The sequence below is a fragment of the Gymnoscopelus microlampas genome, assembly GCF_963454915.1.
Source record: "Gymnoscopelus microlampas genome assembly, chromosome: 22".
In the NCBI taxonomy this organism is placed as follows: Eukaryota; Metazoa; Chordata; class Actinopteri; order Myctophiformes; family Myctophidae; genus Gymnoscopelus; species Gymnoscopelus microlampas.
In genome coordinates this window covers 40415878-40478152 of record NC_139959.1, presented here as the reverse complement: position 1 = coordinate 40478152, position 62275 = coordinate 40415878, and the positions used below count along the sequence as shown (strand labels likewise).

The 62275-nt window shown below is 41.6% G+C and overlaps 2 protein-coding genes across 4 annotated transcripts; both read right to left on the bottom strand.

Moving 5' to 3' along the window:
* Window positions 1–15376: 15376 nt before the first annotated feature.
* lztfl1 (leucine zipper transcription factor-like 1) lies at window positions 15377–33997 on the bottom strand. 2 transcript variants are annotated; one of them, XM_084048614.1, is made up of 10 exons: window positions 33761–33997; window positions 31390–31514; window positions 29971–30165; window positions 22406–22463; window positions 21823–21897; window positions 21237–21302; window positions 20535–20612; window positions 18620–18796; window positions 17817–17920; window positions 15377–15717 (listed from the first exon to the last, which is right to left on the bottom strand). In XM_084048614.1, the coding sequence occupies exons 1-10, from the start codon at window positions 33761–33763 to the stop codon at window positions 15699–15701; spliced, it is 900 nt and encodes a 299-aa protein (XP_083904740.1). In that variant the 5' UTR covers window positions 33764–33997; the 3' UTR covers window positions 15377–15698. The 2 variants fall into 2 exon arrangements, with proteins under 2 accessions (XP_083904740.1, XP_083904741.1); XM_084048615.1 differs by lacking the exon at window positions 18620–18796.
* A 9138-nt stretch (window positions 33998–43135) lies between these two features.
* Window positions 43136–51068, bottom strand: LOC311039017 (C-C chemokine receptor type 9-like). Of its 2 annotated transcripts, XR_014600124.1 has the most exons (6): window positions 50967–51068; window positions 49841–49906; window positions 46540–46929; window positions 45721–45924; window positions 44044–45039; window positions 43136–44000 (listed from the first exon to the last, which is right to left on the bottom strand). XR_014600124.1 is itself a non-coding variant. In XM_084048660.1 (5 exons), exons 2-5 carry the CDS (start codon window positions 49898–49900, stop codon window positions 44575–44577), a joined length of 1119 nt encoding a protein of 372 aa, XP_083904786.1. In that variant the 5' UTR covers window positions 49901–49906; window positions 50967–51068; the 3' UTR covers window positions 44031–44574. The 2 variants fall into 2 exon arrangements, 1 of the variants encoding a protein (XP_083904786.1); XM_084048660.1 differs by lacking the exon at window positions 43136–44000 and having other exon boundaries at window positions 44031–45039.
* Window positions 51069–62275: the final 11207 nt, after the last annotated feature.

The window sequence follows — 62275 nt, the reverse complement described above, 5'->3', positions numbered from 1 at the left end:
AGAGGGAACACAGGCTTGGCCAGCCTGAAGTTCTGCGGGGGCGGCCAGCGACACCGTGCCCGGGCGGCCGCGCGCGCCGTCCTCGTCCAGCAGCTTGTCGGCCGGGCCATTCCTTTTATTTAAAGGAGACACACCATGAATTTAAAAAAATATTTGATATTTAATATCATATGGTGTATGTCCCTCAAACCATTTTCAAGAGGTTTGAGCCTAAATCAAGCCTCAGATATACTCATTCCAACTAACTTCTCTCTGGCTTATAAAGCACTTTCAGCTGCAATACCAAAACGTCCTGTTGGGCAGAGGGGTGCTACTGAGCAATTCTGTCTGTCATGGGCAGAATGGTTCGTGATGTAAGCAAACATTGCCATTCTGAGATGGCCTGTTCAGACACGCCCATTCTGAAAATCTCTGAAATGAGAATGAATGACTGAATGTTAAAAAAAAAAAAAAATTGGGGTACAAGAGACACTGGGGAGTCCAAAAAATACCCCCCCCCCCAAAAAAAAAGAAATTCATGGTGTGTCTCCTTTAAAGGAATAGTTCACCCCAAACATTGAGACTTGAATTCATGGATATTTTTTTGTTTTGGTCACATTCCTAAGCCAATAATTTGATGACCAGCGGACTGGTAGGTAGCGATTCCGGTAGGAGACACAAAGGAGTCTCCTACCGGAACCGCTGCAGGTCATCAAATGATTGGCTTAGGAATGCGACCAAAACAAAAAAATAATTCAAGTCTCCATGGGGTGACTAATCGAAAAAGTCATGTTGGGGGTGAACTATCCCTTTAAGCCCCATTAAAAAATATATCAAAAATCGCAGACCCACAAGCTTAGATAATTGGCACTGGGTGAAAAAAAATGGCTTACAAAAATCATGGGATAAAGATGTACGAGAAAAAAAAAGAAAGTAGTAAAGAAATATTGGATGACTTCGGCCGCAAAATACCACAAAAAAAGTCAACGGCCAGGCTCTAGTGAGATAAACAAGCGTAAAAGAATGCACATCCTGCACACTGGATCACGCTCCGGAGCCTGATCCAGTGGGGCGGACTCGGTTCGTTGTCAGGCTCTAGTTCCTGGCGGCCCCCACCTTCACTTAATGCGACCCGCAGGTTAAAATCGGAATACCGATATATCATTGATTTCAGCTGTTACAATTCCAAACATGCAAACATGACCCGCTTTAATTACTAGTAGCTCAATGACTAGAATAAAAATTCTATTGTCTTTTTTATGTCCAATGTATTTGTGTTTAAGTTCATAAAGTTAACATAAGTATAACTAAATGCATTTGAAATTAAATTAAAAAAAAAACTTTTCAGGATTCCAATTCAAAAATAGCCAAAAATAGCGGATCTACAAACTCAAAACGTGTCACGCTGCGACGCGTTTTGAGCTTGTAGATTGGCTATTTTGTGTGACATAGAAGAAGTTAAAGGGTCTACACCATGAATTTTAACTTTTTCTTCATTTTTGTGTGTTTTTGGTCTCCCCCACCTCTCTTCTGTTCCAACAAATACCCGACTTCGAGCATGCAGGCTTTCATAGGCTATCTGTGGTTTTTATGTAAATTGGTCTGAAAACAGTCCGTCAGATTTGTTCCCCCACCCTACGTCACGTCTGGGAACAATTCATCCCGTTTTTCAGTTCTAACCACAAAAAAAAATCAATTTTTTTTTAACTTTTTCCACACAGAACCAGGACATAACATGCATACAAACTGGCTCAATAGCGCCCCGTGCCAAACAGGACAATGTGGTATTGCAGGTGAAAGTGCTTTAAAAGCCAGAGAGAAGTTAGTTGGAATGAGTATATCTGAGGCTTGATTTAGGCTCAAACCTTTTGAAAAACGTTTGAGGGACATACACAATATGATATCAAATATTATTATTATTTTTTAAATTCATGGTGTAGCTCCTTTAAAATATGGAGATAGGAGGTTCCTGTACAGTATATGCTATGTGGCCCTCTGGAGGGAGTGTGGAAATATAGTGGCCCTCTCCATCATTGAAGTTGCCCACCCCTGCTCTAGTTAGAAGCTCCACCCACCTCGTCCACCAATCGCTGTGGCCGGGGCACTGGCCGTGGCCGCAGAAAGTAGTGGTGCGAAGCTCCACCCACCTCGTCCACGAATTGCTGTGGCCGCGGCACTGGCCGTGGCCGCAGAAAGTAGTGGTGCGAAGCTCCACCCACCTCGTCCACGCATCGCTGTGGCCGCGGCACTGGCCGTGGCCGCAGAAAGTAGTGCTTACTGTGGAGGCAGAGGAAAATGAGTCGTTGATGAACACCAACCAACAACACCAATACAAACTAGAACAGAAAATTAACAAATGGTTTGGAAAAAAATATATAGAAACTAGGCTTCACAAAAAAAAACATAGTCGCTGTCAGGTGGAAACCTTGTATGTCCAAAACCGTTCCATTTCTATAAATAAAATAAAACCCACTTTAATTCAATCAAAACTAAAAAAAAAAAAATATGAAAAATCCAACTATAATAACCTCGTGGTGGCATTGGCCGGATTGGCCGACTGATCGGACGATCTGCGGGGCGCTTCCTGATCGGGGTTGGACTACTGTAGGTCAGAACAGAAAGATGAAGTAGACGAAGAGGTGGAATCTGTGTTCCGCTTCTCCTCCGTTGTCCAATGTATTTGTGTTTAAGTTCATGAAGTTAACATAAGTATAACTAAATGCATTTGAAATTAAATCAAAATTTAGCTTTTCAGGATTCCAATTCAAAAATAGCCCAAAATAGCGGATCTACAAACTCGAAACGTGTCGCGCTGCGACGCGTTTTGAGCTTGTAGATCGGCTATTTTTGCTACTTTTGTGTGACATAGAAAAAGTTAAAATACGGAGATAGGAGGTTTCTGTACAGTATATGCTATGTGGCCCTCTGGAGGGAGTGTGGAAATATAGTAGACCGGGAGCCAGGCCCAGCCCTCAGGATGTTCCCTGCTAACTTTTTTTCACTATTATTTCCTGTTAGCATATACCTTGGGCCATCACAAGTTCATACTGAACACCCCCAACTCGGGGCCGTTTGGTCTCAGGGGCCCCAAAACCCCTTTTTTGTGGTGAAATTAATGTTAATGGCAATATTAATTTACTAAAATTACATAAATTGTTTTACACATATGAAAATTTATTTTTCTTGTTTGGATTTTTGGCATCCATAGGACGCCAAAAATCTCAGTCTCGCCGGAGTTCCAGCCAGCAATCCCTCAGGTCTCCCAGGGGTAATAAAACATTGGGGGAAAAAACACACTTTGGACCACTTTTTTCTTGGGATCAAAGAAAAAATATCAAAATCCCTATATTAGGTCCTATGGATGCCAAAAATTAGAAAAATGAATAAGCAATCGCGCGTGGACCCCTCCTAGGGCCTCTACTATTCTATTTTCTCCGATTTGAGGTACAGTGCAGAATTTGGCTACAGAAAGAGTAATTTTCAAGATACAAAGGTCATCTTGGGCTCAAATTGAAGCTTATGGACATGGGAAGTTATATATATACAAGTGAGGCAGTGATATTCGCCAAAAAGTGCTGGAAAATAATCATTGTTGTTATTTGTCAAGCGGACAGTATTTTTTTGTGTGTGTTTCTGGGGATGTTGTCGGTATTTAAAAATACAATGGTAGCAAAGCACCAGAATCCTATTTTGCTACTTACCCCTATGTGTCAGGATACTCCATGCCGAATTTCATATGTGTAAGACAATTTATGTAATTTTAGTAAATTAATATTGCCATTAACATAATTTCACCACAAAAAAGGGGTTTTGGGGCCCCTGAGACCAAACGGCCCCGAGTTGGGGGTGTTCAGTATGAACTTGTGATGGCCCAAGGTATATGCTAAAAGGAAATAATAGTTCAAAAAAAGTTAGCAGAGAACATCCTGAGGGCTGGGCCTGGCTCCCGGTCTAGAGTGGCCCTCTCCATCATTGAAGTTGCCCACCCCTGCTCTAGTTAGAAGCTCCACCCACCTCGTCCATGAATGTCCGTGGGATGAAGCTGTCGATTGGCAGGGTCTCCATTTCTAATCGATAGAAAAAGTCATGTTGGGGGTGAACTATCCCTTTAAGCCCCATTCAAAAATATATCAAGAAATGCACGATATTGAAATTATGACCGATATCCGATTATTTGCTTGGTCATATCGGCCGATACCGATCCCGATATATTATATATCATATTTATATTGAGCTAATTGCTGAATTTTTTTATTTTAATTTGTTTTACTGGTGAAAGTTGATGGTAAACCCCCCTCTCCACTAGCCCTACTGTGATACCAAATATTTATGGAATAAATACATTATATATATTCTTCTAAGTAACACACTTAACTATGACATCATTTTTGTAGGCTATAAGCAATCACAGAATGATTTGAATCTTTGTATAACACAAAACCATCTGTTATGTGGCCTATGGAACTAAGATCATTGAATCTAGTTTGTTATTAGTGTTATTCATAGGCCTATTGTCTAAATTAATTAGCCTCTGCTCTAAACAATAAAGCCCCCCTTAGCTCTCCCAACCACAACTCCCTGGAGTCACCACTGTGTGTGTGAGAGAGATATACAAACTAATCTTACCATAAATACAATCATTGTTTAGTTTATCACTATCTAACATTCTATAACATCAGCTTGCTTCGTACACTACACTACAGATTGTAAGACAACAGGACGTCAAAGACAGAAACATTACCAGCTGAGAGTTAATTTGTGCTCATTATCTGTGATTAAATAAACAAGCAGCTTACTTGTTCAAAAGCGGCCGCTGGCTGCACTCGAGTCGAGTAACGAGTGTTTGTTACGTTGATGTTAAATAACGAGGCAATGTACACATTCGTGTTGAAAATATATCCTCCGCAGTTTCACTACTCTAAACTAATTTAAGGTGTACAAGAAAACCCTCTGACTGTTCTGGGTATGAACTATGGACGTGAAGAGTTTGTTTGCTGTTAGTTTGACTACTTCTCTCTGTAGTGTTCACGCAGCCAGCAGCCTAGCCCGTTGGTTCTCAAAGTGGGGTCCGGGGACCCCCAGGGGTACTTGAGGGGGTTCCAGGGGGTACCCAGCTAAATAATGGACAGGAACCAAATGGACCCTTATGGGTCTGTAACTCTGAGAGTGTACAAATGGAACCGACGGGTCCATTTGGTTCCATTTGTACACTCACAGTTAAATTAACATTGATTTTACAATATGAATTGGGTCCCAGAGATAGAAATGCCACTAAACGGGGGTCCGTAGCCCTAATGCATGTCAAACTGGGGGTCCTTAAAATGTATCTTTTCAAATGGGGGTCCGCGGGCTAATAAGTGTCCATTTGGGGGTCCTTGACATGAAAAAGTTTGAGAACCACTGGCCTAGCCTAGCCTCTAGCCTGCTGCGTGCTCCTCACACAGTGCTCAGTGCTGTCTGACTGGTGGAGGGGGGAGGGGCGACAGAGACGGCCACACAGACTTCTCTCGGTCATTTTATTAATGCTTCTCAATATCGGGGAATTTAATCGGGTTTATTTTGAGATCGGTTCGATACCGATATGGCATTTTAGGGCCGATATCGGCCGATTCCGATATGTTACCGATTATATCGTGCATCTCCTCGCCACACCAAACAAACACCCATACATACTTGCCTCTGATGGTCTGGGAACTGGGAAGAGATGACCACAGTGCTCCTTATATGGAGGGTAGGGGAAATGGGACATACCATTTGACAGAGGAGTGTGGGATGTTTCTGTATAAGGTATATTATGATAGAAAAGAGGTGTGTTGTTAAACATGATTAATAGGCTACTTTTGATTGATTTGAATGATTTCTGTACAGTTTGGAACATGTTTTCTTTGTTTGAGTTCACTAGTATTTTAGGTGAATGTGTTGAGGTTAGCTGTCTTTTAAGACATGGTTGAGGCCACTAGGTACTAGAGCAGGGGTGCACATAACTTTTTAGGTCTGGTACGCAGAAGAGCACCTGGACATGTGACTTGGTGCGCATGGCGCCCGTCCCGTTTTGTCAACGGGGGGGGGGGGAGGCTTCAGCCCGGACAGTTTTGTCAACGGGGGGGGGGGGGGGTTCAGCATGGTGCCCACCGGACAGTTTTGTCAACGGGGGGGGGGGGAAAAAAGGAAAAAAAGGACGCTCTGCTTCTAAATTCCGCCGATTTTCGCCGTTTTTTTTTCTCACGCTGTTAGATAAAGCCCCCAAGGTTGGTGCCCTGTGCTGCTGCGCTGATTTTATCCGCCAGATTGGGACGTTCACGGCATATTTTGCACCATTACGGTGCGTTCATCATCGGTGACGAGTGCCTCTAACAGCCGCTGCTGGCTGCGTGCACGTAGCGAGGCAATGCGAGGCGATGCGAGGCGACGCGAGTCATATCTCCACCCCTGTATCTAATGGCTGTACATGGGGCCGACGGGTGCTTTAGAGTGATTGTGTGAGTGTGGCTTCAGGAAGTAAATTCCTAGCCTCGATCTCCAGGCTTTTATTTTTTAGTTTTGCTAAAAAATAAAAGCTTGGAAATTCCTGTCCCAGCTGTTGGTGCGCAAAAGCGCCTCGCGTCGCCTGATGTGGTGCGCATTTTTTATTTTGGGTGCGCATGCGCACCTGCGCACCAGTTATGTGCACCCCTGTACTAGAGGCCATACAGATACAGGTAGATGATATGAGTCAGTAAAGTCAGGGTCCCCCATATGTGTGTGCGCAAATGAGGGTGGGATGTCTCTTGTTACTTCCTCAAAGCAACCTAAATAAATATCCACAGCTACATCCTGCGGTCACGGACATTCATGGACGAGGTGGGTGGAGCTTCTAACTAGAGCAGGGGTGGGCAACTTCAATGATGGAGAGGGCCACTCTAGACCGGGAGCCAGGCCCAGCCCTCAGGATGTTCTCTGCTAACTTTTTTTTAACTATTATTTCCTTTTAGCATATACCTTGGGCCATCACAAGTTCATACTGAACACCCCCAACTCGGGGCCGTTTGGTCTCAGGGGCCCCAAAACCCCTTTTTTGTGGTGAAATTATGTTAATGGAAATATTAATTTACTAAAATTACATAAATTGTCTTACACATATGAAATTCGGCATGGAGTATCCTGACACATAGGGGTAAGTAGCAAAATAGGATTCTGGTGCTTTGCTACCATTGTATTTTTAAATATGACCTACAACATCCCCAGAAACACAAAAAAAAAAAATACTGTCCGCTTGACAAATAACAATGATTATTTTCCAGCACTTTATGGTGAATATCACTGCCTCACTTGTATATATATAACTTCCCATGTCCATAAGCTTCAATTTGAGCCCAAGATGACCTTTGTATCTTGAAAATTACTCTTTCTGTAGCCAAATTCTGCACTGTACCTCAAATCGGAGAACATAGAATAGTAGAGGCCCTAGGAGGGGTCCACGCGCGATTGCTTATTAATTTTTGGCATCCATAGGACCTCTAATATAGGGATTTTGATCATCCCAAGAAAAAAGTGGTCCAAAGTGTGTTTTTTCCCCCAATGTTTTATTATCCTAGTCGCCGAGATGAGAAGTCGCATGAAGACGCGCTCTCCGCGCTCCCGCTTGGAGACGCGCTCTCATGGCAACATGTTTGCCAGTTTTTCACTGGATATACTCTTCATTTTCATCTTTTTGTGGACGACGGATTCATTCCTTGAATACCCACAAAATCTACACCTGATGGAGACAGAAAAGGGTAATCCACGGGAAATGAAAAACGAAAAACACTCGGACTTCTACCTACTCGACGACACTACAGAATCAAAACATCTGGGGTTTGCGGCTGGAGCTCTCCATATGCTCCTAACCATGGACTCGACTAGAAAGTACGCGCCCCCGACAGGACGCATGGACCGAAGATTTTTAATCATCCTTTTTCTTCTCCTGTCGGGTGATATCCACGTTAATCCAGGCCCAGTTACCACCAGGCAAACTTCTGCCCGTCTGGCGAGAGAGGCAAACTTGGCCAACGAAGCTAGCGCTGCTAACGTTGCTATCGTTGCCAGCGACAACGTCGCACAACAACAACAACAACTCCACGCCGCTAGCTCTCGGTCCCAACAAGCCAACGCACCCTCGGACCACTACGACACCGCAGCTGTACTCGACGCACCACGACGCGCGACGGAGAGACGCTGCGCAACGGAAGAAACCTATCCACGGACACATCTGGCGTTTCCAGGCGGCACACGGACCAGGATGGACCCCCGTGGACACAGACGAAGGCCCCCCTCAACCCCCCATCCCCCCATCCCCCAAGCCCCACAGCTGGTTGCTTACCAACAAGAACCAGACGATGCCCAACCCCCCACCCCCCCCCAACCCCCACAGATGGCCGCGTACAGCGAAACAGAGGCTTTGATGGACGCTAACACCTCAACACCCCCCTCCCCCCCCGACACTGCTCCTCTCTGTGGACTCTCAGTGGACAGACATCTTTTCATTGAACAAATGAAAAAATCGTTTGGCGTTGGCTTGCACATGATACACCTCAATGTGAATTCCCTTGTAGGAGACAAGCTAACACAAATCAAGCAGATGTTTTATGATGGTAAGGTTGACATTTTAACTTTCTCTGAAACGAAACTTGATCATACGATAGATGATACTGATATTGAGATTGAAAACTACAAACTTTTCAGAAAAGATAGGAACAGAAACGGGGGCGGCGTATGCATGTATGTACATAAAGACAATGTCTGCATCCTTCGCGAAGACCTGAATGATGCAGACATTGAAGCTGTGTGGGTCGAGATCATTTTTGAAAATGCTAAACCTGTGCTAGTCGGTACCATATACAGACCTCCTAACCAGACTGATTTCTAAGATAGACTTGATGAATGTTTAGCTAAAGTGGACAATGAGGAGACAGTACTTCTTGGTGACTTTAACACTGACATGCTCCGTAAGGAAGCGTCAGTGTTTAAGTCATTCAGGGGGTTTTGTAATCGGCACTCACTCCACCAGCTGATCACTCAGCCCACAAGGCTGTGTGTTTCCACTCAAACTATCATAGATCTCATTCTAACAACGGACAAGGACAAAATCCTCAATAGTGGTGTTTCTACCTGTGGCATATCTGATCATAACATGATCTTCTGCACCAGAAAGAAACGTAAACCTAAGACCGGTTACCACCAAACAGTCACGATCAGAGACCTCAAAAACTACAAGAGTGAGGACTTAGATCACAGACTGGAGGAACAGGATTGGTCCGACGTACTAAACAGCACACAGGTAGACGAATGTTGGCTTGGTTTCAAAACCAAATTCATTCAAATTTTGGACAGTGTGGCTCCCATGAAAACCATCAGGGTCAAAACCCGCTCGGTTCCATGGATGAATTCGGATATCCTTACTACCATGAAAGTCAGAGACAAAAAGTGTTCTGACTATCATAAAAGTAGGATCAAACTTGCCAAAAGCTTCAACAAAGGTCTCGAATCCCACGTAGCGAAACTCAAAAAAGAGAAAAACATGCTAAGAAACAAGGTTAATGGCATGCTGCTGTTAGCAGAAAAAAGCTACCTCGATGGCAAAATTGAGGAAAATCAAAACAAACCACGTGAGCTCTGGAAGCTATTCAACAACCTACTAGGCTGCAGCAAGAAATTGAAAAACAGGTTTACAAACATAAACCTCAAGGTGAATGACACTCTCATTTCATCCAAACGGGAAGTGAGTAAAATCCTCAACATATTCTTCACGACCGTGGCCTCAGAGTTAGTTGAAAAACTACCCCCTCACTCTGGGAGTCATGGTGGAGAGTATGTTGATTCATTTTACGATAAACAGGGTGTACGCAAAGATGATTTTAAACTCTCCCCTGTGTCAACAGATGAGGTGTTTAAAAAATTGAGTGCACTCCAACAACACAGAGCCACAGGTCCCGACAACATCCCCGCTAAATTTCTAAAAGACTCAGCCGCCTCCATTGCCCCAATCATTACCCACATAATAAACCTCTCCATCATACAGGGACGGGTCCCTAACGACTTCAAAAAAGCAAGAGTGACCCCTCTGTACAAAAAAGGAAACCAATTAGACCCTGGCAACTACCGCCCTATCTCTATTCTTAGCTCCATCTCGAAAGTCATGGAAAAAATAGTCTATGAACAGGTTGATAAGTACCTTGCCGAAAAAAATCTAATTTACGAATTCCAATCTGGTTTCAGAACAAACCACTCCACTGACACATGCCTTCTCTATTTGAACGACTCTATCAAACAAGATGTCGACAAGGGCAAATATTGCGGCATGGTCATGCTGGACCTCCAGAAGGCTTTTGACACCGTTAATCACCCAATTATGATCAATAAGCTCAAAGCAATAGGCTTTGATGACACGTCGGTGAACTGGATGAGATCCTACCTGGAGGGGAGGGAGCAAGTGGTGGAAGTAAACGGCACCCAGTCCCCTCCCCTCCCAGTGACTTGTGGTGTTCCTCAAGGAAGCATACTAGGACCACTACTGTTCCTGATATATGTGAATGATATGTCCTCAGCTTGCGACTGCAAACTGTTCCTGTTCGCAGATGACTCGGCTCTGCTGGTCTCGGACAGGGACAGGCTGCAGGTTGAGAAAACTCTCAGCACTGAACTCAACAAGATCTGCATCTGGCTCTCCGACAACAAACTCTCATTACACCTGGGTAAAACTGAATCCATCCTCTTTGGGTCCAACCCTAACCTTAGAAAGGCTGAGAGTTTCACGATCAAAGTGGGTGAAAATGTTATCACAAGAAAGGAGGAAATTACCTACCTGGGTTCCATCTTGGAGGCAAACCTCTCAGGTGACAAAAACGCTGAAAAGACGATCAAAAAGGTCCACAAAATAACACGGAGGATGTGGAGGCTTGTTCGTAAAGTCAGTAAGAATACTCTGAAGATTCTTATAGGGGCCCTCATACAAGGTCATTATGATTATGCATGCACTTCATGGTATCACAACACCTCCAAGGCCCTAAAAACAAGGCTCCAAACATCCCAAAACAAACTTGTAAGGCTACTTCTTGGCCTCAATTACAAAGCCCATCTAACCCATGCCCATTTTGCTAGGCTTGGATGGCTTAGGGTTGAGGACAGAGTACAGCAACTTGCTATGGGCCTGGTCTTCAAGATACACCACAACATTGGGATCCCCCTGTATTTGTCAAAATACTTCCAAAATGTTAATCAAGTCCATGATCATAACACCAGAGGCAGCTCCACAAACCATGTTCAACCCAGATTTGGCACAACAAAGGGAATGAACTCTTTCTCATGCTATTCATCTAAAATGTGGAATGCCCTACCAAAAGGAGTAAAGGAGTGTAAAACCCTACTCACTTTCAAAAATGCCCTAAAGATACACCTTCAGGAGGCTGCAATTCAAAAATGGCCCCTGTCCAAGTCCTAACCTACCCCATGTCCTAACCTAACCTACCCCCCCCCCCCCCCTCTCTTTCTTTTTTGTACATATTTTTCACCCTTCATACTTCATACCAGTAACCTGTAAACTGATTGTATGACATTCTGTATAGTAGTGTGTATATCTGTCTGTCTCTTATATGTCAACATGATTTGTGTGCATGGGGATCTCATCTTAAACAAGCTACGTGCTTAATGAGCTATCCAGTTTAGTAGACCTTGTATTGCGAATTTGTACTTCCATGTACTGTTATGTACTGCCATGTACTGTTCTCATGTCTTACTAAATAAAGTACATCAATCAATCAATCAATCAATCAACCCCTAGGAGACCTGTGGGATTGCTGGCGGAACGCCGGCGAGACTGAGATTTTTGGCGTCCTATGGATGCCAAAAATCCAAACAAGAAAAATAAATAATAAGCAATCGCTCGTGGACCCCTCCTAGGGCCTCTACTATGACTGAATATTACATTTTCTCTGATTTGAGGTATAGTGCAGAATTTTGGCTACAGAAAGAGTAATTTTCAAGATACACAGTTTTGGCAAAGAGGTACTAGGTGTAGAGGGAAAAAAGAGCAGACCACGTAAACAAAAAAAAAGATGAATCTGAAACACAATATGGGGGTCCCTGCTTCATCTCTCTCTCAGCTAGGGGGTCCCTGCTTCATCCCTCTCTCAGCTAGGGGGTCCTTGGGCAGAGAACGTTGAAGACCCCTGCGGTAGACCTCTCAGCGGCGCAGGGTGGCCTTGGACTGCAGTGGTTGTTATGCTAAGAGTTTGACTCCACGCAGGTAGAGTACTTTAGATGCGTATAATATTCTTATATAGATATATATATGTATATAGATATAGATATAGATATAGATATATAGATATATAGATATATAGATAGATATATTATACTTTAGAGGTGCGACGAGATGTCGTGGCTCCTCTCAGCTTAGTCGCCGTGAGATTACGAATTGTTTGTTGGCAGCGTGGTCGCTGATCCAAAGTTTGTTTACAGTTGTTGCGTCGTTGACAACATGGCTCCTAAAAAAGGAAGATGTGGGTCTCAGAAAGAGAAAGAAAACAGAGTACGTGGAAACAACTCCTTACTAGTCTGAATTTCTTCCAAAAGACAGTTGTTGTTTGGGTATCCTGAAGCCTCATTCCCTTCTTTGTTTGTCATGCAGTCAATGCGTTTCACTGTCACTCCCTTCACAGATGAGTCGGTTGGGTTTGTTCACTGGTAGTTTATTTAAGCACTTCTTGCGGCTCCATATAAACCAACGTCAAAACTGTTGATCTAAAGTAAATAATGATCAGGAAGTGTAGCATAACGAAAGAAAATACACTTGAAATAGACATGAAATTACCTCTCTGGCTGCTTAGTGCTTGTAAAGGGAATGAGGTGCAGTCCAAGGTACTCAAAAGTTATCGGTGTTCACTCTCCATTCCGACATCTCACCACTCCGACTAGTGGCTTCCGCGTGCGGTTAGGGTTAGGTATAGGGTTCGTCAACGTCGGAAAGGCGACATGTCGGAAAGGAGAAATGCACCCAAAGTTATCAGCGCCACGCTGCTTACAAACACACCCGTTCACACAGGCGTGTGACACACACTGCTGCTAGAGAGCCATTTGACTGGGACGCCATATATGGCCAAATGTCCGGAATACATAGAAACGCCACTTCCGGTACAACAATAGGCTCTATTCACAGTGGCCATAGTATGAAGACATTCACAGGTGTTACCAATGATACTAATGAAGGCTCTGTTCCATTCTGGTTAAAACAGAGTCACCAGTTGGGGTCCAGGGACCCTCATGGGCTTCCAAATGGCCCCTTACAGGTGTGTAACTCTGAGAGTGTACAAATGGAACCAAATGGACCCGTAAGGGTCCATTTGGTTCCATTTGTACACTCTCAGAGTTGTGGCCGGTCGTGGAAACCACTGCGCTAGACTAAATGGAACAGAGCCTTCATTAGTATCATTGGTAACACCTGTGAATGTCTTCCTAATATGGCTGCTGTGAATAGAGCCTATTTCAGCATAATAACTAAACATTAGCAAATAAAGAAAACGATAAACAATTACAACAATAAATGATAATACCAGCAGCTACAACTTTTGTAATTTTACTGAAGTACATTTTGAATTATTTTTTTACAAAGTATTTCTACAATACTTTGTAAAAAAAAAAAAGTCAAAGTATATGCTATAAATATTCAAGTATGACAAGACAATTCATCTCATATTTTTGGTGACAGCTTTTATTACCTCCAGCCTTTCCATAACAGAGACAAATGCACAAACTAGCATTTAATACAGATGTATCATACTCTACAAGAGTATTACATCATCACCAGGTATAGTGTTCCCCTCAGGTCACCGTCAACAATAAGAAAGTTACACAGATAAGCGTTTCATTTAAAAATATCATATGGACACTGTGTGAGGAAATAGAGGGGGGAAAAACATATATATTCCTGGACCATTTGCACATTATGCAAGAGCAGAACATATTCTGTACATGTCTGAACATTTAAGTAAACATAGGTCATTTCTTTTTTTTATTTTTATATTAGATCATGTTATTGTCAAATATATCAACTACCTGACACCCAGATATTGACTCTTAAAATAAGCCATGGAATGTGGATGTTAGCCAGTGGTGGAAAGTAAGTAAGTACATTTATTTAAGTACAATTTTGAGGTATTTGTACTTTACTTGAGTATATCCAATTGCCAAAACTTTGACCTCTACTCCACTACTGTACATCTCGGATCCAAATATTGTACTTTTAGCCCACTACTCTTATTTGAAAACTTTAGTTACTAGTTACTTTGTAGATTTTGATTATTATTACAAAACAAACGTTAACCACTTCAGTCCTATATACATTTCGTCCATTTGAAAATAGCCGATCTACAAGCTCACAATGCGACGCATTGTGAGCTTGTAGATCGGCTATTTTCAAAAGTATTTTTGTACATTTGAAAACTTGAAATGGGACATTCTGCATAATGAGTACTTGTACTTTTGGTACGTTGAGTACATTTTGATGCCAATACTTTTTGTAACTTTACTCAAGTAAATTTTTAATTCGGACTTTTACTTGTAACAGAGAATTTCTATATTGCAGTATTGATACTTTTACTTAAGCAAAAGAAATATGAGTACTTTTTCTACCACTGCTGTCCAGTTTGCCAAACGGACAAGGCCTCTTCAAACAGGAACATGATACAACTTGCATAGAGTACTTGGGTAGAAGAAAACAAACACTACCAGCTACTATGTGTCAGATCCAAATTGAGATATACTGTAAGACAAAAAAAAATGCTTAAGAAGGCGAGCATGACCCTTACAGGTCTATTTTTCATAATCAGAGATAACCCATTAAGACCGGGAAAGTATCTGTGTCATTTTAAGATTTCTTTGGCTATTCAAAAAATAGAAAAAAAAGTAGATCTGCTATTTTTGAAAAATCGTGAAGATTCGTGCAAATCTTTGAATATATATATATATATATATAAATATATATATATATATATTTTTTTTTAAGTTAACATTTTTAACTAAAATCTTTGCTTCTGGGGGGGGGGTCCCTGGAACGACATGTTTTGAGATGGGGGTCCGCGGCCAAATACATATAATTTTGGGTGGTCCTTGACATGAAGAAGATTGAGAACCGCTGATTATAGCATTAGATTATAGTTAGGATTTAGAAGACATTTGTAAAATCCCCCAGAAGCAAAGATTTGAGTTACAAATGTGCGCTTAAAAAATAAATATATATATTCAAAGATTTGCAAAAATGATCATGATTTTTTTTTTAAAACAGCAGATCTACAAGCTATTAAAAAATAGCAGATATACAAGCACATAGCGCGGCACCGAGTGCCACGCTATGTGCTTGTATATCTGCTATTTTTGAATAGCCAAAAGTATATGATGATGGTTAAAGTGGCTCAAATCTAAAACGACAGATGCTTTCCTAGTCTAAGGGGGTTTGGTCTGGGGTCCATCTAACAGGCAAACCTTGCCTCTGTGTCTTGCCTCTACTGTACCGTCTGTCCTTTGCACTAAAAGGCAGAGAGAGACAGAAAGCCCTTCCTGTCTCTCTCTCTCTCTAGTGTTAGAGCAAGAGCAGTTAGGATGGTTGGGCTTCTTCTTGAAAACCTCTTCCAGGATTCTTCTAAACAGGTCGTTCTTCACTTCTTACATCCTTCTCTCTCCAGTCATCTGGTTTTTACACCTTGAGAGCTTCATTCATCTGACTCGTACCTTCAGGAAAACAAAGACAAACACGGCACACAGAACAGATGCTTCTAAGAAAGAGAAAGACTGTCTATTCCTGATGAGGAGTACCGTACACACAGTACATGAACAAAACCGGCCTCTAATTCCACATCCGGGGACCCGCTCCCCGGAGTTTTTTTTGTGTCTCCCACTTCCAGTGGTGGAAAGTAACTAAGTACATTTACTTACGTACTGTACTTAAGTACAATTTTGAGGTATTTGTACTTTACTTGAGTATTTCCAATTTTCAGTACTTTTACTTCTACTCCACTACATCTCAGAGGCAAATATTGTACTTTTACTCCACAACAATTATTTGGAAACTTTAGTTACTAGTTACTTTTCAGATACAGTATAAATGATGATATTATGAAACATACATTAACCACTGTAGCCCTATTTTATACATAGGCTATTTGAAAATAGCAGATCTACAAGCTCACAACGCGTCGCGATGCGACGCGTTGTGAGCTTGTAGATCAGCCATTTTCAAACATTTTAGTACTTTTACTTTTGGTACTTTAAGCACATTTTGATGCCAATACTTTACTACTTTTACTCAAGTACATTTTTAATTCCAGACTTTTATTTGTAACAGAGTACTTCTACATTGCAGTATTGATACTTTTACTTAAGTAGAACATTTGAGTACTTTTTCCACTACTGCCCAGTTCACAGTTCCATGGACTGTCACTACGGACCCCCAGCTGCAGATCAAGAGTGTGACTGCGGACGGGGGCCTCTCCATGGAGCACGACCGTGGATTTCTACTACATTACACTATACCACTATACTATACTGTATATCAGGGATGGGCAACCGTCACTCAATGCGGCCCCAGGCCAAATTTAATCACAAAGAAAAACAAAGTAATCTAAACATATCCGAAATGGTGAACTATTGCCTTCAGCTGTTCCAAAGATGCAACTTTCCATGAACCATTTTAATTACAACAGTCCACCAGTAGAGCGCGCTCTTGTTTATTTTAAAAGAAGCCTTGTGAACTATAATTCTAGTGCTTCATTTTTGTATATTTTTCAGTGGTGGAAAAAGTACTCAAATGTTTTATTTAAGTAAAAGTATCAATACTGCAATTCAGAAGTACTCCGTTACAAGTAAAAGTCCGGAATTCAAAATTTACTTGAGTAAAAGTACAAAAGTATTGGTATCAAAATGTACTTAAAGTACCAAAAGTAAAAGCACTAAAATATTTGAAAATAGCCGATCTACAAGCTCACAACGCGTCGTGAGCTTGTAGATCGGCTATTTTCAAATAGCCTAGGTATAAAATAGGGGGGGGGGGGGGCCTGCCGATAAACAATGCGGCCCCCCAGAGTGATTGAGGAAATTTTGTGGCCCTCACCATCTACAAAGTTGCCCACCCCTGCTGTATATTATCTCAACATTCTTATATTATACCATATTTACTATATAACGTTATGGTTGTACTATATTATATTAGCTATTACTGTTAATGCTACTACTTGTATCTCTCTCTGTCTCTCCCTCTCTCTCTCTTCTTTCCCCCCCGACACGGTCGAGGCAGAAGGCCCCCACCCACCCTAGAGCCTAGGGTCTGCCTGACGTTTCTTCCAGTTAAGGGGGAGTTTTTCCGTTGCCACTGTCGCAAAATGTCATGCTCAGGGTGGGACTGTGGGGTCTCTGCTCTACATGTAAAGTGTCTTGAGACAACGTGTTGTGATTTGACCCATTAAGACCTGGAACGGTGTCATTTTTAGATTTGAGCTAAAAAGCATTAGTTTACACTTTGGGCTATTCAAAAATAGCAGATATACAAGCTCGTAGCGCGGCACCGAGTGCCGCGCTACGAGCTTGTAGATCTGCTATTTTTGAAAATTCGTGAAAATGTGTGCAAATCTTTGAATATATATATTTTTAAAGCAAACATTTTTAACTCAAATCTTTGCTTCTGGGGGGTCCCTGGAACAAAATATTTTGATGGGGGTCCGCGGACAAATACATATAATTCTGGCGGTCCTTGACATGAAAAAGATTGAGCACCACCGATATAGAAACATACGTTTTTCAGTGCTTTTACTGATGACCCTGATGTCTTCACTCACCTCTGCAGTCTCTTCCGTATCTCTTTGATCTGCTCGTTCTTCTTGGTCAGGATCTCCTTCATGTTGCGGTAGGCAGCGGTCTGCTGGAACTTCTTCTCCAGCTCCTGGAGAACGGACGAGTACGCACACACACACACACACACACACACACGCACACGCACACAGCTTATAAGTGACATTCTTTTCTGAAAAGTCGCTTGTAAAAATATTTTCCACATTTTGTACTTTTTTTCCCCAAGATTCTTTTTGAAGATATCAGATCTACAAGCTTGTTGTGAGCTTGTAGATAAGCTATGACGTGTATAGGTTTAAAGTGTGACCCAGGCGCTCGTTTTCATAGACTTGGTTACTTATTTTTCCTCGCAAAATCTAGCAACACTGGTGATGGCCTCTTGCAGGCAAACAGCACAGGACCCAGGCGTATTAGTACAGTGGTTTTCAACCATTTTCATTGCCAAGGCCCCCCTAAATTGATATACATTTGGCCACGGACCCCGCATCTGAAAATGTTTTGTGCCAGGGTCGCCCCTAGAGGCAAAGATTTGAGTTAAAATGTTCCCTTTAAAAATATATATATATTCAAAGATCTGCACACATTTTTCACGATTTCTCAAAAATAGCAGATCTACAAGCTCCTAGCGCGGCACTCGGTGCCGCGCTAGGAGCTTGTAGATCTGCTATTTTTGAACAGCCAAAAGCTAAGTGGTTAAAATGATTGTGACGATATGTTAACTCATTTCACTGGGGACCCCCTGGTACCCCCCCCCCCCCCCCCCAGGACCACTGGTGGTCCTACAGTATACCTTCTCAGCCAGGGTCAGCTGCTCCTGCACCCTCAGCAGGTCGTGTTTGGCAGACACCAGGTTCTCCTGCAGGTCCTTCTGGGAGGCTGCGGAGGTGGTGAGGGTCTTCTCGTAGTCCTCCCTCAGAGCGGCCACCGTGCCCTCCAGACTGGTGATCTCCTGGGAATGGTCCGTCACCTTTTAATGGGAGAGAAAACCCCCCGAAACCAAACACAATGGTTGAGGGGTGGGAGGTGTCATTTTCCATTTTTAGCTGTAACTATTATTTCATACTTTGGGCTATTCAAAAATAGCAGATCTACAAGCTCGTAGCGCGGCACCAGGGGCCACGCTGCAAGCTTGTACATCTGCTATTTATTTTGAAAAATCTTGAAAATGTGTGCAAATCCCTATATATATAATATATTTTTAAAGTGAACTTTTTTTCAAGATATTTTGTTCCAGGGACCCCCAGAAGCAAATCATTTAGTTAGCAATGTATATATATATATATATTCAAAGATTTGCACATAGTTTCACGATTTCCCCCCCAAAAAATAGCAGATCTACAAGCTTATATGGGCTTGTATATCTGCTATGTTATGAATAGCCCAAATAAATCAAAAAATGACACAGTATGTGTTCCCGGTCTTAACACATTGGGTGCCAAAACCGTATATATACGTTTTTTGCAATACTTACACGGAGTGCCAAAACCGTATATATACGGTTTTTGAATTTTTTTTTTTTTTTTTTAAAAACTTTTTTTTCAAAAAAAATCTTAAATTTTTTTTTTTTTTTTACCTTCTAAGCACCAGGAGATATCATTTTCCGAAGATTTTGACTCCAATCCACTTTCTGGTTAACTTATGACTTCAAAAGCCTGTATCTCGGCTCCTAAAAAATGGTTAAAAATCCTGGCACTCAGTGTACTCTGTTTTTAAAAAAACCTGGCACCCAATGTGTGGGTTAATGTGAGATAGATCTTTCATGATTGAAAAAGGGAAAAGGAAAGAACACTTGAATACTGTACGTACCAGTAATGAGTCCAACATGGCAGAATGAAATGGCGAAAGTAAGCAAAGGAATAAATCAAATGACAGCAGAAAAAGAAAGCTGCATGAGATAGACGGTTGGTCTGGTTCTCAAACTTTTTCATGTCAAGGACCCCCAAATTGACACTTATTAGCCCGCGGACCCCCATTTGAAAAGATATGCCATGGACCCCCCCATAAGAGATGATTTTTACAGCTCTAGCAGTCAATTCTCAACCATTTTAATTGAAGCACCCCCAGTTTGGCATGCATAAGGCTACGGACCCCTATTTTATGGCATTTATATCTCTGGGGCCCCAATTCATATTGTAAAATTGATATTCATTTAACTCTGAGAGTGTACAAATGGAACCAAATGGACCCGTTAGGGTCCATTTGGTTCCATTTGTACACTCTCAGAGTTACAGACACATAAGGATCAATTTGGTTCCTAACTATTAATTTGGCTGGGGACCCCCTGGAACCCCCTCAAGTACCCCTGGGGGTCCCCGGACCCCTATTTGAGAACCAACAAAATAGACCTTCCAGAAAAACGCAATTATGCGCATAATTATGCAGGGTATTATTTTTTTTAAAGGGCGCATCGCATGATATTTTTGCATAATTCCGCATATTTCCCAACTTTTCGTATTTTTCGCATATTTTGAAACTGTTTGCATATTTCTGCTTATTTTGCAACTTTCCTCATATTTCGCAACTTTGCGCAATTTCATTGTATAGAAACAATTAAAACCACCGCATGTTTCATCACAAAATCATTTTTTTTTTCCTGCATAATCAAGGTTTCTTGCCTGCGTTTTTCTGGAGTGTCTAATGAGTGGCAAAAGGCAGAGAAGCAGATGATGGTGATGAAGGACAACTAGAGTACATAAACAGTATACCTGCTGGTCAACTTGGACCTTCTGGAGGTCCTTCAGGGCCCTCTCTGCCCGGGTTCTCTCATCAAGTGCACCCATAGCCTGAGAAAAACGTAAATAAGGACATAAAGTCAAGTGATAATAAAAGACTAGCATAGACCAGTGGTTCTCAAACTTTTTCATGTCCAGGACCCCCAAATTGACACTTACTAGCACGCGGACCCCCATTCGAAAATATTTGCGAGGGACCCCCCATAAGAGAAGATTATTTTGTACGGCTCTAGCAGTGATTTTCAACCATTTTAATTGCAAGGACCCCCAGTTTGACATGCATTAGGCTACGGACACCCATTTAATGGCATTTGTATCTCTGGGACCCTAATTTATATTGTAAAATAAATGTTAATTTAACTCTGAGAGTGTACACATGGAACCAAATGGACCCGTTAGGGTCCATTTGGTTCCATTTGTACACTCTCAGAGTTACAGACCCATAAGCGTCCATTTGGTTCCTATCCATCATTTAGCTGGGGACCCCCTGGAACCCCCTCAAGTACCCCCTGGGGGTCCCCGGACCCCACTTTGAGAACCACTTTGTATAGACCATCTGAAGGCATTTGAATTAGGCATTGCAATTATAATGTTGACTTCACCACTCTCTAAACATTCTATGAATGGCTACTGTAGGTCTTTATTGAGTATTGACAGTGAAACTATTTTTTTTACTTGGGATTCCAAAGTGCGGAGCCTGGATTTGAGTTTATCATTTTCTTCATTTAGTCTTCTGATCTCCTGAGGAAAAGATGACAAAGGAAAACGTCTATAAGGATGATGTGCATTAACGTGAGGGAGTCACACATTTCAACCTAAACCTACAGCTGTCAGGATAAAAAAAAACAGTTGAGAATGAATTAATTGTCATACAAATAATTGCGATTAAAGATTTAATTGTGTTTTTAGGCATTGAACACTGGAACATATGAATCAAAATGTTATTTCTGTTTGCCTTTTAAGCTTCGAAATCAAAAATATGCACAGGGCAGATATGAGAAATAACTTAAATATACAAATAAATTACTGACATATGTAATAATTTTACACTGTACAAATAGTGGGAAATAGCTGATCTACAAGCTTACAACGTGTCACAAAGTGACACGTTGTAAGCTTGTGGATCTGCTATTTCTGGAGAAAAAAAATTCAACACGAAAACTGACTATGACGAAATTGCGATTATCTCAAATAATTGTGATAGGGCGATTAATAATTATGACAGGCCTACCTATAACCTTTAGATAGATGTGTTTCTCACCTTGTTTAACAGCTCAGACACACCTCCGCCTTCGTTCAGAGGAGCCAACTTAGGTTTACTGGACTCCTGGTTGACCTGGGAACAACAAGGTCAAAGTGCAATGCTGCGATCAGAGAATTAGTATGACATTACCATCAATTATGTTAACTTCTGAACCACCATTCATGATATAGATTCATTCTCTTAGAATTAATTGGAATATATAACGAATATAAAAGAAAATTCCACATTCTTAACCCATTAAGACCGGGAACGCATCTGTGTCATTTTAAAATGTCTTTGGCTATTCAAAAATAGCAGATCTACAAGCACCGAGTGCAAAGTAAAATGTGTTGTTCCAGGAACCCACAGAAGCAAAGATTTGAGTTGTAATGTTGTAATGTGAAATGTTCGCTTGAAAAAATATACTCAAAGATTTGAAAAAGAAATCCACAATTTTTTAAAACAGTGCCGCGCTATGAGCTTGTAGATCTGATTTTTTTTAGCCAAAGAAATCTAAAAATGACCCAGATGCCTTCCCGGTCTTAATGGGTCAATGGAGCTCAAACAGGCTGTGACCATCTTGTTGTGTGCTGTTACGTACCTTACTGGCCGACTTAAAGTCAGTCTTCTCAAACTCAGCCACTTGCTCCAACAGTTCCCTTTAAACACACACAAGGGTAGGTTTGGGGGGTCGACACATGACACAGCAGAGAAAGGAAGAGAGTTATATAAGCTTTTAACATCTCATACATTATTGTAAAGTTTACCTGTTCCATAACAGTCTATAATTACTGTTAGCGCCGTAGGGCTGTCTCATGGTTCAAAATGTTCACACTTCACACACTTCACGTTTCCCACGGTCGTTTTTGAGCGTGACATGCGTGAGGTAGACGTGCTCGCCACGTGTTAAAAGCAGACTTCACACCATTATGTCTCGCTGAGAAACGCTGAGGAAGGAAGGACTATAGGGGCTAAAGTTTCCTTCTGCTGCTACACATAAGTAAAAGTGTTAGATACTAATTACAAGTACTGCTAGTGTCATACAGTATGTGCACTAGAAATGGGACGTTTTAAACCTGTTTAGGACTAATTCAAAGAAAATTAAATTAACTCAAACCCTAAATGTGTTTCTAACCTTATGCTCAGTAAAACAAATACAAGAATACAAGAACCGCCCCAGCATGCGGTCGGCGGAAAGAAATGGGGGCGAGCGTGTTTTGAGGTGAGCCTTCCAGTTAGCGACCAGATAGTGCATGGAGTTGAACACACGTACTGTCATTTGAAATGCAGCCAGTTTGATTCTGGCCGGTGACCTGCTGTGCTGCACGCCCTCAGCTTCCTGTCACTCCACAATCTATACACTCAAAAACTGCAAATCATATTTGAGCTGGGGAGTGGGGACCCCCCAAACTAGTTATATTTGAACTGGGGACCCCCCAAACTAGTTATATTTGAACCGGGACCCCCCAAACTAGTTATATTTGAACTGGGGACCCCCCAAACTAGTTATTTTTGAACCGGGACCACCCAAACTATAGTTATATTTGAACTGGGGACCACAAAATAATCATATTTGAACTGGGGACCCCCCCAAAATAGTCATATACTTACATTTAGTTGGACTGGGTTCCACAGATAAATATTGTGAAAATAGCAGATCTACAAGCTCACAACGCGTATTTTCACAATATTTGAATATAATTATTATAAAAAAGATTATTTTTTCTTATGTTATTTGACAATTTGGCCAAAGATTGACCAGTTTTTATAATATAGTTTGTTGATTGCTTTTGATGCAGTAATGGTCTTTAAAAAGAGAGGTATTAAAAAGGTCTTAAAAGGTCCTTAAATTGTCACTGTCGTCCCCGACCCACAGGTTGAGAACCAGTGACTCGTAGAGATGGAGAAACATGCACTCTGGCATCACACATGATGACCTCTGTGTGAAGAGGTCAATAATCCACACCTTGACAGTTGAAAGGTGAAATATAGCAGAGAGAGAGCGAGAGAGAGAGTGTTTTGTGGCTGAATGAAGCCGCTCTCTGCAAAAACTCTTAAATGTGGTTTCTTAAAAAGCTGCAAAACGCACGTAGATCTGTGGCGATGAGGGAGGGGCGTTTACCCTGCTTCTCTCTGTCACACCCATAACAATCCACTATAGGGACGGAGGGGTTTGTGAGGGCTTGTCGCTCGCCTACAACAAACGCAACAGATCTTTTACAAAACAACCCTGTTGTTGTTGTTTGCGAGATCCTTATCCTCATTCAATCTGGGAACATAGCTATAATAGCTATAACCATAATTTTATACTATTGAAAAATAGCAGATATACAAGCTCATAGCGCGGCACCGCTTGTAGATCTGCTATTTTTTATTTTTTTTAATCGTGAAATGTTTTGCAAATCTTTGAATTTTCTAAAGCGAAAATGTTTAACTCAAATCTTTGCTTCTGGGGGATTCTACAAAATGTCTGCTAAATCCTAACATTTGTTTTTTTCTGTAATACTTATGTTGCTATAATATCAGTGGTTCTCTTTTTTTCATGTCAAGGACCGCCCAAAATTATATGTATTTGTCCACGGACCCCCATCTCAAAATATGTTGTTCCAGGGACCCCCCAGAAGCAAAGATTTGAGTTAAAAAAAAAGTACATCAATTATACATATTCAAAGATTTGCACACATTTTCACAATTTCTTTAAAAAAATAAATAGCCAAATAAATCTTAAAATGACACAGAGGTGCGTTCCCAGTCTTAATGGGTTAAAGAGGTCACAGAGGTTAAAAGTCAGACTGTGAATATTGTGTTGCATCAAATGGATCAAGTTTGGCTCACTTTCTCTCAGCGTAAATGGCCTTTATAGTTGATTATAGAAAGGTTTAGAAAATAACGTCAGATACATATCGTCTCAGTCGGGTGTCCAGAACTGTTACTTTCAGGATTCAAATAAAAAAAAACATCAACAGTAGCAGATCTTACTGTACAAGCTCAAAATGTGGATGCTTTAGTGTGACGCTGTAGTAAAAAAAAAAAAAAGAAGGCCTTAAAAGTCCTTAAATTGTCACTTTACTGTCATCTAAGGCAGTGCTTCTCAAACTTGTTCATGCCAAGGACCCCTAAATTGATAAACATTTGGCCGCGGACCCCCATCTGAGAATATGTTGTGCCAGGGACCCCCAGAAGCAAAGATTTGAGTTAAAAAATATATATATATATTCAAAGATATGCACACATTTTCAAGATTTTCCAAAAAATAGCAGATCTACAAGCTCGTAGCGCGGCACTCGGTGCCGCGCTACGAGCTTGTAGATCTGCTATTTTTGAATAGCCCAAAGTATAAAAAGTTTAAATTATTGTGATGCTATATTAACACATTTTGCTGGGGACCCCCTGGAACCCCCCCCCCAAGGACCACTGGGGGTCCCCGACCCACAGGTTGAGAACCACTGCCTCGTAGAGATGGAGGAACATGCACCACACATGACCCTAAAAGGTATATCAGATGACCTCTGCGTGAAGAGGCAGTATTGCACACAGAGTGCTCTCTGCAAAAAAAAACTCTTAAATGTGGTTTCTTAAAAAGCTGCAGAACGCACGTAGATCTGTGGCGATGAGGGGTGTTTTCCCTGCTTCTCTCTCTGTGACACCCATAACACTCTACTATAGAGGGACCGAGGGGTTTGTGAGGGCTTGTCGCTCGCCTACAACAAACGCAACAGATCTTTTACAAAAACAACCCTGTTGTTGTCGTTTGTGACATCCTCAAAGAGGTCACAGGGGTTAAAAAGTGAGACTGTGAATATTATGTTGCAAGTTAGCTCACTGTCTCAACGTAAATGCACGTATAGTTGACTAGAAAGGTTTAGGAAAGAAAGAAAGCATTTTTGCATCTTTGTCAGGTCCTATACAAATTCAAAAGCACCAAAAGTAGCAGATCTACACGCTCGAAACGTGTGATGCTGTAGTACGATCAAGTAGGACGTTAATTCATGAAAAAGAAACACAAAAAGTTAAAAATATGGAGATACGCGGTTTCTGCCCGCAACGATATTTTGGTGCCATTTGCTGTTATACAAAAGACCCGTCCTATAGGGGATGCATCAGTGAATAAATAGTTAGACCTCCCTCCACTTCCTTGGCAAAAAAAACGGGGACATAGATTGGTGAAGCAATAGGAAGCGGCGCTGGTACCGAGCGGAAGGCTTTGGATCCGCCCTTCAAGACCTTCGATAGGGCTGGCTCTTCCAGTCTAGGTGACAAGAAGGTCAGTTGGCTCTCATGCATTGAAGGAGGTATGAGCTCGGCCCTGGCCTCCCTAGGCTGGTGAGGGGAGTGTAGCGCCCAGGATCACTTGACACCGGGTGGAAAATAAGGGTTACACAATCGTGCGATAAAAAAAAAATATATATATATATAATTATTATACAGTATATTAATGATATATTATGAATCAAATGAACTTCTCATTGTGTTTAACAGTGACATTGTTAATGTGACGTGTGTCTTCTCTGAGGTTTTTGTTTAGGTTGATAGACCCTGTGGTGAATGAGCTGACGGTTAGATCTAACACTTTGTTAAAACATTTCTTGGCACAGAGTCAGAACAGCAGAGCGTTGAGTAGCTTAGATGTGACATGTGAGCCAACACGGCCCTGTGTTCAGACTTGTACTTAAAGATCTGATGTGTGGGGCAACCTGATACTATAGCCCAATGGTCAGGCTGCATACAGTACCGACCGCATGGCCTGTAATGCCTGGCAAGAGAGTCCCTGCCTGCACGTCACCCCAACCACTCTGTGTCTCTTCTTTTCTACACTGTTCCTGTCAAATAAAGGCTATAAATAACTTAAAAAAGGCCCGGACCGCTGGCCTAGCGGTCTGGGCACCTTGGCTACAATGTACTGTAGCCTGACAGCGTGTTGAGGGTTCGAGGCCTTTGCTGCGTGTCACTCCCCATCTCTCTCTCTCTGCCTGTTTCCCGTCAGCCTACTGTACTGTACTGTGTAATAAAAAGGCATAAAAAGCCGCCCCCCCCAAAAAAAATAAAAAAAATAAACTACAATATTAAAATGAAAATACTCTTAAAGACTTACATACAGTAGCTTGCTCAATAACACTCAGAGAAAAGATCCAGTAGAACTAAAAGACAAGTCATTTTATGTTTGGTTGGGCTCGGGTGTTGCGCTCTGAAAATAGCAGATCTACAAGCTCACAACGCGTCGCAGCGTGACGCGTTGTGAGCTTGTAGATCTGCTATTTTCAGCATGCAACCAAGTGTAAAATCAGCCATTACGACGCCATCAAGGCACCGCCAAAATACAAAAAAAGGCAAAAAAAATTATAAAAATAAACTACAATATTAAAATGAATATACTCTTAAAGACTTACATAGCTTTGCTCAAGAACACTCAGAGAAAGTTTTTGCGTTGGCAATTCTGGCTCATATATTTAACAGTAACCCACAGGTTCAAACACCCTTTACCAGAAACACCACTGCATCAAAGAGACGACATAAGCTACAAGCAATAACATAATTAAATATCACTTAGAAATGCTGCTTTTGTCAATCCTATACTTTTTTTTTTGCACAGCTATTCAACAGCCGTGACCCTTTCTGAACTATAAGTCAACTGTATTCTGTCTGGGCTGTGAGAACATGTCATATTTCTGAACAGGTGGCAAGTGGCTGGTGGTGTTTTTTTTTGTTTTTTTGAGGTTGTGTGAATGAAGAGAAAAGGCAGAATATTCACATGAGAACGTTTGGCTTTGCTTGGCAGTGCAGTGACCTCACAGATCTCACACACACACACACACCTCTCATGTCTATAACCCATTCAGACCGGGAACGCATCTGTGTCATTTTTAAGATTTATTTGGCAATTCAAAAATAGCAGATATACAAGCTCATAGCGTGGCTATGAGCTTGTAGATCTGCTTTCATGAAAACAGTTTTTTGGTATATCAGTGGTCCTCAAACTTTTTCATGTCAAGGACCCCCAAAATTATGTTTTTGACCGCTGATCCCCATCAAAATATGTTGTTCCAGGGACCCCCCAGAAGCAAAGATTTAAGTTAAAAATGCTATTCAAAGATTCGCATTAATGTTCAAGATTTTTCGAAAATAGCAGATCTACAAGCTCGTAGCGCAGCACTCGGTGCCGCGCTACGAGCTTGTAGATCTGCTATTTTTGAATAGCCCAAAGTATAAAAATGAACAAGTTATAGCTCAAATCTAAAAAGAATGACACAGTCTGCGTTCCCGGGTTGAAAGGGTTAAAGGCTGGAGGCTGCTGATAGGATGTGGCTTCCACCTCAAACTGATGGAAACGTTCAGTTTCTCAACGAACATCTGGGCATTCATTCTGTTCATAAATGTCACCCTGCTCTACCATGATGACACTGTGGTTGACCTCGTAGTGCTCGTGCTGCTGCGCTATACAGTACCTACCGAGGCCTTTTTTGTGGTCTGTTTCTCAACTTGTGGGCTGGGGACCCAAAGAGTGGGCTGTGTGACGACTAGATGAATATTTACTATGTTTATGTATCGAAGGGAAAAAAATTGAGCTAAAGAGGAGGGCTGCCATGTTCTTAAAAGTCAGAGAAAGATACAACAGTGTGTGTCTTTGGTTAAAAAAAACAAGTGCCCGCGAGCACTTAGGCTCTAATGTAGCCTGACAGCGTGTCGCGGGTTCAAGTCCCGATCCCGACGGCCTTTGCTGCCGTGTCACTTCCTTTGATGCCGTGTCTAACTTCACTTCACCATCAATAAAGGCATTAAAGAACCCAAAAATAAATCTTAAAAAAATAAGAGTAAAAAAAGGGGGACAAATACGATGAAAAATCAAGCCACTCTTCCAGAAAGTTAAAAAGCCCATTAACCCATTCAATCCGGGAATGCATCTGTGTCATTTTAGATTTGAGCTATAGAACCATTATTTTATGCTATTAAAAATAGCAGATCTACAAGCTCATAGCAAGCTCATATTCTACAAGCTCATATTCTACAAGCTCATATTCTACAAGCTTGTAGATCTGCTGCTATTTTTGAAAGATGTTTAAAAAAAAAGAATTTTTGAATTTTTGAATACATATATTTTTTAACTCAAATCTTTGCTTCTGGGGGTCCCTGGAAGGACATATTTTGATGGTGATCGGCGGCCAAATACGTATAATTTTGGGTGGTCCTTGACAAGAAAAAGTTTGAGCACCACTCATATAGCAACAATAGTTTTTTCACAAAGAAAGACATTTGTTGAGACATTTGACAGCTACAAATGTTTGCTTTAAAACATATATATTCGAAGATTTGAGTCTCAAATATTTGCTTTAAATATATATATATATATATATTCAAAGGTTTGCACAATTTCTTTTCAAAAATAGCAGATCTACAAGCTCGTAGCGCGGCACTCGGTGCCACGCTACGAGCTTGTAGATGTGCTATTTTTGAATAGCCAAAGAAATCTAAAACTGACAACTGATTTAATGCGTTAATGTAAGGCTAGGTAAGGGTCCATTTGGTTCCATTTGTACACTCTCAGAGTTACAACCCCGTAAGGGGCCATTTGGAACCCTCCTCAAGGAACCATGAGGGTCCCTGGACCACACGTTGAGACCCACTGGTGTAGCAGAGTGTTTCCAGTGAGTCAACACCCTGACTCTGTTTAGACCAGAATGGAACAGAGCCTTCATTAGTATCATTGGTAACAACCTGTTGAAGGAAGTAAGGAAGAGGCCCGATTTCTTTCCAATATGGCTGCCGTGCATAGAGCCTATTCTATGCACGGCCGATTCTACAAAAAATATTTCTATATCAGTGGTGCTCAATCTCTTTCATGTCAAGGACCCCCACAATGATATGTATTTGGCTGCGGACCCCCATCTCAAAATATGTTGTTCCAGGGACCCCCCAGAAGCAAAGATTCGAGTTTAAAATGTTGTAACGTAAAAATATATATATTCAACGATTTGCACACATTTTCACGATTTATCAAAAATAGCAGATCTACAAGCTCGTAGCGCGCCTAAGCGCTACGAGCTTGTAGATCTGCTATTTTTGAATATCCCACCACAGTGTAAAATAATGCTTTTTTAGCTCAAATGAAAAAGTGACACAGATGCGTGCCAGGTCTAAATGGGTTAATTAGGCTTTTTGGTAATAGCTCACCTGTTCTCCAGCTCAGAGATGTCGGTCTGCAGCCTCAGGTAGAACTTCTCGGCCTGGGAGAAGATCTGACGGAGGAGCAGGACGTTGGTGTGGGCCGTGTTGATCAGCTCCGTCTCCACCTCGCCCCGGACCACCGCCTGAAGACCCTCCAGCATCTCCCTGACCTCGTCCACCGTGAACGTCTCCTCCACCAGTCTGCACGTGCACGCACGCGAACGCACATGCACACAGTCACAGACACAGACACACACACGCACGCAGACGCAAAAGTATTGTCATCAAAATATACTTAAAGAACCAAAAGAAAAAAGTACTCATTATGCAGAATGCCCCATTTCACAAGTTCAACATGTATACAAATCTTTTGAAAATAGCAGATCTACAAGCTCACAGCGTGTCGCGGTGCGACGCGATGTGAGCTTGTAGATCGGCTATTTTCAAATAGCCTATGTATGCTTAGGGCACACACACACAAAGATCCTTCAGAAAGGCATGAACTGATGTCTACCTTCACCCATTGAATAGACATGGCACGATTAACTCAACTCACGAAACGATTTTCCACAATGTTTTAAACCCAAAATTATTTTCCAGACAAATTACAGAATTTTCTCTCTTTTTTTGGGTCTCTGTTATTTTTTACAAATACTGTGTTTTCTCTTATCCTCTTTTCAATACAGTAGCAAATTATCTTACAAAGATCCTGTATTCACGATACATTTTTTATTGAATCGATTTAAATTGTCACCGTTTTGAAATCGTTTGAAATTGATTTTTCACTAAATCGCTACATGCCTACCATTGAACATAATGATACAATAAGTCAAGGGTGATGCAACTTTGATGATGTAGAGGGCCACTATATTTCCACACTCACTCCAGAGGGACACATTGCATATACTGTAGAGAAACCTCTTATCTCTGTATTTAAACTTTTTTCGCAAATGAATGCCGTACTTCGCCTTTCTATGTCACACAAAAGTAGCAAAATAGCAGATCTACAAGCTCAAAACGCGTCGCACTGCGAGGCGTTTTGAGCTTGTAGATCTGCTATTTTTGTTCTTTTTAAATTGAAATCCTGATTTTTTTTGGAATACTGAAAAGTCACATTTTTATTCAATTCCAAATGCATTTAGTTATACTTATGTTAACTTTTTGAACTTAAATACAAATACATTTGGACATAAAAAAGACAATGGAATTGTAATACTAGTCATTAAGCTACTATAATATAGACTGAAGTAATTAAAGCGGGTCATGTTTGCATGTTTGGAATCATAACAGCTGAAATCCATAATATATCACTATTCTGATATTAACCTGTGGGCCGCATTAAGTGAAGGTGGGGGGCCGCATGTGGCCCCCGGGGCCGCCAGTTGCCCATGTATGCAATAAGTGAAGTATTATTATGTATGTGACCTGCTGTCTTTCACGTCCTCGAAGCACGAGTCGATGGTCTTCAGCCTCAGGACCCTCTTAGAGCGAGCAAACCTCATGTAGCTGATCACCTCATTCTGGTTCTGCTCATTAAACGCTAACTCAGCCTGCAGAGATAGAGTGGGGAGAGGGGGGGGTTACAATAAGGAGGACCATTATTTGGGACTACAGGTAACAAGGTACAGGGGTCAGTGAGAGTACTTTACTTGGACAGGGGTTCCGGGACCCCTAGAGCATTGGTTCTCAAAGTGGGGTCCGGGGACCAGGGGTGCCTGAGGGAGTTCCAGGGGGTCCCCAGCTAAATGATGGATAGTTAGGAACCAAATGGACCCTTATGGGTCTGTAACTCTGAGTGTACAAATGGAACCAAATGGACCCTGACGGGTCCATTTGGTTCCATTTGTACACTCTCAGAGTTAAATGAACATTGATATTACAATATAAATTGGGGTCCCAGAAATAGAAATGCCATTAAATGGGGGTCCGTAGCCTAATAATGCATGTCAAACTGGGGGTCCTTGAAATTAAAATGGTTGAGAATCACTGCTAGAGCCGTAAAAATCTTCTCTTATGGGGGTCCCTGGCTTATCTTTTCAAATGGTGGTCCGCGGGCTAATAAGTGTCAATTTGGGGGTCCTTGAAATTTAAACGTTTGAGAACCGCTGCCCTAGGGGGTCCTCAGCGATACTACAGGAGGGGCTGCCAAATCGGAGTTTTCTTTTTTTTTACATTAACCACTTGAACCCTATTATCCATATTCTGAGGAGAACTTTAGTCTAAATGGCAGATCTACAAGCTCACTGAGCTGTGAGCTTGTAGATCGGCTATTTTTGGCAGAGAGGGTTGGTGTAGGGGGGGGAAAAGAGCAGACCAAGTACAAGTATTGGGGGTTTAAGTGGTTAACTGTCTGAAAATACACATTAACATGAATCCAACATGACTGTGTATGTTAAACAATTAAGGCTGTCTATGAAATCTATGAAAAAGTTTAACCTGCAACACCATGTATACAATATGTAGTGTGGGGGGGTGGGGGGCTGCTTCATCTTTCTCTCAGCTAAGGCATTGGTTCTCAAAGTGTGGTCTGGGGACCCCAGAGGTCCTTGGGGGGTACCAGGGGGTCCCCAGCAAAAGTAGATCATTTTAGTTTATATAGCGTGACCATATTTTATACTTTATACTAAAATAGCAGATCTACAAGCTCATAGCTTGAAAAATCCCTGGCATTTTTTTTTCTTTTTAGATGATGGGGGTCCACAGCAAAATACATTGAAGACCCCTGCTTTAGCTTATTCCACATTTATGCAAAGGCCTGATCATCACATTATGTTTACAAAGACAGTTATCTGAGAATGCTAACTGTTACAGAGCCCAGATGGGTAGGTATTAGCCTTAGATCAAGACTATCATCAGTCTTAGCTACCACCCCCCCCCCCCCCCCCCCCCAGAATAACCTGGACTTTCACCAGTACATGTACAAAAAATATTTATACGGTGTTTACCCGCTTACCCCAAATGTTAACTAGCGGTCCGGAGTGTTTATGAAATGTATTAGTCCATATTGTTCAATAAAAAAGTGTTTTAATCCCGTCTGTGACCGATTCTGTCGGAAGTTCCCAACGGGCAGAGGTAAAGGGGCGCATCCGGTGAAAGCCAGAATTACACTCTATGTAAACAGGAGTTAAACGAGGAGGGGGGAAATGGCGTTCGGCCACAGACGGGATTAAAACACATATCTGTTGAGAAATACGGACTAATACATTGTACAAACACTCCGGACATCTAGTTAACATTGGGAGAAACCGGGTAAGCACCTTATATTTTGCAGCTGTACATGTATGGAGAAATACTGACTTTACTGGTGAAAGTCCAGGTCACACTGGGGAGGTGGAGCTCAGACTAGTAGATATAAAAATGTCAAAATCGATCAAATACATCCACGATAGTCTTGATCTAAGGCTAGGTAGATATGGTAGCACATTCTGTCAGCTAATCTAAAGCATTGGTTCTTAAAGTGGGGTCCGGGGACCCCCAGGGGTCCATTGGGTTGGGTTCCAGGGGGTCCCCACTCCCCAGCAAAAGTAGTTAACATAGCATTACAATCACCTTAACCGCTTTATCCATGTATACGTTGGCTATTCAAAAATACAATACGAAAAGGTTTGGAAATGTTCTCTTGATCTGGGGGTCCCTGGCACAGGGGGTCCGCGGCCAAATACATATCAATTTGGGGGGTCCGCAGCACGAAAAAGGTTGAGAAACACTCATCTAAAAGTCTAAACAAACACCATACAGTTAGTCTTGGCTAACAGGTGGCTAACAACAGTTCAGTTAGATGGATGTATAGACTCACCATATTATGGCTTAATGGTCCCAGCAGCAGCTAAAGGTGCTAATCAAACCCCTAAAATGGTCTTATTTCTCTCCTCTAGTGTTTAACAGGAGGAATAGATCTGTACTAATGTATAAACACCAACTCAGATTGTGTGTAAAGAAGACTTCTAGAGCAATTAAAGAGCCTAATGTCAGTAGAAGGGATATTAAATGAATGAGGAGATAATCTGTCAGATCTGCTAGCCTAGCTGTTAGCTGTTAGCATGTATCTGCCTTGGTTACGGGGTAGAGCGTCATCGTTGTCATGGTTACCACCAGGGCTGTGTTCAACAGCAGCACGAATGTTACACATTTTCTTTCCATAGACCCCTTAACATACGACGTCACACTGGTTGCAAGCGTCATACTGGTTGCAAATGAAACCCATTCTGTCAGGTCTCGCTAGGACGCGCAGCACTATAGCCAACACACAAGAGGAGGTTGGGAAAACAACAGGTTGAGAATTGATTACATGAAACAATCACCTGTGCATCCAGTCTCAATGTTGGTAAACAAATAATTGGTCTATAGGCACCGATTTATGTTTTTTTTTTCGCTGAGTACTTTATTATTTTATTATGATTATAAATTAAATATAATATAATTTATTACACCAAGGGCAGCATGTGCTGTGGATTTTGTTTATGTATTGTTCAGTTGCATTGTTATTTTTTATATATATTTTTCAATTAATTAATTATTTTCCTTTTATATAAAAGCCCTTTACATAGACTCACCCATACATAAGTAGGCGATACTTAAAAAGAATCAGACAACTTGTCTTTACTTGAATGACAGGAATAACCTATAGTGTCTGGTGCAGCTCTTGTTCTCATGGGTCTTCAACTAAGCATAATAATAATAACTAGAAAATGTGCTCCTCGGAGCACAAGTCTCCGCCAGCAAATATTGGAATTTATTCCAATATTTGCTCAAGATTGGAACTTTGATGATAGTGTGTACGTCAGATGGCACATTGACTGCATTACCGTGGATTGCCTTGAACTTGTTGGCAACTTCTTGGCGAGCCAACAAGTTTCATGAAGGCAATACGTTGACTTATCAACCTTTCCTCTAACGGGTGCAAATCCTGCAGTCTTCGTTCTTTCTCATTTTCAGATGCGAGTGTTCTTCGTCTTTGTTTCTTATCTTTGTCCTTCTCCTGTTGGCGTTGCGCCTTTGCTTCTTCATCGGTTTGCAGACAATGATTAGCTTCTTCAGTTTGCATAATAAGAGTTAGTTGCACTGTGTCATCAACTGTGATCTCAGTTTGTACTGGAATGTACTGTTCTTGATTAATCCTGTCTAAGCTATTTATATTACATATTGTGATGACACCAGTGTGTCTACATAATGTATTGCTCCGCCATTTCTCAGCCATTTCGTGATTATTCCTGTCTTACCTCACTTTGAAAGAGACACAGACTCTTTCAAAGTGACACATCTATTTATAGGCCGCTATACGTCATGCGTCTCACTAGCCAATCAGCTGAGCACACTCTTTCAATGTATTGTCACGTGTCACGTGAGGCTTGACCAATGTTAGCTTGGCCGAGGGGGGGGGGGGACGGAAAGTGAAAACATAGTCTCCTGGCGGAGACAATAAAACTTTATGCATATAGCACCTTTCATGACAAATGCAGCTCAAAGTGCTTTACAGAGCAAAATAAATAAAGCAGAAGTGCTTTACAGAAAAGGCAATAATAATGTAACGATAAAGCAAAAAGAAGAGAAAAAACAATATTAAAATCATTTGAAAATAATGGCCAAAAAATGGGATTTCTCAGCCAGGTTATCACATAATCTGTATGGATCCCAGTCAGTCATAGTGGGCCGATGTAACTTGAAGAACCTCAAGGCTGATACCTGTTTAACCAGTGACTTTGTATGTACTGGTGGGTTGATGATTACATGGGCGTTGTTGTGACCTGGCCACTGGTGTCCTCCAGGCGTTGACATAATAATGGGTCGCCAGTTTTGCTGCTTCTAAGCCGGTGGTAGGGCTCTCGCCCCTCGACCCAGGTACGGATGTCAGGTGGAAACACTCTCAGCATCTGCTCCAACACAAGGGTTTCCCCGATGGCCTCCACGCTGCACTGGTCCGGCTTCATTCAACAACTTGGGGTCCTTACGGGGTGCTGGCTGGTGGTTGCTGCTGGAATGCTGGAATGTCAATTCTAATCAAAATGGACAGATTTACAGTGATAAGCCTAAACTTGGGTTCCATTACATATGACACTGTGGGGGGGGGGGGGGGGGGGGGGGTCCAGGGGGTTCCCAGCAAAAACAGCATCACAATAATTTTAACCACTTTATCCATTCATACGTTGGCTATTCAAAAATAGCAGATCTACAAGCGCTTGTGCATCTGCTATTTTTGAAAATCATTGAAAAATATCGAAAATGATATTATTTTTATATTTATATATATATATATATATATATATATATATATATATATATATATATATATATATATATATATATATATATATATATATATATATATATATATATATATATATGTATTTTTAACATAAATCCTCTCTTCTGGGGGTCTTCCTGAAAACCTTTTTAAGGGGGGGGGGGCTAAATCTTATCTTACTATCTTACTACCATATAATTGACAAAAGCTCCGAAAGTTTGTCCGGGGTAAGCAAGCACAGGATCACTCCATTTGCCCCGAAACTTGCCACAGACTGTTGCTCAGAGCTATGGCTCTGCTTTAGGCATCTTACCCCACCTCCATCTGTGATCAGACTCTATGTTTTAGACATCTTACCCCACCTCCATCTGTGATCAGACTCTCGGCTTGATTGATTCTCTGATTCGCCTATCAGACCCTTAGCCTGATATGGCAGGTTGCCATAGCAACCATATACAGGAAGTTTGACCTCTTTATCACAATTACGGCCAACTCAAAGAGTGACGGATCAGCCAGCAGACATACCTGACCCACAGAACGACAGAAGGAGCCACTCTGCGTCACTCTGCGTCAATCCATGCTACATGGACCCTGTGGGACTGCCAACCCTAACAGCCCCTGCATGGTCAATAACAGCTTCCCTAAAGACTTCTGTGACAACACTCGACTGCCTCATGATGGCCATGGTTACCCACAGTACAGGCGGCCTAATGACCGAGATAGGGCGGTTGGGAGGTTGGGACTAGAGGTTAGGGCCGCGAAGCAAAGCGGGGAGGGAGGAGAGGAGAGGGTTAATCAGCCAAAATGAGTTTTGGACTCTGTCTGGACCAACCTCGGATCGGGCCTAGATGTGAGGGCCGCTGGGGGTCCACCTTGGCACAGAAACGGTTGAGAAGCAGTGGTTTCAGAGCTTGTTGTTGTTGTTAATGTGACTGAAGGATGGCTTCCTGTCGTGACAGACAGAGACAGAACAGTAGAACAAAGGGCTCTCTCTGTGGTGTCACCTGTGCAGGTAGAGGAACCTCAGGAACCTCAACAACAGCACCAAACACTTTCTTCTTTCTTTTCTTTTTTTGTTTTACTAGAACAAGGGGTACTACTGTTCAACAACAAGAAAACCCATTTTTAACTGTTCAAACAATTCATCTGTCAATGATATCAGTGGTGGAAAAGGTACTCAAAGTTTTTTACTTAAGTAAAAGTATCAATACTGCAAGGCCGAAATACTATAGTCTGACATTCAGAATTTACTTTGAGTAAAAAGTTCAAAAGTATTGGCATAAAAATGTACTTCAAAGTACCAAAAGTAAAAGTACTCATTGTGCAGAAATCTTCCATTTCATGTTTTCAAAATGTATAAAATCATTTGAAAATAGCCGAAGTCTATATAAGACTGAAGTGGTTAATGTATGTTTAGTAATACTATTTAAAATCTACAAAGTAACTAGTAACTAGACGCGTCGCAATTCTGGGAAATTGCAAAGTGTGGTTGCGCCGACGCCGGTCGGGACTCCAGTATTACGCCGGGAGGAATACCGTCGGAGACTGCGCCAATCACATCGTCACGTCACTACTGAGATCGCTTGCGTTTCATTTTGAAGGGACCGACTCCCCCGAAAATCATGTTTTTGCATCAAACGGTGACATTTTGCGCATTCGTGGCGCCCCCTATGGGTCAAAGTGGAAATGCTTTTGGGGACTCGTTGAGTAAATCACCCTCGACATGTGATTCAAATTTGGGATCGATTGGACGTTTCGTTTGTGATTTTTGACATTTTTGGTAAAACGGGCCCCTCCCGCTAACTTTGGAAACAATTTACGGAAGAACGGTAAGGACTATCAAAATGCCGTTTGGATATCTTTATCGCATGGGTCCATAGATCACGTGTACCGATTTGTGTGAGATTTGGACAAAATTTGAAGGAAAAGGAGCAAAAAGTGTGTTTTGAAGAAAATGCAAAATGGCGGAAAATCTATCCTGACGCAAATGGGCGTGGCCTATATGGGGAGCTGCGTAATGACCCAAGGAATCTAGGGAAAAAGACATTTTGATTTTACGACCTACGGTTCAAGAGTTATAGGCCAAAAGGTAAAGTGGGCTGTTATAGCGCCACCATGTGGCAGACTGGTGTGATTCTTTTCATAATAATTTCGCAAAAAACTATTAACCTCCCCTCCAAATCTTGTAACTGTAGCCCTTACGGTTTCCGAGAAAAAAATACTTTAATGGGAGTTTTTGCAATTCCCATTAAAGTGGATGGGGAAATTTAATGCAGAAATAAATCAATATCAAAAAATCTATCCTGACGCAAATGGGCGTGGCCTATATGGGGAGATGCGTAGTGACCCAAGGAATCCAGGTGAAAAGAAATTTTGATTTTCGGACCTACGGTTCAAGAGTTACAGGCCAAAACGTAAAGGGGGCTGTTATAGCGCCACCATGAGGCCGAATGGTGTGATATTTTTTTCAATAATTTCGGACAATATTATGAATTATCCCTCCAAATCTGACAACTCTAGCAGTACAGTACTTGAGTACATGTACTTAGTTACTTTACACCACTGGTCAATATACAGCATCTTTGATTGACTAAAATGTACCTCACTCAGTCCGAATTAATTTCCCTTTCTTGATATCCGTGTGAGTATGTCAACCAAGACTGACAGCCTGACGTTGACAGACAGACAGATTGACAGATATAGGAAAATAGATCAGCCTGTAGTTGAGAATTCTGCTGTTGAAGCAAATATATTATTTGCAGCACTAGAGTTTCATTGTCCAAAATCACTCACTTGTAGTGAGTAGGGGTAAGGTAGGGTATGATATTATTTTCTGTCTGTCTGTCTGTCTGTCTGTCTGTTTATCAAAAATAAATCCCATTTCCAATATCATTTACTCTGCCTTTAAATGTGCATCATAGATCTTTACCAGACATTATTACAGGGCGGCTGGTATTGTTTTCCCCTTGAGAGTATGTGTGTCTGTGTGTGTCTGTGTGTGTGTGTGTGTGTGTGTGTGTGTGTGTGTGTGTGTGCGTGTGCGTGTGCGTGTGCGCGTGTGTGCGTGTGCGTGTGCGTGTGCGTGTGCGTGTGTACGTGTGCGTGTGTGTGTGTGTGTGTGTGTGCATGTGTGACAGGTGTTACAGTAGTGTAGATTTTCTCAGCCATGCAAGATGCGAGTCCTGAAACTCTAGATGTGTGTGTGTGTGTGTGTGTGTGTGTGTGTGTGTGTGTGTGTGTGTGTGTGTGTGTGTGTGTGTGTGTGTGTGTGTGTGTGTGTGGTCGAGATTGTATGTGGTCTAGATTATGGGTGCAACGGTTACTACTCGCTGTGAGCTTTCTACGTCAGCTATCTTTGCATGATCACCATTGTTTGTATAATTATAAAATGTGGTGAAATCAGAGTAATCAATTTAATCCATTATAAACAATCTATTGGAATGTTTCATGTTGATTAGTTGATATATATATATTTTTTTAAAACATAAAACAGAATGCACTTCTCGATTATCTAAATAATCCCCCGGAACCCAGTGGTGGAAAGTAACTAAGTACATTTACTTACACTTAAGTACAATTTTGAGGTCTTTTACTTGAGTATTTCCAATTTCCAATACTTTTACTTCTACTCCACTGCATCTCAGAGGCAAATATTGTACTTTTACTCCACTACAATTATTTGAAAACTTTAGTTACTAGTTACTTTTCAGATATAAATTATTACATTATGAAACATACTGTACATTAATCACTTCAGCCTTATTTTATACCTAGGCTATTTGAAAATAGCCGATCTACAGGCTCACAACGAGTCGCACCGCGACGTGTTGTGAGCTTGTAGATCGGCTATTTCCAAATATTTGAGTACTTTTACTTTTGGTACTTTAAGTACATTTGGATACCAATACTTTTGTACTTTTACTCAAGTAAATTTTGAATTCCGGACTTTTACTTGTAACAGAGTACTTCTGCATTGCAGTATTGATACTTTTACTTAAGTAAAACATTTGACTACTTTTTCCACCACTGTACATAGGGAAAAAAAAACACCCTGTGTGAAGGAAGCGGTGCCTTTGGGGCGGGGCTTAACTCATTTCAGTTCGTCCCTATTGGTGGTCTGAGTCCACTTACCAAATTTGTACTTGGTAGCATGCTGCAAACTGGAATAATGGCTGTTTAAAGCCCAGCCATTGGGCAGACAGAGGGGGCGGGGCGTAAGTAATTACAGTTTGTCCCTATTGGTGGTTTTAGTCCATGTACAAAATTTGTACTCCGTAGCATGCTGCGAACTTGAGTTATGGCTTTTTAAAGGCCAGCCAATGGGAAGACAGAGGGGGCGGGGCTTCAGCAATTCATGCTCGTCCCTATTGGTGGTCTAAGTCCACATACCAAATTTGGACTTGGTGGCATGCTGCAAACTGGAGTTATAGCTGTTTAAAATCCCGTGCTCATCCCGTGCTCATACGGGCGGACGGACATAACATACGCTGGGGGTCCCTGGACCCCTCGTTGATAACCAGTGGCACGTGTGGCCAATGAGAGGAGAGATGGCATAGGCAATCTCCAAGTCCGTGTGTGTGTGTGTGTGTGTGTGTGTGTGTGTGTGTGTGTGTGTGTGTGTGTGTGTGTGTGTGTGTGTGTGTGCGTGTGTTTGTATGTGTTGCTTCTTTGCCGTGCTCATACGGACGGACACACAGACACACAGACACGGAGTCAAAGTCAAGTGTAGAGCGGTTGGCACCGCTAAAAATATTTTTGGGGGCGAACTATGCCTTTAAGGAAGGGGCCGTTGCCCCATTGCCATACATTTTCTTGTTTCTTGAACATAAGCAGGCAGAGCAAGGCCATCACTGACAAGTGTGGTATCAGTCTCTGTAATCTGATTTCATAAACTTGCTGCTGCTGGGAAATCATGAAAGTGAGACTATATACTGTGTACGTGACAACGAGGAGCAAACACCAGCCCACATCAGCTCAGTGTGTGTAGATCAGCTTTTCAGTGTTTCACTGAGCAGAGGACTCATACACAGGCCTCGTCACTATACTCAGTACAATGACTCATTTATTACTGTCAGAAGCCTTTGATGTCCTTGATTGCTATTTTGTTAGCCTCATACAGTGGTGTAAAGTAACTAAGTATGTTTACTCAAGTAATGTACTTCAGTAAAATTTTTGAGGTACTTTTACTTTACTGGAGTATTTCCAATTGTCTATACTTTTACTTCTACTCCACTACATCTCAGAGGCAAATATTGTACTTTTACTCCACTACAATTATTTGAAAACTTTAGTTACTGGTTACTTTGCCGATATAAATGATTACATTATAAAACATACATTAACCACTTCAGCCCTATTTTATACCTATAGGCTATTTTCAAACATTTTCGTACTTTTACTTTTGGTACTTTAACTACCTGGACCGGTTCAGCTCAGTGTGGAGATCAGCTCTTCAGCGTTGCAGAGGATTCATAAAGCAGGCCCCGTCAGTACGATGACTCATTCATTGCTGTCAGAAGCCTTGGATGTCCTTGATTGCGCACACAGAAAAATAAAAGGTGCCAACTTGAACCAAAACTGGTTCTTCAGAGTGATGATGCCATAGAAGAACCATTTTTGGTTCCAGAAAGAACCTTTCAGACCATTTATTTGAATGGTTCTATAAAGAACCCCAAACCCCTTAAACCAGCGTTGTCAAACTGGTGATCCGCAGGCGTTTTGCGGCCGGTTGAAGTTTATACGGTTTAAGGCTTAAACCATATAAACTTCAACCGGCTGAAAAGTGTTTGTCGAAAATAGCAGATCTACAAGCTCACTACGCGTTGCACCGCGACACCAAATAAACCCCAATGTCTGACAACATAGAAAGAAAGAAAAAAGAAGCCATATGCATGCACGCAATAACTAATGCTGTTTCTTGATCTGTTGAAAGCATGGGAATATGCTTAGTTTCTATCATGGAGTTAAAGTTGAATGGGTGTTGGAGCTGTTTATAACATTGGTTCTCAAAGTGGGGTCCGGGGACCCCCAGGGGTACTTGAGGGGGTTCCAGGGGGTCCCCAGCTAAATGATGGACAGGAACCAAATGGACCCTTTTGGGTCTGTAACTCTGAGAGTGTACAAATGGAACCAAATGGACCCTGACGGGTCCATTTGGTTCCATTTGTACACTCTCAGAGTTACATTAACATTGATTTCACGATATGAATTGGGGTCCCATAGATAGAAATGCCATTAAATGGGGCTCTGTAGCCTTAATGCATGTCAAACTGGGGGTCCTTGAAATGAAAATGGTTGAGAATCACTGCTAGAGCCGTAAAAAAAACCTTCTCTTATTGGGGTCCCTGGATTATCTTTTCAAATGGGGGTCCGCGGGCTAATAAGTGTCAAATTGGGGGTCCTTGACATGAAAAAGTTTGAGAACCACTGGTTTATAATACTTGTTTATGGCCGCATTTTGTGACCTAGACTTTTCAAGCATTGAAATCATGCTGAGTCACTGCTTCCATGAATGGGCACATATACCGTAGTTTGATGTGCCGGCGTGTGTGAATGGCAGTCTGTGGTGTTCATTGTGAAACTGCCACGTCATGCCCGCCGTACCCAGACACAAACACCGTTTGGTGCAGACTCAGAGACCTCGGTGGCATCATGCCTTAAAGACACTCATAGTGAAAGCAAGATGTCGACCGACTACAGCCGCAGACACGTCTGTGTACCCATGCCTACCGACAGCATCGTACAGACGTTAAAAAGCGATGAAAAGCAACAGGGAAAGTTTCCTATTTCACTTATCAGTGCACTGATTACTCAAATCAGAATGATCCTGCACACACAATGACAAAATGATGATGAAGCAGAGAAAAGATGATCAGATAGCATTTTTTATTTTTTATTATCACAAAGTTAAAACAACACCCATTCTACAGCAGCACACTAATGTATGTACATTTTGAATGCATAATCACAAAAATGTTAAAAACGAGAACAAATAAATCATAGTTGACACACACACACACACACACACACACACACACACACACACACACACACACACACACACACACACACACACACACACACACACACACACACACACACACACACACACACACACACACACACACACACACTATTTACAGTGATATATATATACATTTTATACAGTGATGGGGGTAAAGCATTGAATTGTATCCGGGGACACAGTAAATGTTAAACCTCAAAGACTTTCTGTAAAAGTATATTTTACATATTGTGGCCTCTTTGACAGCCCATTAAAACCGGGAAAGCATCTGTGTCACTTTAGATTCAAAAATAGCAGATCTACAAGCTCACAGCGCGTCACTTCGTGCCAAACAGCGAGCTTTTGAACATTTTTGAAAAATCTTCTCTTTCTTTTTGCACAAATCTTCTCTTCTGGGGGTCCCTGGCAGGGCCTCGGGTCTTAACCCATTCAGACCTGGAACGCATCTGTGTCACTTTAGATTTCTTTGGCTATTCAAAAATAGCAGATCTACAAGCTCATAGTGCGGCACCGAGTGCCGCGCTATGAGCTTATAGATGTGCTATTTTTGAAAAATCTTGAAAACATTTTTCTTTTTTTTTCTCCAAAAATTGTTAGGATTTAGATTTGTTTAAAGAATCGCCTCAGGTCTTAATCGGTAAATGGTTTAAAGTGAGGTAAGGATAACTTGATGCCAGGTTCACATTCCCGGAGGGTTTTTACAGTGCAGTAATGCTATTGAAATAATAATAGGCTCTGGTTTCCAACGTGGGCACACACACAGGAGTAGCCCTGAAACATGACTGTCAGGACAGGAGTAGCCCTGAAACATGACTGTCAGGATGACTGTCATGTCATGTCATGACAGTCATGGCGCAACTTGTTTTTAGAATTCTCTCCATTTACAGCCCGTACATCTACATAAACGTTCACATTTCAAATATAAAGTGCTGACCCCACGGCCACGGATGTTACAAGTTAAAACGCCCATGTCTAAGTACCCGTATCTTCCGTATTGTTCAATAAAAAGCATTTTAATCCGATCGGTGGCCATTTTCTCAACATTTCCTTCATAATTATGCTTCCAACTACGCGTCCATATCGGTTGAGAGGTGTGCTGCACTCTGATACATTATAACTATGAGAAAATGGCCGCAGATCGGATTAAAATGCTTTTTATTGAACAATACGGAAGGTACGGATACTTAGACCCGGTTGTTACATCCGTGGCCGTGGGGTAAGCACTTGAAATCTGAACGTTTATGTAGATCTACGGGTTTGTAAGTGGAGAAAATTCAGAAACCAGGAACAAGTGGTGCCATGACGCGTGTGACAAACACGCGTGCACGTGTGCACAGGAGTTTCTTCACAAGGACAGGGCGGGGGTCGTCTCAGTGTCCGACATCACAGAGGGACGCTTGGGCGTCGTCACCTGCGACTGCCCGAAACCGTCGTCCTTCGCGCCGGCCAGGCCGCCGGCGCACGTCTTCACCACCTTGACCAGGTCCTTGCGGAAGCGCACGCCGACGAACACGTAGAGGAAGGGGTTGACGCAGGCGTGCGTGTACGCCAGGCTCTTGGCCACCTGGCCGGCCACGTCCAGCCGCCTCGCCACGTCGCAGTCGGTGATGGTGGCGTTGGAGGCCTGCGCCGCCTCCATCACCAGCAGGCCGTTGTAGGGCAGCTGCGAGAGGACGAAGACGGCCACCACGGCGAAGACCACGCGCAGCGCCTTGTGCTTCTCGAAGCTCCGCGCCTGCAGCAGCGTGTGCACGATGACGGAGTAGCAGACGACCATGACCAGCAGGGGCAGACAGAAGCCCACGCACACCTGCAAGTGGGGTGGGAAAAAGTACTCAAATGTTTTACTTAAGTAAAAGTATCAATGCTGCAATGTTGTAGAAGTACTCTGTTACAAGTAAAAAATCCGGAATTCAAAATGTACTTAAGTAAAAGTACAAAAGTATCGTCATCAAAATGTACTTAAAGTACCAAAAGTAAAAGTACAAAAATGTTTGAAAATAGCAGATCTACAAGCTCACAACGCGTCGCGATGCGACGCGTTGTGAGCTTGTAGATCGGCTATTTTCAAATAGCCTAGGTATAAAATAGGGCTAAAGTGGTTAATGTTCGTTTTAAAATGTAATAATTTATATCTGCAAAGTAACTAGTAACTAAAGTTTTCAAATAATTGTAGTGGAGTAAAAGTACAATATTTGCCTCTGAGATGTAGTGGAGTAGAAGTAAAAGTATTGAATATTGTAGATCTATTGTAGAAAGCTTGTAGATCTGCCACTTCTGCTATTTTTACACGTACAAAATTATTAATGTCAAAAATGTCTTTGTATATTTAAGTTATTTGTCATATATATGCTCTTTGCAAATTGTGATTTATTAAGCATAAAAACAAAAAAACAATCAATGTCAAAAACGTAATTAAATCAATTAAAGCAATTATGTCTGTGACAATTAATCATCAACTTAAATGTGTTTACAATGGAGACAGCCCTACCTGCAGGGACAGCACGGCCACCTTGGTGTGGTTGTTGGTGTTGTTGGAGTAGACCAGGCGGCAGGAGAGGCGGTCCTGCTGGCCGTGGGCCTGGGCGAAGATGAACTCGGGCAGGGCCAGCAGGGCGGAGAGCAGCCACACGCCCAGGCAGGCCAGCTTGCTGTAGAACAGCCTCTTCTTCTTCAGGTTGTGCGCCTTGGTCACCTGTAGGGTTGATTTTGGACAGCAAAATTTAGTACATAGTCTTTTGAACCAAATTCCATTTAGTTTTTTAGTCATATTTTAATCATCTGAAATGTTTTATTTTTTGTCTAGTTTTAGTCGACAAGATATCGTAAGATTATAGTCGACTAAATCTACAGTTGATTTTGTCTAAAATGTCTAAAATGTATTTTGGCGGAGCCTTGATTGCGTCGTACTCGTAATGCCTGATTTTGCACTCGGTTGCATGCTGAAAATAGCAGATCTACAAGCTCACAATGTGTCGCAGCGTAACGCGTTGTGAGCTTGTAGATCTGCTATTTTCAGAGCGTAACACCCGAGCGCAAACGAACATAAAATGATCATTTTATGTTCGTCATGACTTGTCTTGACTTGTCTTTTAGTTCTACTGGATCTCTTCTCCGTTAGTCCCTCACTAACATTTTAGTCTAGTTTTTATTTGTTGACGAAATTGTCAATATATTTAGTCTTAGTTATAGTCGTCGTAGCTTAGTTTTTATTTCATTTTTGTGTAGTTTTCGTCAGTGAAAAAAAGGTGGTCGTGAAAACATTTTTTGTCATAAGTTTCAGTCGACGAAATCAACACTTGGGTCTCACCTGCACGATGGCCACGTAGCGGTCCACGCTGATGCAGGTGAGCAGCAGCATGCTGGCGAAGAAGTTGATCCGGTAGACGGCCGACACCACCTTGCAGAGCGACGTGCCGAACTGCCAGCCCAGCGCCGCCGCGTCCGCGGCCCAGAAGGGCAGCGTGCCCAGGAACAGCAGGTCGGCCACGGCCAGGTTGAGCAGGTAGACGTCGGTCATGGTCTTCAGGCGGTTCCTCATGGTGCTGTAGATCCACACCACCATCAGGTTGCCCAGGGCGCCCAGCACAAAGATGATCCAGAAGAGAGGCGGCTCGTATTGCGCGCTGAACTCCCTGACGTCGCTCTTGTCGCACGGGGGGTCCAGTCCTGTGTAGTCTCCTGAGTAGTAACCTGAACCCTGCAGTCAAAACAGAATTGATTTTTTAATGAAATTGTTGTATATGTTGTAGGTTTTATTTTGTTAAAGGGATAGTTCACCCTCAAAATGACCTTTTTCCTGTCGATTAGTCACCCCATGGAGACTTGAATTCATGGATATTTTTTTTGTTTTTGTCTCATCAAGACAATAATTTGATGACCGGCAGCGGTTCCGGTAGGAGACACAAAGAGATCATATTTGAACTGGGGACCCCCCAAAATAATCATATTTGAACTGGGGACCCCCCAAAATAATCATATTTGAACTGGGGACCCCCCACCCTGACAAGCACTTGGAATTATAGGAGTTGAGGCATTACATTTAGTTTGACTCGGTTCCACAGATTTGTGAAAATAGCCGAACTCCAAGCTCACAACGCCTCGCAATGTGAGGCGTTGTGAGCTTGTAGATCGGTTATTTTTTCTAAATGTTTCCCTCTTTCTTAGGTTGTTTGACAATTTTTTTCATAGTATAGTTTGTTGGTTGGTTTTGTGGAAGTATTATTAGTTTACTTATTCATTTTTTTAGGTACTAAAAAGGCCTTAAAAAAGTATTTAAATGGTCACGTTATAAATGTGCAGATACCCTGTATACACTTTATACTGTATGTTGGTTTGTTTACTGTTGAGTGAGAAAACAATGTTGCACATTAAGCTAATCATCAATCATCCCTACAATAATTTGCTCTAACAAATTAATGTTGAGTTAACTATGATTTCTGATAAAAAACCTAATGCTTGTCAGTCAGTCTGCCAGAGTTTCACACAAACAACATCTATAGGGGTAAATATTTCACACTTTTTGACATCAAACAACCTCCAGTGACGCTGAGACTGAAACCAGACTGTTTAACCTCCTGCTGTCACACAGGTGTTGTGTCTGTGCAGGAGAAGAAACCACACTACTGCACGGTTTCCTGTCACTATCCAAGGGAGAGGAGAGAGGGGGGGGGGGGGGGGAGGGAGGGGGGAGGCACACAACCATCCAAGGGAGGGGGGGGCGGCACAGTGGTGGAAAAAGTACTCACATGTTTTGCTTAAATGTATATAGGGCTGAAGTGGTTAATGTGTGTTTTGTAATAATAATCAAAATCTACAAAGTAACTAGTAACTAAAGTTTTCAAATAATTGTAGTGGAGTAAAAGTACAATATTTGCCTCTGAGATGTAGTGGAGTAGAAGTAAAAGTACCTCAACATTTGACTTTGAAGTACAGTACTTGAGTAAATATACTTAGTTACTTTACACCACTGGGGGGTGGGCGTACAACCATCCAAGGGAGAGGAGAGGAGAGGAGAGGGGGGGTGGGTGGTGTGTGTGTGTGTGTGTGTGTGTGTGAGTGTGTGGGGGGGGGGGGGGGGGGGGGGAATAACCATCCAAGGGAAAGGAGGGGGGCGTACAGCCATCCAGAGGGGGCTACATACAGACAGGAGCACACAGCAGGCTTTGGTACCCTGTATCGTCGACTTTGACACAGATGTGAAGCAGAGATACACTTCTGTTTTGCACAAACAGTGGAAAACATTGCAAAGTTCAAACCACAGACAACTTCTAACTTCCCCTTATGTATATATGTATGTGTATATGTACACAAACTATGATGACATGTCTCATAACAACAGGAGTTCAGAAATCAGCACTCTTTCTATCAATAGTTATTTAATTCATTAATTTTACCCAGCCCCACTATTGGTAAATGAATGGTGCATTTATAAAGCGCTACACACACACACAAGCACTCTCTCTCTCTCTCTCTCTCTCTCTCTCTCTCTCTCTCTCTCTCTCTCTCTCTCTCTCTCTCTCTCTCTCTCTCTCTCTCTCTCTCACACACGCTCTCTCTCTCTCTCTCTCTCACACACACACACACACACACACACACACACACACACACACACACACACACACACACACACACACACACACACACACACACACACACACACACACACACACACACACACACACACACACACACACACAGCGCTGAGGAAACCATGCAAGGCACCAACCTGCTCATCGGGAGCAGTTAGGGGTTCAGTGTCTGACACCTTGACACTAACTCTGGGGGGGAAATAGCAGATATACAAGCTCATAGCGTGACACCGAGTGCCGCGCTATGAGCTTGTATATCTGCTATTTTTGAAAAATCTTGGGGAAAAAAATGTTGTTGTTTTTTTCAAAAAACGGTTAGGATTTAGAAAACATTTTTAAGAATCGCCTCAGGTCTTGCTCAAGGACACTTTGACACAGACAGCCTCTCTACTGGAGTGGTTCTCAACCTGTGGTTGCCCCATTGTTTTTTTTTTGGGGGGGGGGGGTCCCCAGCGGGGGGGGTCCCCAGATGATTAGCTTAATGTGCAACGTTGTTTTCTCTCTCAACAGTAAACAAACACAGTATAAAAACAGTATAAGTGTAGACATATATCTTCACATTTATAAAGGACAACTTAAGGACTTTTAAGAACGTTTTAATACCTCTAAAATGCAATAGAAAGAATACAAATAAGACCATTACTGCATCAAAGGTGATCAATAAACTATACTATAAAAACTGGTCAAACATTGGCCAAAATATCAAATAATATAAGAAAGGCTAATTTAAAAAAAAAATAGATCAGCTATTTTCACAATATTTATCAGTGGAACTGAGTCAAACTAAATGCAAACTAAACGCCTCAACTCCTACAATTTCAAGTGCTTGTCAGGGTTCAAATATGATTATTTTTGGGGGTCGTCAGTTCAAATATGATTATGTTGGGGGGTCCTCAGTTCAAATATGATTATTTTGGGGGGTCCTCAGTTCAAATATGATTATTTTGGGGGGGAGGGGGGTCGCGGCCTGCATTTCTGTACCAATGGCATATTCAGTTCAAAGTCTCAAACAATACTTACGTCCTCAGTTGTCAGGGCAGTTTCATCCGTGGCAAATCCAAATCCAGTGGTCAACTCCATGTTTCTCTGCAAGAATAAAGCGAAATGTAACAACAATGACAAGAAATATCAATTCTATATTAGGTATTGTCTTAACCACTTTCAACCTGACGTCATGAGACATAGGAGACATCTTTATATTATTATCATTATTTTCAAAATAGCGGAAAATAGCTTATCTACACTGCATGCCACCATTATACAATGAAGTAAAAAATAAGGCTTAATGGTGGTGGAAGTGAAATTGTTTGTTAAAATAAGAGTTAAATTGCTCTATATTGCTATAGAGTGTTTGTTCAATAAGCCCTTTAGTAAACAAATACATTTTGAGGTCAGGAGCTGTGGTGGAAAGTAACTAAGTACATGTACTCAAGTACAATGTTGAGGTCTTTTTTTACACTTTACTTGAGTATTTCCAACACTTTTACTTCTACTCCACTACATCTCAGAGGCAAATATTGTACTTATTACTCCACTACAGTTATTTGAAAACTTTAGCTACTAGTTTACTTTGTAGATTTTGATTATTATTACTAAACATACAGTAACCACCTCAGTCCTATATATACATTTCGGCCATTTGAAAATAGCAGATCTACAAGCTCACAATGCGTCGCGATGCGACACATTGTGAGCTTGTAGATCTGCTATTTTCAAAAGATTTTTTATACATTTGAAAACTTGTGAAATAGGACATTCATACATAATGAGTACTTTCTACTTTTGGTACTTTAAGTACATTTTGACACCAATACTTTTGTGCTTTTATTCAAAGTAAATTTTGAATTCCGGACTTTTACTTGTAACAGTGAATTTCTACATTGCAGTATTGATACTTTTAACTTAAAATACTACTTTTTCCACCTCTGGTCAGGAGATGGAACTCATACAGGTGAAATTGAAATCGACGAAACAAACATTCTATAGCAATGAAATAAATATAAATATATAGAGCTTTAACTTAGTTTTCTTTAAAAAAATAAATAAAAAAAGAATAAAGAAAATAATAACAATTACACAACCTTGAAAGTGGTTCATTAATGATATCAGGTTGAAGAATTAATACTTTTTATGGCCTTTTCCTTACCTGGTCAATACTGCGATGCTGAGAGAGATCTATTCCAGTGTTGTGTGTGTTGAGTGTGTTGTGTGTCTGAGAGAATAGAAGCAATAGCCGTGTGAAAGTCAACTCATGTCACAACCAGAGACTCATCTCTCTCTCTCTTATACGTCCTTCCCTTTAACGTCAGAATGACGCTGACAGCACCACACACACACACACACACACACACACACACACACACACACACACACACACACACACACACACACACAGAGGTGTGTTTTGTCTTTAAAAAAAAGAAAAGAAAAGTTTCTCCTTTGTTGTTGTGGTTCAGTGTGAGTTAAGAAGAAAAATAGGACCCTTCACAGACAGTTATTTGAAACTCCAACCAACACCTGATTATAGAATGTCTCAGCTACAGTACTCCAGTTAAGTGAGGATTACAGGACATTTTTGCATAATTCAATCCTCCTCCGAAATGTGGTGTAAAGTAACTAATTACATTTACTCAAGTACTGTACTTGAGTGCACCTTTGAGGTACTTTTACTTTACTGGAGTATTTCCAATTGTCTATACTTTCACTTCTACTCCACTACATCTCAGAGGCTAATATTGTACTTCTACTCCACTACAATTATTTGAAAACTGTGTTTACTAGTTACTTTACGTTATAAAACATACATTAACCACTTTAGCCCTATTTTATACCTAGGCTATTGGAAAATAGCCGATCTACAAGCTCACAACGCGTCGCATCGCGACGTGCTGTGAGCTTGTAGATCTGCTATTCTCAAACATTTTAGTACTTTAGTTTTTGGTACTTTTAAGTACATTTTAATACCAATACTTTTTACTCAAGTAAATTTCGAATTCCGGACTTTTACTTGTAACAGAGTACTTCTACATGGCAGTATGGATACTTTTACTTGTGAGTGGTGAACATGTGAGTACTTTTTCCACCACTGATACAGTACACCATTTTTCACCAACGCAGTATGTTTCTGGCATGGCCCAGTGCCAAGAGAGGAACCTAAACCTGGGTAGACTAGTGTCAGCGTTCTGCCACGTTCATGTACTACTGAAAGGTTCTGACACCATGCACCACACACAACAAAAGACCACATAAATGTACCTTTGTAGGGTCTGTGGGTTTTATGAGGGTTTTCAGGCTCAGCTAAATGAATCACTATCCTCCGTATGCAACAAAACAATACTCCCACATCCCAGTTAAAAGCTATAAGGTTTCTGTGTGCCAGTGTTCTGCACAGCGCTGTGTATTCAGGTGGAGCACTTTAACACTCTATGGTTGACTGATGTGTGAAACTGAAAACCACGGCTAATGCTGTCATAAAAACACACAAAGGTGGGATGTTGAAACCTCAGAGAGTTATACTTTCACACACCGTGTGGACAAGAAAGAGAAACTCTTCCTCTTTTGGAAGTTTGTTTATTGTATTTTTGCTTTCTCTGTTTATTCTGCTTGGAGTTCTGTCTCATGCATATATGATGTTTTACCTTGTACGTTTGTATTGTTGGCATATATATATGTATGTGGGTGGCAGTGGCTCAGGGGTATAGAGTGGCCGGTTAGAGCGGCCTACGGTTCCCGGTTCGATCCCAGGCTTAGACTCCCCAGAGTTAGTGTCGAAGTGTCCTTGGGCAAGATGCTGAACCCTACTGTACATTGCCTCAAATGAGGTGCTAGCTTTGCCACCGTTGGTGTGTGAATGTGGGAAAAGTGAGGACGCTGGGGTCGACTGTTTGCCGCTTCACCTCCCAATGCCCCCCCTCGTATGAACGCATGAGCCATTGTAAAGCGCTTTGAGCATTTGGAAAAGCACTATAACAATGCAATTCATTATTATTATTTTTTATATGTTTGTGTAGTGAGCAGTGATGCACATAAATTGGTCAATCATGTTCTAAATCAAAGGTCTTCAATGTTTTCAGGCCAAGGACCCCCTAGCTGAGAGAGAGATGATGCAGGGACCCCCTCTATATTGTATTGTATTGTATATTGGAATTATAATTCTGAATATCACATATAGCAACAAAACAAACAAACAGGAATTGCCCTTTCAAGAGAGGGAAGTGAAACTATACTGCAGCCCGTGATCTCTGTCCAGGTTTCCACTGGCATTCTGAGGTCAAATAAGGGACAATTTGTGCCACCACATAAGGGACGAATTTTTGCCCCCACGTCACAGCTGATCACATTATACCCAAAAAGCCCAGAGCAGAAAGTACCTGTGATTCAGTCTCAGCTGAGCACATAAACGAAAACAAAACACAGACATGGATGGCACACATTTGTCCATCCTTGGTGCAAGATTGGTCATCAAGCAATCAGAATAGTAAAATAAAGAAAAAGGATGATCTAGTAGTATCAACACGGAGCAAGAGGTCTATAGGATTTGTAGGATCGGAGTGTCTTTTTCAAGTCGAGGACCCCCAAATTGATGATGTATCTGGCCTTGGAGGACCCCCCTCCCCATCTGAAAATGTTGTGTGCCATATAATAGCGGATATACAAGCTCGCAGCGCGGCACGCAGTGAAGCGAAAATGGATCAAGTATGAATGGATAAAGTGGTTTCCTTCTTTAAACGTGTGGCTGTTTGTTGTGTGGCCCCCGTTGATAACTGCCTCTACAGTTTCGATACCAATACTCAGATATATATATAGATAGTAGGCTACTTTCAGGCCTGTAGCGTGACAATGCCAATGCCATGCAGAGACACAGCAGGATGAGACACAGGGCTCCATGTTCACCTCCTCGTCTTCCACCACTCGCTGGTTGTGTTTCTCACTTTGGACCACAGAGAGTCACGCTGGGTAAACGGCTGAGAACGCACTAAGCTCTCCTCAAGAAAAGTGACAGACACAAAACACCAGGTTTCTAACTGACAAAAGTGACTACTAACAATGGTGTCAAGTAACTAAGTACATTTACTCAAGCACACTTACTTAAGTACAATTGTGAGTTTTTTTTTTTTTTTTACTTTACTGGAGTATTTCCGATTTTCAATACTTTTACTTCTACTCCACTACATCTCAGAGACAAATATTGTCTCTGAGATGTTTTACTCCACTAAAAGTATTTGAAAACTTTAGTTACTAGTTACTTTGCAGATGTAAATTATTAAATTATAAAACACACGTTAACCACTTTAGCCCTATTTTATACCTAGGCTATTTGAAAATAGCCGAGCTACAAGCTTTTCAAACATTTTACTACTTTTACTTTTGGTACTTGAAGTATATTTTGCTGCCAATGCTTTTGTACTTTTACTCAAGTAACCTTTTTACTTGGAACAGAGTATTTCTACATTGTGGTATTAATACTTTTACTTTAGTAAAATATCTGAGTAGTTCTTCCACCACTGACAACTAATGCGCTTGTGTTGCACTTTGATCACTGGCTGAAACATCTGCAGCAACGTGTGCAGGATAAGCTGTGACTCAAAGACATAGTTTCTGATCCAAAATTAAACATCGACACCTTCATTCAGAGGAGGTTCTACATGGATCAAATAATAGTGTATTAAAATAAAAAAGTATGACGGCTTTTCCTGGTCTTCATTGTTAATAATCAAAACCACTCCCTGATAAGTATAACTATTCAGGATATGGAATAGTTGTACACTCGATCAGCTGATCAATCAGGCCCGAGTCAGCAGTGAATTTAAGCTTATGTTTTGCTTATGTTCAGTCCTCTCATAGACCTATAACTTTATAATACTATTTTATTGTCAGGAGGGCCATTCAAGCAAGCCACAAGTGGAGCCTGCAGTACCACCACGGCCCGAGAAACCACGCCAGAATGAAATGTTTGGAGCGGGGGAGTCTGGTGCAACGCTCAGGTCCTGGACCTGGTGAGACGAAGGAGGAACCCGGCCAGGAGGCCATCCACAGAGCCTAGCACCCCCACGTGCCAGAGCATCTCCTCTCCCCACATACAGCCTCACCCAGGTGACCCAGCCAGGGTTGATCAAGCCTCGACTTACGTCCCAGGTAGCTACCCACGGTCAGTCCTATAGGGAAAGACAGGGCCACTCAATCCGCTTGTCCGGAACTACTCTGGACACTAAAGTCAGTCTGGAATTAAATGACAGCGGCCCTCACATTTGTTATTTTTAGCGGCGCTAGCCGCTCTATACCTTTAGGTATAGAGCGGATCCTGCTCTATACCTGACTTTGTCCGTGTTCACCGTCAACGTTCTGATTGGTCAGACCCGTCAACGCTCTGATTGGTCAGACCCGTCAACGTTCTGATTGGTCAGACCTGTCAACGCTCTGATTGGTCAGACCCGTCAACGTTCTGATTGGTCAGACCCGTCAACAAAGTGATTGGTCAGACCCGTCAACGTTCTGATTGGTCAGACCCGTCAACAAAGTGATTGGTCAAGCTTCACGTGACACATGGCTATAAACACATTATAAACACATATCGATGACAAAATGTATCAAAGGCGCCGCTACCTTCACACAGGGTGTGATTTTTATATACACATATGATGAAGTAGTCAAAGCACATCAATCAGCTGATCAGTAAGTCTATCAAATAGATGCAAACTAAAAGGCTCCAGTGATAATGTAATGGGACCAGACCCCCGCAGTCTGTTTCACAAACCACAGCATTGTACTGCACAGGCTTATGAAACCATCTCATATTTGGACAGTACTTGTTTCACTCAGTACTCCGTCTCACTACAGGAGGAAACTGATGACAAAAAGATAAAAAAGAGAGAATTCTGAGTAAATTACAGAAGCCGTCTCAGGAGATCATATGCTGTCTAACAGTTAGTTCACACGGTTATCTTTCATGTGACTTTTCAGTTGACTCAACCACATGTCACACCGTTTCACGTGGCATCCAGCCAATTAAGTTGCAACATTTAACTTGTCAATGTCAAGCCACTGCAAGTTAAGCGCACTCCTCCCAGCATGTAGGTCTGCTATTTTTTAATAGCCAACGCTACAGTAACATCCAAAATAACACTTTGAGGCTTTCCTGGTTTTAAAGGGTTAAGAGTATAAGGCTAATTGGGCCTCGTGTAGTTAAGAGCGACTGCTCAGTAACTGCAAAGCCACAGGTTTGATCCCCACATCAGAACAATATTATGTCCTGTACTCTAGGAAGAGAGATAGCTCACTTTTCTCTGGATAAGAGTCAGCATAATGCCTTGAAAAAAAAAGTACATGGGCCTCTGAGGGCCTCAGATCAGATGACTGATGTCACAGTATGACATCACAGTCATTCATACATACATACAGAACTTCCCCTCGTCCACATGACTGGTTCTGAAACATCACTTCTCATAAAGAAAAAGTTCCTGTCATAATTTCTGAGGAAAAAAACAAAACAAAGACATTATATTTTGCTGTCAAAGTAAAAACATTCTAGAAAAACCCCCTCCAGTGCCCTGGCTGGCTGGCAGAGGGCAGGAAGCTGCTGTGAACGGGCATGCTGCCAGCAGTGCCAGGTTTTGCGAGAGAAATAAGCAACTAGTGCCTAGGAAAAATACAAGCCCCCAAAAGAAAAGAAGCCACTACTATAATATATTAGGCCACATGAGCGCTTCAAACCTATACAGCATATACGTTGGCTATTTGAAAATAGCCGCTCTACAAGCTCACAACGCGTAGCGATGCGACGCGTAGTGAGCTTGTGGATTTGCTAACTAAAAAAATTGATCTTGGAATAAAATGTGGAATATGGGGCTCCCTGTGGCAAAAAAACATTTTTGGATGGGGGGGGGGGGTTTGGGGACAAATATATATTAATTTGGGGGTCCATTACATGAAAACATTTGGTTGAACCACTGGTTTAAATAATAATAATTCAAACATTAGGAAACAAGCCCAAATAAGCAACTATACACTTTATAAAGAAGCCCCCGAAAAAAACACAACTACCAATATTTACAAGCAACTTTACAGAAAAAAACCCGTTCCCAGTGGCAGGAAGCTGCTATGAACGGGCATGCTGCTGCCACCAGTGATGTAAAGTAATTAAGTACATTTACTCAAGTACTCTACTTAAGTACAATTTTGAGGTACTTTTACTCTACTGGAGTAATTCCCAATGTTCAGTACTTTTACTTCTACTCCACTACATCTCAGAGGCAAATATTGTACTTTTACTCCACTACAATTATTTGAAAACGTGAGTTACTAGTTACTTTGCAGGTATAAATTATTACATTATAAAACATACATTAACCACTTTGGCCCTATTTTATACATAGGCTGTTTGAAAATAGCCGATCTACAAGCTCACAACGCGTCGCATCGCGACGCGTTGTGAGCTTGTAGATCTGCTATTTTCAAACATTTTGGTACTTTTACCTTTGGTACTTTAAGTACATTTTGATACCAATACTTTCTTACTGTTAATCGAGTAAAATTTAGAATTACGGACTTTTACTTGTAACAGAGTACCTTTCCCATCACTGGCTGCCACTGCAGCGTGGATCAGCAGTTGGCAGCAGTGTCTTCTGGGAAAGCACTGATGTGTTGTGTACTCAGCGCTCAGCAGTACCCAGTAGGCTATAGGGGAAAGTTTGAGCTGTGAGACAGTGTGAGACACTCACATATGCCACTTCCTGTGTTCTTCTAGCTTTGCTGTGATTTATTTTCACATGTCACATCCTGATAGACATCGGTATACCATCTGCATTCCGGAACTAGTTAAACCACAGCTCATCATCTGGAAGTACACTTTCACTCTAAAAACGTACAGTTGTTTTTTTTTTTCATTGTAACAGTCAGTTACCCCCCGTCATTGCTGCCTATACAATATATCACTAACAGTAATAATGCTGTGTATGTAGAGGCAGACATCAACATGCATGAGGACTAGGCCTGGATTTTTTTGTCATTTTAGGGGCAAGGCCATGCACTTGGCCTTTGGTGTTGTCCATTTTTTGAGGGCGACAAGGTCAAATACCACAGCAGGAAGGCCATCGAATAAAACAAGATTTTAGTCCATTGAAAGAATTAATTGAATGTAAGGGTTAAAGATGATTTTAAATGTAATCTGTAGACTATCTGCAGTGAAATACATAAATTATGGTATTTACAATCGGATCCATGCACAGCCGTGCACCAAACCGGGAACGCATCTGTATCATTTTAAGATTTCTTTGGCTATTCAAAAATAGCAGATCTACAAGCTCATAGTCGCGCTATGAGCTTGTAGATCTGCTATTTTTTGAAAAATCGTGAAAGTGTGTGCACATCTTTACAAATGTCTTCTCCTAATCCTAACAGTTTTCTGAAAAACTTATGTTGCTTTAATATCAGTGGTTTTAACATGACATTTTCAATGTCATGTCAAGGACCCCCCAAAAATGACATGTACTGTATTTGGCCGCCGACCCCCATAAATGTATGTTGTTCCAGTCTGGGCCACAATGCCTATAGGCTGTAATGCCAGCCTGACAGCGTTCTCGCAGGTTCGAGTCCCGATCCCAATGGCCTTTGCTGCATGTCACCCCCCCATCTCTCTCTCTCTCTCTCCTCATTTCCTGTCAGACTACTGTCCTATCTATAAAGGCAGGGGTCTTCAACAGGGGGTCCTCAGAGTTATACTATAGGGGGTCCGCCAAATCTTTGTGTGATAGGATTTTTTATTTTACCTCAACCACTTGAACCCTGGCATCCATTTTCTGAGGAGAACTTAAGCCAAAAAATAGCCGATCTGCTATTTTTGGCAAAGAGGCGTAAGAGGTAGAAAAGAGCAGACCACGTAAACAGACAATGTTGAATCTGAAACACAATTTTATACGATATAGAGGGGGTCCCTGCTTCATCTCTCTCTCAGCTAGGGGGGGGTCCTTGGCCTGAAAACGTTGAAGACCCCTGTATTAAGGCATAAAAGAAAATCCCAGAAGCAAAGATTTGAGTTACAAATGTTGTTTTAAAAAATATATATTCAAAGATCTACAAGCTCGAGTGCCGCGCTATGAGCTTGTAGATCTGCTATTTTTGACTTTTTATTTTATTTTTTACTATAGAAGCAGTCAGACGTGTTTTTTTTCCTATACATGTCCCTGTGCCCTGCTCTCCCCCTGTCTGTCTGCACCACCTGATAGGTGAGAAACCAGCACCATGCATAGATCTATCTGCACAATGAGGCTCAACCACACCAGGGGTTAAGTGAGGACAGACTGTGGCTTGACAAGTTTCACTAAAAACAGGATTGAGGTGACAGACAGTTGACATGGTGACTGGTGACTGACCGCTCTGTCTCTTACTGTTACACTGCTGTTTGGGTTCAGTGCAGCTCAGTATTAGCTTCAAATCTATTTTTGATTGATTGAATTCTTTATCACAGTGGTTTTCAATCTTTTTCGCCTCAAGGACCCCCAAATTGACATATATTAGCCCACGGACCCCCATTTGAAAAGATATGCCAGGGACTCAACCATTTTGATTTCTTGGGGGTCCCAATCTACACTGTATCATGATTAGTGTTCATTTAACTCTGAGAGTGTACAAATGGAACGGGTCCATTTGGTCCATTTGTACACTCTCAGAGCTACAGACACATAAGGGTGCATTTGGTTCCTAACTATTATTTTGGCTGGGGACCCCCTGGAACCCCCCCAAGGACCACTGGTGGTCCCCGGACCACTGGTTGAGAACCACTGCTTTATTATACAAATGCAAAACAGCACAGGGTACAGGCAGACATTTGGGCTAAAAGGATGACACAAAAAAAAGGGTAGACCTACTTGTGTTTTCCATTGTGTTCATTGTTGTGGTCCTCTCCATTTTACTGTAACCAGGGTTTTTCTTCATAATAATGAAACACCGGACAGGACAGCAGACCCATGTCCCCTTGATCTGCTTTAGTGATTTATAAAGCCTGTATTTATAAAAAGAAAGAAAGAAAACTAAAGTCAAACCTTGAAAAATGTACATACAGTATGTACCCTTTACTGCCAGCAGGGGGCAACCTAACCATGTAGGCAGAGCAGCCCTGAGAGAGGGTCTGTTCCTCAGAAGTGAAACAGCACCACAGACACACTGACAAGGTCAATGGCAAAGGTACTCAGGCCCCCCCCCCCCCCCCCCCAAATAACCCCCATGAGGTTCATTTTAACCCTTTCTTACACCCACCCCCTACCCGAAGAGATAATAGTAAGTACCATAACTCTTGAAGTAAACAACATACAGAGACAAATGGACACATTTCTATATATCATTTTGACCCAAGTAATTCATTAAAGTCGCTATCGTTCAGATTCAAGCACGTCTTAACTCTATTTCAGGACAGAAACTTGTTGTGAATATTATACAATGCTCTTTCCTCTACCTAACTTTTCTTTACCTAACTCCTCGTATGCAGTTTCACATCACTGACATAATGAAAAAGTAATTGGCTTTCTTTATGTTAGGGGTGTAACCTGTCCTGGATGGAAATGTTTTACTTAAGTAAAAGTACCAATACTGCAATATAGAAATAATCTGTTACAAGTAAAAGTCCAGAATAAAAAAAAATACTTGAGTAAAAGTACATAAGTTTGGGCATCAAAATGTACTTAAAGTACCAAAAGTAAAAGTACCAAAATATTTGAAAATAGAAGATCTACAAGCTCACAGCTCGTCACGATGCGACGCGTTGTGAGCTATGCTGCTATAACTGAGACATCACCTTGTGTTTTCCTACAGTATGAACTTCTTTCATCCACATCATCATCTGACCAGACTTTGAATGACCTAGAGCAGTGGTTTTCAACCTTTTTTGCGTCAAGGACCCCCAAATTGACACACATTAGCCCAGGGACCCCCATTAGAAAAGATATGCCAGGGACCCCCTAATAAGAGACAGTTTTCACAGCTCTAGCAGTGATTCTCAACTATTTTAATTTCAAGGAACCCCAGTTTGACATGCATTAGGGTACGGACCCCCATTTAATGGCATTTCTATCTCTGGGACCCCAATTTCTATTGTAAAATCAATGTTAATTTAAGTGTACAAATGGAAGTGTACAAATGGTACAAATGGAAGTGTACAAATGGAACCAAATGAACCCTAACGGGTCCATTTGGTTCCATTTGTATGAGTTACAGACCAATAAGGGTCCATTTGGTTCCTATCCATCATTTAGCTGGGGACCCCCTGGAACTCCCTCAAGGACCACTGGTGGTCCCCGGACCACTGGTTGAAAACCACTGACCTAGAGAATAAAATCGTTACAACTGCAAAAAACTAAGTTGTAAAATGTTCAAATCACATCTATATTTCTCCTTGTACTAAATACTGTTTTTTCCTTCTTGTTGCCCAGGTCAACTAATACCCCATGGGGTTCATTTGGTGACCATTTTGAATCGATGTCCACACGAGTGGCGAAAACGCAGATTTTCCTATCTGAACCAGACAACGTACAAATAAAGCCACTTTTTCATAGACTTTTTACATCAGGAATCTAAGGTCACTGACATGGTACGTACAACCACCCTTTATTGGTGAAAAACACACAAATATAACATTTCTGGCTTACATTTATAATATAACTTTCTTAAATAATCAAAACACAATTTCACTGATCAGTGTTGTTGTAATGGTAGGCTGTTAGCTGGTTAGTGGAATAGCACTTGGGACATCACCTGTTAAAGTATTAGGACCAGGAATGCTTAACAGTTGTGATTTATTTGTGACAACAGTACAGGGAGATGACATGATGGAGGTGAAACAGTGATGATGATGAGGGAGGTGATGATGATGATGATGATGATGATGATGATTTTAATGAAACAATGTAAACAGCAATCAGCCAAAATACACACATAACTAAGGGAAGGTAACTTACAACAAATGACACAACCATAACTAACAGATGACAAATCGGTACTTACTTAAATAATGCATCAGAATGGCACTCAGGAATAAACATCAATTAAAGTATAACAGGAAACACTCCAACCCACTACATAACTCTATCTAACAGGGTGAAGTGGCTACCCGGCCCATTACTGCAATTAGGTGCAGGTGGTACTAATTGTAATCACAATCAGGTGTGCCTGGGACTGAGCAGGAGGGGATTTTCCACAAGTATCATCCATCTCATCTTCAAACTCCACCTCATCCTCTTCTTTATCATCATCATCAAAAGATTGTTAGGACGATCATACAGCAGTTTAATTTTGTTGACTAAAGACTAAGATGTTGATATTTAGTCGACTAATACTAGACTAAGACTAAACAATTTCAGATGACTAAAATAGGACTAAAAGAAGACTAAGATTAAATCAGAATTTGCTGTCAAAAAGTGAGCCAACAATGAAACTAATTAAGATTGCATTCCATTTAGTGTAGGCTAC

Excerpts from the sequence above, each read along its gene's own strand:
- LOC311039017 (XM_084048660.1), bottom strand. The coding sequence starts at position 49,900 with ATGGAGTTGACCACTGGATTTGGATTTGCCACGGATGAAACTGCCCTG. Across the intron at positions 45,925-46,539 it reads GCTACGTGGCCATCGTGCAG|GTGACCAAGGCGCACAACCT; the intron begins GTGAGACCCAAG and ends TCAACCCTACAG. Across the intron at positions 45,040-45,720 it reads TGGCCGTGCTGTCCCTGCAG|GTGTGCGTGGGCTTCTGTCT; the intron begins GTAGGGCTGTCT and ends CCCCACTTGCAG.
- lztfl1 (XM_084048614.1), bottom strand. Across the intron at positions 21,303-21,822 it reads TGTCTGAGCTGTTAAACAAG|GAGATCAGAAGACTAAATGA; the intron begins GTGAGAAACACA and ends TCTTTTCCTCAG. Across the intron at positions 20,613-21,236 it reads TCCGCACTTTGGAATCCCAA|GCTATGGGTGCACTTGATGA; the intron begins GTAAAAAAAATA and ends CGTTTTTCTCAG.